General features: G+C 38.3%; 1 protein-coding gene across 1 annotated transcript; it reads right to left on the bottom strand.

Moving 5' to 3' along the window:
- Positions 1-17,378: 17,378 nt before the first annotated feature.
- RSKR (ribosomal protein S6 kinase related) lies at positions 17,379-68,074 on the bottom strand. Its single transcript, XM_053705228.1, has 12 exons — positions 68,048-68,074; positions 67,535-67,783; positions 40,592-40,675; positions 40,440-40,508; positions 40,284-40,353; positions 38,696-38,803; positions 38,339-38,379; positions 38,214-38,241; positions 38,040-38,129; positions 36,860-36,948; positions 36,660-36,770; positions 17,379-17,603 (listed from the first exon to the last, which is right to left on the bottom strand). Exons 1-12 carry the CDS (start codon positions 68,072-68,074, stop codon positions 17,379-17,381), a joined length of 1,191 nt encoding a protein of 396 aa, XP_053561203.1.
- Between the last annotated feature and the right edge of the window lie 4,015 nt (positions 68,075-72,089).

Here is a 72,089-nt window from a genome sequence, read left to right as displayed (position 1 = left end):
CCCCGCAAAAAGCCCTTTTAAGGGCTGGTAAAAGAGCTGATTACTTTGTAATTTAGAATAGGGTAGGGCATTTTATTATTTTGGGGGGCTTTTTTATTTTATTAGGGGGCTTAGATTAGGTGTAATTAGTTTAAACTTCTTGTATTTTTTTTTATTTTCTGTAATTTAGTGTTTGTTTTTGTATTATAGATTAGTTTATTTAATTGTAATTTAGCTAATTGTAGGTAATTTATTTAATTAATTTATTGATAGTGTAGTGTTAGGTGTATTTGTAACTTAGGTTAGGATTTATTTTACAGGTAATTTTGTAATTATTTTAACTAGGTAGCTATTAAATAGTTAATAACTATTTAATAGCTATTGTACCTAGTTAAAATAAATACAAAGTTGCCTGTAAAATAAATGTAAATCCTAAAATAGCTACAGTGTAACTATTAGTTATATTGTAGCTATATTAGGGTTTATTTTATAGGTATTTAGTTTTAAATAGGAATAATTTATTTAATTATAGTAAATTTATTTAGATTAATTTAAATTATATTTAATTTAGGGGGGTGTTAGGGTTAGGGTTAGACTTAGGTTAATAACTTTATTATAGTAGCGGCGACGTTGGGGGTGGCAGATTAGGGGTTAATAATTGTAGGTAGGTGGCGGCGATGTTAGAGAGAGCAGATTAGGGGTTAATACAATTTATTATAGTGTTTGCGAGGCGGGAGTGCGGCAGTTTAGGGGTTAATACATTTATTATAGTGGCAGTGAGGTCCGGTTGGCAGATTAGGGGTTAATAAGTGTAGGTAGGTGGCGGCGACGATGGGGGGGCAGATTAGGGGGTAATAAATATAATATAGGTGTCGGGGATGTTAGGGGGCAGCAGATTTGGGGTTCATAGGAATAATGTAGGTTGCGGCGGTGTCCGGAGCGGCAGATTAGGGGTTAAAAAATATTTATTATAGGGTTTGTGATGTGTCGGGGCCTCGGTTTAGGGGTTCATAGGTAGTTTATGGGTGTTAGTGTACTTTGTAGCACGGTAGTTAAGAGCTTTATGTTCCCGCGTTAGCCCATAAAGCTCTTAACTACTGACTTTTTTTGATGGTAGGAGTCTTGTCGGTAGAGGCTCTACCGCTCACTTCTTCCAAGACTCCCATAGAAAAGATAGGATACGCAATTGTCGTAAGGGGATCTGCGGTAGCCTCGAGTCACGGAAAGAAAGTGAGCGGTACACCCTTTCCTGCCTGACTCTAAATACCAGCAGGCATTAAAAAGCAGCGTTAGGACCCCTTAACGCTGCTTTTGACGGCTAACGCCAAACTCTAAATCTAGGCGATAGTGTCAGAAATCCTAGTAGGCTCAGTGTAGGATGAAATCTCTCAGTAAGAAGATTTATTTTTTTACCACTTCTACCTATTAGTACTTGCCACTCCTGCCCTCCATAGCAACGATTATCTGATGCTGAACTAAGTGAGCTGCACTCACAGCATAACAAGGTACTGCCCACATGAGCTTGGCCTTCTACACTTTCAGGTTCTGGGGACAGAATAACCCACCTAGATTTGGCCTTCTGAAAGTAAAAACACCACTCTCCTGCAGTCAGACCCTGGCTGTTTGTACATGGTGCCACCATGCTCCAGCCTAGCCTATTCTTCAGTTCCACTAAGTTTGCCTCCTCAGTACAGCAAAATCAAACCCTCAGCTCTGCCAAATTTGCCCCTCAGCCATACCAGCCTACTACACCAGCCCACAGCACATGCCTATAGCACACTGCACAAAGCTTATCCATATCAGGTCCCAGCAGGTTACTTACAACATTCTGGCTCATACACACTGCATTCACCATATGCACCTCAGCCCAAAACACATTTCCTTCCTGCCCCATCTTATGCCCACAACATGCATCTTGCCATACTGATACCCTCAGCAGTTAGCATGTAGACTTGTGCATGGTCGAAAAATTTGTTTTGGATCGATTCAAATTCGGAAAAATTTGAATGAATTCGTTTCGGATTAGTTTCGGATTCATTCGGATTCAAATAAATTCGGCTGAATTCGGTTCGGAATTTCGGTATGTGTTAGGTGGGATGTGCTGTGTATTAGACTAGTATTATGTACTGTATATTAGGTGTAACCCATAGCAGAGTGATATAACCTAATATACTGTACAATACTAGTGTAATTCGGATTTATTCAGTAGATTCGGTACTACCATAATTTGGAAATTCGAATTGATCCGAATCTCCGAATTTAACAAATTCGTCCGAATTTGGATTCGGAACGAATCGAAACGCACATGTCTTTTAGCATGTACCCTGGGCATAATTATGCTCTAAACTCCTAGCTGACAGCTTGCTTGCCTTATGACCACACCATACATTCTTCCATACTATTTGATGTTGCTAACTGTTATGCGTTAGCATTATTTAATTTGTTATGGTACAAAATAAAAGAAAAATTAAAGAGATACTAAACCCAATTTTTTTCCATGATTCAGATAGAGCATGCAATTTTAAAGCAAGTTTCTAATTTACTTCTTTTATCAATTTTTCTTCGTTCTCTTGCTATCTTTATTTGAAAAGCAGGAATGTGAAGTGTAAGAGCCAGCCCATTTTAGGTTCAGATAAAACATTCCACAGTTAGAACCTGAAAGTAAAATTGTAGGAGACGAGGCTTCCTGGGTGCTGGAATTTGTGAAGCAGTAGTTTGTGAGGACATTTTTGTGAGTAGCATGCTTTATCTGAATCATTAAATAAAAAATCTGGGTTTAGTATCCCTTTAAAATTACTGCACAAAAAGTGTTTTGCATTGGCTAAACAAATGCAAAGAGGGGATGGGGTAATGGGCATGGCGTGTACATATAGTGGGCGTGGCGTGTTCAGATGATGGGTGGGATCAGAGATGGCAAGTAACATTTTGGCCTGGCTAGTAGCTTAGAACTTGAAATTTTGAGCCCTGTATAATATATATATATATATATATATATATATATATACACACACAATACATATATATATATATATATATATATATATACACATATTTATATATACATATACATGTATATGCGCATGCATATATATATATATATATATATATATATATATATATACATATACATACATATATATATAACTCAAAAAGCATGTAGATAGTTCAGCACCTGGGTGCAATCCTCTGTAGCAATGTAGATAAGAACTTGAAAAAGGAGGGCACTCTCAGTATTTATATAATTTGCATGTTAGCAATAGAAGTCAGTTTTATTGTTCATAGTAACAACATTTATAGGTCGTAGGTCGACGTTTCAGCTTACGTAGAAGCCTTCATCAAGACAGGTAAAAAAACTCTCATCGGCATACAGTGCCGTGTTCAACAACTCCGGGGAAATCGGAGTTGTTTCCCCAGAAAGCCTTAATATAAAATGTTTCCAATGCACAAGAGAATTGTGGGTAAGATCTGCAAATTAGATATGCAAATTCTCAGTTTGGAAAGATTGGAAACATTGTATATTAAGAATTTCTGGGGAAAAGCAAGCGCGGATACTTGCCTAGATTTACTTATTTCCTAGGCAAATATTTACATTGATTTAATTTTGAGAAATGGAGAATTTTAATTTCAGTATTTTATCTCCCCCCATAATTTTAATGAGTTTTGGTTTAACCATGAAAATAGCTTTACCAATGCAGCAACCAGAAATCTATCTCCTACTGATGAGTTCCAAAAAGAACGAAACAGGCTTGTCTAGTGAGTGATTTCTAGTTTACTGTCATAATCCTGTTTAAAAGGATCGCTTTGTCAAAACAGTATTTTTGAAGCAAAAAAACTGAGATTTTGCATATCTAATTTGCATATCTTACCCACAATTCTCTTGTGCATTGGAAACATTGTATATTAAGAATTTCTGGGGAAAAGCAAGCAGGGATACTTGCCTAGATGTACTAATTTCCTATGCAAATATTTACATTGATTTAATTTTGAGACATGGAGAATTTTAATTTCAGTTTTTTATCTCCCCCCATATTTATATATACAAATATATATACATATATATGTATATACATATATACAGTATATACATACACACACACACACACACACACACACACATATATATATATATATATATATATATATATATATATACATACATATATATATACACACACACACATATATATATACACACTTGGACTATATGAATATTAATCCTCTAAATTGACTTTTAAACTTCTAGTTAACTTTAAGTCGGTGACAGTTATAAAGTATAGAAGCTCCAGCTCTGATAGTGAATAGGTCAGTGACACTAACACAAACGTCACATGATATGTTCTTCAATACAGCACAACCCAGGTATTAACTCAATAATAATATACTGTATCTGCATTACACAGTGCATAAGGTTTCAGTCCACAGCCTTTAAATAATTACAGACTGTTGCAAGCACCAGTATTAGTATTAGAGACTCCTCCTCTGCCCTGTACCCACCATTTCATTTGCATGAGAAGCAGAGAGAGCGAGACAGTTAGTGACAGACAGTGACAGAAGTGTGGATAGTCTGCAGACTGCAGTGCAGTAATTTAAAGTGACATGGTCATGTACACACCATGTGCAGGCCTGTGCTATGTTTTGTAAACATTAACAAATGAGTGCTTGATCATGTTAGTAACTGTATTCCTTCCTTGGTCACATAGTGCAGGAGTGTTTGTCCCTTTCTCATTTTAAGTGTAAGTTGTCATGATTAACAGATTTTTTTTTTTATTAGGTTTCTAGTTACACTTCTGGAGTTGAGAGTATTGATGCTAAGTAAGATTACAAGGTTGCATACACATAAGTGTTAGATATATGTATTTCTGCGCTGTGACTTGGGGGGCGTGTCCATTACCTACCTTACAGATCGCATATTAAGGAGGAGTGGTCGGGTCGTGGGCAAGCCTCTGACGAAGCAGGATTGAACCCGCAAAACACTTAAGACCATGCCCACAAGCCACAGCATTGATCGCATTGGAGTCATAATATTGCCAGTGATTGGATATGTATTTTTAGTTGATTTTACTGTACTGTATCACTGTATCTGTCCTTTGCTTGGAGTAAGCACGTAATCTACAGGCACTGGATTGAAGTTTCTAGCAATTTCCATGGAATTTGCATGGACTTTTAACTTGATCCTATACGGACTACAACAGGAGGGATACAGACCTAGGACAGAGTAACAGCTGTTGGAGATTAACAGACTGTGGTTCCTTAAAGACACTGGACGCCTCCTGGTATTGTACCCATAGTTTACATACAAGTGTAGTGTACCTCAGCTCTGAACAAGGCTTTTATTGTGATTTGGCATTTAGCTGTGATTATAAAATCTATTTATGTGAATCTCATCTGCACTTAGAATCTTTTCTGGTGTGGCGCTTCTGTTTGTGTTTTTTCTGTAGATTTGCCATCCACCTACTCCAGTAAGGAGGATTTTCCGAAAGCACAGCCTCTTAGATAAGATTCAACACTACCACTTGTTTAATTTCATCCCAGCACACCAGGATCAGCTATTTGTTACTGGTCTGTCCTATCTTTGTTTTAAACGGTCTTAGACCGCTGCTTCTTAAAGGGACACTGAACCAAAAAATTTTCTTTCATGATTCAGATAGAGCATGCAATTTTAAGCAACTTTCTAATTTACTCCTATTATAAAATTTTCTTCATTCTCTTGCTATTTGAAAATCATGAATGTAAATCTTAGCAGCCAGCCCACTTTAGGTTCAGCACCATGGATAGTGCTTGCTTATTGGAGGCTGACATTTACCCACCAATAAGCAAGCATAACCCAGGTTCTCAACCAAAAATGGTCCGGCTTCTATGCAATCACATTCCTGCTTTTTAAATAAAGATAGCAAGAGAACGAAGAAAAATTGATAATAGGAGTAAATTAGAAAGTTGCTTAAAATTGCATGCTCTATCTGAATCATGGAAGAAAAAATTTGCGTGTAGTGTCCCTTTAACTTTTGTTTGCGGCACAGCTGCATTCGCAGCTTAATAAATCGGCCCCTATATGTTTTGTGGTGAATAAGACAGAAACTCTGTTAAAGCCCCTGCCTCGATAGCTAGTGTCATATATGAATCTATATTTTGCAAATAAGTTAAACCCCCACATAAGACAGCAGAAAAACACGTTAATAAAAAAAAAGCTGAAAAAATATATTTATTTTTCACAAATACAATTTTTGTTCTTTTTAAGTAACTGCCCTTAGAACAAATACATAAATATATAAAACCACAAAAAATTGTGCATGTAGGTTAACGGCTTAAAAAATCCATAAGGAAGAATATATTGTTGTGTATTGGAGCTCTGTTAAGGCAACACAGTTACCTATAACACAATAATGTCTACTTCAGACGTTCTCTATAAATTATAAAGGTTGCAACATATTTTCAGGGAACACTGATCAAATTACACCAAGGGAATTATAAATATAAAAACAGATTACATCACAAAACAATAGCCTAGATATGAAAAGCAGTATCTAATGTATCTAATAGTTATACAAAATAAGCTGCTATCTGTTTGCATTAGTATAAAACATTATTAGATAGCATAACATTCAGTAAAACACCATGAAGTCTTCCAGAATTTAACTTTATTTTTGCATAGAGAGGCGATTTCAAAATACATCCATAGTCCCAGTTTAAGATATTTAATCAGTGACCCATTGAAGACCTATATGTTGCCTTTCAGTTTTACAATGTTACAAAATGAATATGAATAGACCGACCATATTTGTGTGTTGTTTTGTGGTGTTCAACATTTATTTTTCTTAAAGGGAAATTAAGTCATTTTTTTTATTTATGCTTTGAAAATTATTTACTGCACTGCCAAATATCTGTATACAAAATAAATATATTGAAAACTGTTGTTTTTTTAGAAGAAAAAAATGCAGTTCTCCAGTCCGAGGACACACCCCTTGAAAAGCTTCTTGAATGTTGTTTATCTTATTTTATTTACTATAATTAGTAATATCAGGGTTTGGCATTCTACAGAATGCAACACTGCCTCTCTGGGGGCAATGGAAATGCTACGGTTTGCAGCATTAAAAAGGAGGCAAAATTTTAAATACCACTCATTAAAGGGACAGTAAAGTCAAAATTAAAGGAACAGTCTACACCAGCATTTTTATTGTTTTAAAAGATAGATAATCCCTTTATTTCCCATTACTCAGTTTTGCACAACCAACACTTTTATATTAATACACTTTTTCCTCTGTAATTATCTTGTATCTAAGCCTCTGCAGACTGCCCTCTTATTTCAGTTATTTTGACAGACTTGCATTTTAGCCTATTAGTGCTGATTCCAAGGTAACTCCACAGTCGTGAGCACCTCTGCAACTCTAGTTGTAAAAACTGACAACATGCATTCAGATAAGAGGCGGCCTTCAAGGTCTAAGAAATTAACATATAAGCCTTCCTAGGTTTAGCTTTCAACTAAGAATACCAAGAGAACAAAGCAAAATTGGTGATAAAAGTAAATCAGAAGGCTGTTTAAAATGACATGCCCTATCTAAAGCATGAGCGTTTATTTTAGACTAGACTGTCCTTTTAAACTTTTATGATTTAGATAGAGCATGCAATTTCAAACAACTTTCCAATTTACTTCTATTATCAATTTGCATCTTTCTTCTTTTGGTATCCTTTTCTTTCCAATGGCATAGAGAGTCCACGATTTCATTCAATTACTGTTGGGATATTCAACTCCTGGCCCCAGGAGGAGGCAAAGACACCCAGCAAAGCTTAAGTATCCCCCCCCCCTTCCCATACTCCCCAGTCATTCTTTGCCTTCGTACTAGGAGGAAGTAAAGATAGTGCTCTGAAGAAAAAGTATGGAGACCGGGTCAGGCAGGCTTATGATGTGTGGGGACCGTGTGTTTTAAGTTGGGGGGGCACCAGACCACACACTCGCTCTTTCACATTGTCAGAGACCGATTCAGTTAGCACTGGCTTATAGCGTCATGCATAGCCTATTGTATTCAAGGGTAATAAGCCGTCAGGGACTCAGAAACATGAGGTTATTATTTGCTTAAGTGATGCAGCCTGGTGGCTATGATAAAGTCACTGGTACAATGCTGTGGAAGAACATTAATACAGACTCATGGAAACTGCTGAGCAGTTTGGAATCCATAGGCCTTAATGGCCTAGGAGATAACTGCACTACCCTGCAAGCAAAAGGCTCAGAGTTTGAATCCAACTACAGAATGGTCGTATTAAACACATTTCCTTACAGTACCATCCAAGTAATTGGCTGATAATGTTATGCAGCGTTAAATACAAAGGGTAGAAATTAATTTCTCTTATCGCATATAAGATGTTTGAATTCTCTCAGTCCCTGTACCAGCTGGGTGCACTTGTGTTTGTCACGCATTCGTGTAGTCCATGTATCTTAGTCGCAGTTGTCATGTGAACGTTTTTTCAGAAATTCATAAATACTCCTAATGTGTTACTGAATCTTCTTAGGTATCTAGGCTGTCTAGCCTGGAGAGATGGAAGACTTCAGTATAGCTTTTGTTATCACATAAATCTGTAATTTGCTCTAATTTCTGTCAAGCTCAGTACTTTACGGCCATCTTGTGGTATTTTTTATATAAATATATCACCCAGTGTGTAGATCTGGTATATATTTATATTTTATTTATATGTGCCTCACATTTCATGTGATTTTCCAGTTCTATAAGAACTATGTTATATGGGCGTTTTGGCGCCCTTTGTGTCTTGGCACCATGGGGGTGTTCTGTATGTGACCTCCAGTGCAATGTTGTGTGTTAACCCCCTAGTGACAGAGGGGTTAGTATTAGAAGCTCTTTAGAAAGCAGCTCTCATTAGTGCCCTTATTCTCAGAATTTATACACTCCGTGCACAGTGGGGTTAAAGGGACAGTCAAGTCCAAAAAAAACTTTTATGATTCAATTAGGGCATGTCATTTTAAACAACTTTTCAATTTACTTTTATCACCAATTTTGCTTTGATCTCTTGGTATTCTTAGTTGAAAGCTAAACCTAGGAGGTTCATATGCTAATTTCTTAGACCTTGAAGGCCGCCTCTAATCTAAATGTATTTTGACAGTTTTTCACCACTAGAGGGCATTAGTTCATGTGTTTCATATAGATAACATTGAGCTCATGCACGTGAATTTACCATGGAGACAGCACTGATTGGTAAAATGCAAGTCTGTCAAAAGAACTGAAATAAGGGGCAGTCGGCTGAGGCTTAGTACAAGGTAATTACAGAGGTAAACACGTATAATTATAACCGTGTTGGTTATGCAAAACTTTGGAATTGGTAATTAAGGGATTATCTATCTTTTAAAACAACAACAATTCTGGTGTTGACTGTCCCTTTAAAGTTAATGTCAACACAGTCACTCCTTTGTTTCAACACTTTTTTTTTATTCCCTCTCTGCATGTTGGGCTTCTCTTTACACCTATTCTGGGGTATACGGTATGAGGATTGGGGTTTAAGTTTATTTTCTCCCTTATAGGGCATATCATAATTTTCCCTTTCTGTGTGAGAATTTCTGTTCTTTAGTTATTCCTTGGTATTTGGCGCCATATTGTGGTGTTTTGATATTATTACATCTATTTTATTAAACTTCAAATTCTGAATCTCATATCCTTATCCTGAAAAGGCATTCACAGTGCTTATCTTTTTTAAGGATTTTTGCTTCTGACATCATGTAGCATATTTATGATTACATCTCAGGTTCATAATCATGATACCTTAGCATATTCAAGTTTATACTTTATTTTATTTTACATTGCCAGTGTGTTTTCATGTTCCACTTATCAATGTATTATTCTTTGTCTCTTATTTCAGGGATCATTGGCTAATATTTGTATTCCTCTGAGGGATATCAATTGTAGTTGCTGTTCAAACAATTATTTTTATGTTGAAATATTATCCTTCTCTAAGGTTTTCGACTGTTATTTCCTCTGAAGGATATATATTGATATATATGATATATAGGATGTTCATCCATATATTCTGTAAGTATAGCAGTGCAAATATACTATCTCTTTCATAGTGAAGAGATTCTCAGCACTGGCAGCATCCTTTCTATTATGTAAATTAACTAGTTAACCTAGTGAATCTTAGGATTCCTATATGATTATTTTCAAATGTATACATGGTTATATATATATGAGTGCTATATTTCTTTCTCCCTCATAATGAGGAGATTTATAGATATATCTTTTGCAAATAGCTCTGACTGTTGCAACATTTATTGTTTAATGTAAATTACATATTTATCTTAGTTCACTAATATAATTATTGTCTTCTTAATATTCTTTATGTGTATGTGGACAATATTATATATTCTCCCTGGTGAGGAGATTTACAGGTCTATCTGTTTTCAGCTCTTATTTGTATTGTTTACAATACTCTTTATCTTAAGTGATCTTAAGTCACTAATATGATTAAGATCTTACTTATATATTTTATGTATATGTGTGCAGTATTCTATCTCTCTCTTAGGGAGTAGAATTTCTGTTAATGATGTCGCAACAAGTTTTGTTCAAGACACTAAATGGGTTTTCAAGTCTGGTCCTCCATAGGACAGATTTATCCTAGTCTATCTTCTATCCCGGTGATAGGAGAGGCTTTCCTAAATGGTAGAGGATCTCCCTCCGGCAGTTCAGGGCTTAGGGTTTCATCCAACAGCTATGTCTGCTTAGTCAATGGAATGGTGAACATTTGGACCTATCTCAGCGGATCATCTTAGACAGCCACACAAGAGAATCCCTCTTGGTGGCCCTGTCAGGATCTCTGGCTCAAGGCATCCATCCTCCTAATACATATTGAGATACAATACTCTAGTAACGTGGCCTCAACTGAGTTCTGTTCGTTTAATCAGATTTCATCTGGACAACTTACATCTCTGGCTTATATCAACCATCAGGGAGGAACTAGCTATGATGGAGGTCTCACGCATCCTTCAGGGGGCAGTGTTCCTCTATTGCCTCTTTTCGGCCTTTCATACCGGGAGTGGACATTTAGTAGCGTGGGCTCTTCATCCGGAGGTTTTCTCAGAGATAACCCTATGGTAGGGGTGTTCCGGAGATAGAATTCATGGCTTCTCGTCTCGGGTCCAGATCCTGGAACCCTCAGGCGGTGCTAGTGGACACGTTGATGGTTCCGTGGGATTTCAGTCTAATTTATCTGTTTCATCAGTTTACCCTTCTTCCCAGGGTCATAACCCGCATCAAACAAGAGCGGGCCTCTGTGATCTAATTGCTTCAGCTTGGCCTCGCAGGACTTGGTTTGTGGATCTGGTGAAGATGTCATCCTCCCCTCCATGGAGGTTACCACTGAGGAAGGACCTTTTACTTCAAGGTCTGTTTCTTCATCAAAATCTAGATTCTCTGATGCTGACTGCATGGAGAGAACGATTAGTCCTATCTTAAGAAGGTTTTTCAGATAGGGTCATTGACACTCTAATTCAGGCTCGTAAGCCGGTGTCTCGCCGGATGTATCATAAGGTCTGGCACACCTATCTCTCCTGGTGCGAGTCTCGGGGTTTCCCTTGGCACAAGCTATTCTGTTTTTTCTCCAAGAAGGTTTAGGGATAGGGTTTGTCCTCCAATTCTCTGAAGGGACATGTCTGTGCCCTAACCCTTTCGGTGTTGTTACACAAGAGTTAGCCAATTTGCCGGACATTCAGGTTTTTGTTCAGGCCCTGGTCAGAATCAGGCCTGTGTTAAACCTGTTGCTTCTTCTTGGAGCCTTTATCTAGTTCTTTGTGTACTGCAACAGGCTTTGTTTGAGCCTATGCATTCTGATGATATTATACTGTTGTCTTGGAAAGTTTAGTTTCTGTTGGCTATTTCTTCTGCTTGTAGAGTTTCTGAATTTTCTGCCCTACAGTACGACCCCCCTTATCTTAATTTCTATGCGGATAAGGCTGTTCTACGTACCAAATTGGGATTCCTTCCAAAGTTGGCCTCAGACTGCAATATCAATCAGGTTATCAGGAGATTGCAGTTCCTTCTTTTTGTCCTAATTCTTTTTCTCAGAAGGAGCGTTTGCTACACAACCTGGATGTGGTTTGTGCTCTAAGTTCTATCACCAGGCTTCCAAGGATTTTAGACAATCTTCTCCCTTGTTTGTAGTATACTCCCATAGGCGCAAGGGTCAAAAAGCCACTGCAACTACTTTTTCTTTTTTGGTTAAGGAGTGTCATTTGCTTTGCTTATGAGAAAGCTGGACATCAGCCTCCTTAGAGGATTAGGGCTCACTCTACCCATGTTGTTTCTTCTTCCTGGGCCTTTAAACCAAAGCTTCCATTGGGCAAATCTGTAAGGCGGCTACCTGGTCCTCTTTGCAAATCTTTTTAATGTTGATGTTTTTGCCTCGGCTGAGGCTTCTTTTGGGAGAAGGGTGCTTCAAGTGGTGGTGCTTTCAGTTTAGGTCCCCCTGCCTTTAGTTCTCCCTCCCTGTCCATTCTGTGTCCTCTCTGGCTTGGGTATTGGTTTCCCAACAGTAATTGATTTAAATTGTGGACTCTGCATGTTATTGGAAAGAAAACAAAATGTATGCTTATCTGATCAAATCTTTTCTTTCCTGGCATGAAGAGTCCACGACCCACCTTTGCCTACTTTTTTATGGCGGCTTTTATTTTTAGAACCTTCAGGCACCTCTATACCCCTAGTGTTCCTCTTTCCTTATTCCGTCGGCTGAATGACTGGGGAGTATGGGAAGAGGAGGGATACTTAAGCTTTGCTGGGGTGTCTTAACCTCCTTCTGGTGGCCAGGAGTTTAACATCCCAACAATAATTCGATGGAATCGTGGACTCTGCATGCCAGGAAAGAAAATAATTTATCAGGTAAGCATAATTTTTTTTTTTTTGAAAAGTCAGCTCCAGAACAGCAATGCACTACTGGAAGCTCGCTGAGCAGATCAGAAGAGCCAATGACAAGAGGTTTATGAGTGCAACCACCAATCACCAGTGTGAAGCATTGCTTTTCTGGAGCTGACTTTCCAAAAAAGGATACCAAAAGAAGGATGCAATTGATTATAGAAGTATCTTGGAAAGATTTTAAATTGCATGCTCCATCTGAATCATGAAAACATAATTTATGTTTATCTAAGAAATTAATTTATTTCATGGTGGTGAGAGTCAACGATCCATTACTCCTGGGAATTACTCTTCTCTACCACTAGGAGGAGGCAGAGATTCCCTAACCCCTAGAGCCCTATAAAAAGTAATACCCAAGCTGTGGAGTCCATAAAGGGAGAGATTTAAAAAACATATTTTTTCACTGAGAAATTAAAGGGAAATTAAACCCATTTTTCATGATTCAGAGGGAGCATGGAATTTTAAGCAACTTTCTAATTTACTCCTAATTTACATTTTTCTTTGTTCTCTTGAATAACAGGAATGTAAGCTTAGGAGCCGGCCCATTTTTGGTTCAGAACCTGGGTAGCGCTTGCTGATTGGTGGCTAGCAACACATTCAATGTCTCATACACTCATAACGCTCACCCATCAAACTCACGTTAATAACAAAATGCGCAGGTGGGCAGGGCTTATGCGCACCACATTGTATCTAAACATAGTGGATATATTAAGAGATTATTTAATATACATTCATTTAATTGAATGACATTGCTGAGAGTACCAAGCTTAACAGTGAGCATTATGAGTGTATGAGACATTGAATGTATGTAATCTGTACACTGGGTACTAGTCAGCAATCGGTGGACAAGGTTTTACCCCAGATGCTTGTAGGTAGGAGGTTGCCTTCGAGCACCTAGGCTGAATGATATGTGATATAGGGAATTCCCAACCCTTTAACCAGTGTTTAATTGAATTTATTGTTTTGAAACAATGGGGTCTATTTATGATAGTGGGAGCGGACATGATACAATGTAGCGTATCATGTCCGCAGCATACGCTGTCGGCATTTATCATTGCACCAGCAGTTCTTGTGAACTGCTGGTGCAATGCTGCCCCCTGCAGATTCACGGCCAATTATTCGATCAGGTTGATTCATGTCCGCCGCCTCAGAGCAGGCGGACAGGTTATGGAGCAGCGGTCTTTAGACCGCTGCTTCATAACTTGTGTTTTTGGCGAGCCGGAAAGGCTCACTAGAAACACGGGCCTTCAAGCTCCATACAGAGCTTGATAAATAGGTCCCAATGTCTTGCTAGCAATGCAGTGTGCATGAGCTCCTCAGTGTCCTTGGCTTTATTAGTGTGGGAGGGATCATTGAATTAACAGGTGGGCTGTGAATTATTCCCCATCTGCTTTTTTCCACACATTGGTTTTAAATTTCTATGGGTTTCAATAAAATACATTTATTTAGTTTTGATGCATTAATTCTCACTAATTTGTTTGTGTTTTGTATTTAACATACACCTAGATTTAGAGTTTTGTCGGTAAAAACCTGCGGCTCTAACGCTACTTTTTTTTCCAGCGCACCCTTAAGCCAACGCTGGTATTATGAGTTTTCTGAATGGCTGCGTTAGCCTCAGAAAAGTGAGTGTTGAGACAAATTTAGCACCACTTCAACCCTCAATACCAGCGTTGTTTATGGTAGCGGTAAGCTGGAAAAACGTGCTCGTGCACGATATCCCCATAGGATACAATGGGGCTGAGCTGGCTGAAAAAAAACCTAACACCTGCAAAAATGCAGCGTTCAGATACTAATGCAGCCCCATTGTTTCCTATGGGGAGACACCTCGAATTCCGATTGGCTGATAGGATTCTATCAGCCAATCGGAATTAAGGTAGGAAAAATCCGATTGGCTGATTAAATCAACCAATCAGATTTTTCCTACCTTAATTCTGATTGGCTGATAGAAACCTATCAGCCAATCGGAATTCAAGGAATGCCATCTTGGATGACATCATTTAAAGGAACCTTCATTCAGTGTTAGTCGTCGGAAAGAAGAGGATGCTCCACGTCGGATGTCTTGAAGATGGACCCGCTCCGCGCCGGATGGATAAAGATAGAAGATGCCGCCTGGATGAAGACTTCTGCTGGATGGAGGACCTCTTCTGCCCCGATCTGATGAAGACTTGTGCCGGTCCGGATGTCCTCTTCTGTCCCACCGGTGCCCGGCTGGCTGAAGACGGCTCAAGGTAGGGTGATCTTCAATGGGGTAGTGTTAGGTTTTTTTAAGGGGGGATCAGGTGGGGTTTATAGTAGGGGTGTGTGGGTGGTGGGTTGTAATGTTGGGGGGGTCTTGTCTTATTTTTTACAGGTAAAAGAGCTGATTACTTTGGGGCAATGCCCCGCAAAAAGCCCTTTTAAGGGCTGGTAAAAGAGCTGATTACTTTTGTAATTTAGTTTAAGGTAGGGAATTTTATTATTTTGGGGGGCTTTTTTATTTTATTAGGGGGCTTAGATTAGGTGTAATTAGATTAAAATTCTTGAAATATTTTTTTATTTGTTGTAATATAGTTTAGTTTATTTAATTGTATTTTATTTTAGATCATTGTAGGTAATTTATTTAATTAATTTATTGATAGTGTAGTGTTAGGTGTATTTGTAACTTAGGTTAGGATTTATTTTACAGGTAATTTTGAAATTATTTTAACTAGGTAGCTATTAAATAGTTATTAACTATTTAATAGGTAGCTATTAAATAGTTATTAACTATCTAATAGCTATTTTACCTAGTTAAAATAAATACAAAGTTGCCTGTAAAATAAATATAAATCCTAAAATAGCTACAATGTAATTATTAGTTATATTGTAGCTATATTAGGGTTTATTTTATAGGTAAGTATTTAGTTTTAAATAGGAATAATTTATTTAATTATAGTAAATTTATTTTGTTTTATTTAAATTATATTTAACTTAGGGGGGTGTTAGGGTTAGGGTTAGACTTATGTTTAGGAGTTAATAACTTTATTATAGTAGCGGCGACGTTGGGGGCGGGAGATTAGGGATTAATAATTGTAGGTAGGTGGCGGCGATGTTAGGGAGGGCAGATTAGGGGTTAATACAATTTATTATAGTGTTTGCGAGGCAGGAGTGTGGCGGTTTAGGGGTTAATACGTTTATTATAGTGGCGGTGAGGTCCGGTTGGCAGATTAGGGGTTAATAAGTGTAGGTAGGTGGCGGCGACATTGGGGGGGCAGATTAGGGGTTAATAAATATAATATAGGTGTAGGCGATGTTAGGGGCAGCAGATTAGGGGTTCATAGGTATAATGTAGGTGGCGGCGATGTCCGGTCGGCAGATTAGGGGTTAAAAAAATTATTATAGTGTTTGCGATGTGGGGGGCCTCGGTTTAGGGGTTAATAGGTAGTTTATGGGTGTTAGTGTACTTTGTAGCACGGTAGTTAAGAGCTTTATGTTCCGGCGTTAGCCCATAAAACTGTTAACTACTGACTTTTTTAGGCGGTAGGAGTCTTGGCGGTAGAGGCTGTACCGTTCACTTCTTCCAAGACTCGTAATACCGGCGTTAGGCAAATCCCATAGAAAAGATAGGATACGCAATTGACGTAAGGGGATTTGCGGTAGCCAAAAGTCGCAGAAGAAAAGTGAGCGGTAGACCCTTTCCTGCCTGACTCGTAATACCAGCGGGCGTTAAAAAGCAGCATTAGGACCCCTTAACGCTGCTTTTTAAGGCTAACGCAGAACTCTATAAATCTAGGTGATAGTGTTTGGGCACTAAGTTGGAATTCATTTCTAGCTATTGTATGTTAAGCATGTGTGAGGTGAGAGGGCTTTTTTTAGGGCTCTTGGGGGTTGGGAATCTTTGCCTCTTCCTAGTAGTAGAGAAGAGTAATTCACAAGAGTAATGGATCGTGGACTCTTACTACCTGTATGAAAGAAAGCTTTTTACTTTACTGTCCATTTCAGCAAACTGTTTGCTACTATTCCATATATTGAGACAAGTTAGATACTAATTCTACATAGCATGCTTATTTACCTTTAGTCATTTACTTATAAGACCTGCTATAACCACTACACATGGAGAACTGTGGCTGTATGTGATAATAGTAAGATAGCCTTGCTTAATTTGATTGTACTACAGTGAAGTACTAAAGGACATTTGGGGCTCAAGGAAACAATTAGGACCTCCCAAAAAGGTGTTACACTCGAAAACTGGCTAATACTGTAGCTGATACATAATTTGAATTGATAACAGTTTTATAAACACATGAGGAATGTTGGTAGTGCCGGCATTTAAATAAAGATAAACTCCTTTTTAATGACCTGTTTAAATAAACTTGGAAAATAGCATCTACCTTTTAGTACAGGCACTTCAAAGAGGATGTAAACGTATGCTTCATATATATTAGAATACATAAATTGTCGGTTCAGTCAGGTAGTGTTATATTTTCCTTGTAGAATGTGTGTATATGCTCTATATAACACAATAGGAGAACTTATTCATACCTAGCCTGGACATGGAAATGGTAAATTCCTTGTTAAGTCGCAGTCAAAAAAGTCAAATAGATCAATATCTTTCAGATCTGTACTTTCAGATTTCCGCATGTTGACAACCAGATCCATCCTGAACTTCTGGAGTGCTATAGGATCAAAACTCATACCTCGAAAAAAAGGATGGCTCTCAAACTGATGGAGATAACGTAGACGCCTCCTTGGATCTCTACATAGAAGCTAAGCAAACAAATAATTTTGAAATGTGTGAATTAGATTGTTGGAAAAAAAACATTACATTTTTCAATGTGTGCATATAATGAAGTGTATTAATGATAGGAAGAACTTTAAAGAGACAGTCAACACCAGAATTGTTGTTGTTTAAAAAGATAGATAATCCCTTTATTACCCATTCCCTAGTTTTGCATAACCAACACAGTTATAATAATACACATTTTACCTCTGTAATTACCTTGTATCTATGCCTCTGCAAAGTGCCCCCTTATTTCATTTTTTTTTGACAATCGGTGCTCACTCCTAGGAGCTTCACATGCGTGAGCTCAATGTTATCTATATGAAACACATGAACTAACGCCCTCTAGTGGTGAAAAACTGTCAAAATGTTTTCAGATTAGAGACGGCCTTCAAGATCTAAGAAATAAGCATATCAACCTCCTAGGTTTAGCTTTCAACTAAGAATACCAAGAGAACAAAGCAAAATTGGTGATTATTCATGCAAGTTTCTTTCTGGTTGGTGCTGCCAGCATCTATATTTGGATAAGGGAAGCAGGCTGCAGGGATGTAGTCCTCATACTTTGCTTTCCCTTTCTCCTTAGAAAATGTAGAGATCTTTGGGTAAACTTTCACAGCCTCAAAAAGACAAGCTGAAGGCCACCTCCCAACTGTCCCTGATTCAGATCTGTCCCGGTGTCCCTCTGAGATAGTCATATGTCCCTATTTGCAGAATTTCCCTTATCCCCACTCATGGAGCATCCAGACATGCCCACACACTGATAAGACACACCTGCTGACCACCCAGACACACCCAAAATGCCGCCCATTAACCACTCATGATCCCACCAAATTTTCAGACTTTAATTGCAGGAGAAGGGAGCAAATCACACAGTGTTTAATGTCTCTTTAAATGGACAGTCTACTCCCAGATTTTTTATTGTTTAAAATGATATATTATCCCATTCCCCAGTGTTGCATAAACTATCCTAGTAGATATCCATTCCATTTATCTGGGGGCATCTTTTGTCTGTCCCACTTGGATATTATTCTCTAGAATTGCAAGTATCTCAAGCAGGGGTGCAGTATTGGGGTTGAAAAGAACACAGGAAGTTGGATCTCCTCCCTTCCATCGTTTGTCCTCTCTTTTTTTTTTAATTTAGGTCCTGCTATGTTTAAATGTCCCTGAGTGTTAGCTAAGTATAAAAGGCCTCCTATTCGTCAAAGCATTACAAATATGGAGCATAAAGAAGTGGGGAGTCAAATCTCTAATGTTTATATGTGTTACTGACAACCAAAAAGGTACAATGTTTGTTTGGTTGTGAAACATTACACAAGGTAGGCTCAAGAATGGGATCTAACGTAGAGCTTTGGTGGGGAAAAATTGTGTGACCCCCAATCCATTGTACTTAGTCACCTACAGATTGTCCAGTATTTTTATTGAGGAAAGCTGGCAGCCACATTTATTGATATAGACTTGTATTATCATTTACAGTTGTTTTAATTTTAATTTCTAAATTATCTTTACCTTTTTTGCCTTAATAGTTAATTAAGAGAACAAATAAAATGTATGCTTACCTGATAAATTAATTTATTTCATGGTGATAGTCCACAAGCCATTATTCCTGCATTTCAATTCCTGGCCACTAGGATGAGGCAAAGATTATCAAAATTCTAAGGGTACTTAATCCTTCCCACCTCTCTAGTATGGCACTTTTACATATAGCCAAGTAAGGAGAAAAAGAAAAATAGAAAAGGACCAAGTAGGGAAAATTAGGTGCAAACTAAAACTGCTGCCTGAAATGTTTTACATTAATTTAGAAAAAATGGGCGGGTCTGGTGGACCCTCACCACCATAAAACAAATTACTTTATTAGGTAAGCATACATTTTGTTTTCTTTCATAAGGTGGTAAGAGCCCAGGAGCCATTATTCATTGGAACTAATTCCCAAGTTGCAGAGTCTACAAGTAATTTGGACAGGACAAAACATTTTTAAAGTTTCTTCCTACCAAAAGCCAGTTCAGAAGAAGCAAAAACATCAAAGTTGTAGAAATTAGCAATAGTATGTAAGGATAATCATGTTGCTGCTTTGCAAATTTGTTCAATAGAAGCCTCATTATTGTTAAAACCCATGAAATGGAAACTGTTCCAGTCCAATGAGCTGTAATGTATTTTGGGAAAGACTTCCCTGCCTCAACGTAAGCCTTGTGAATCAAAGGACTGAGGAAAGGAAAAGAAACAGCTGTAGCACTTTGGCCTTTACGACTTGCAAAATGAGAAATTAGAGGATTCTCTAAAACCCCTCACCTAGATTACGAGTTTTGCGTTAGAGGCTATGCGGTGCTAACAAGCAGTTTTATCTCACCGCTCACTTACCTACAGCGCTGGTATTACGGGTTTTTACAAACACGGCGTTAAAAGGAAGGAAGTGAGCGTTGAGAAAAATTTTGCTCCTTACCGCACTCCAATACCAGCGCTGCTTAAGTCAGCAGTGAGCTGGTCGTACGTGCTCATGCACGATTTCCCCATAGGAATCAACGGGGAGAGCCAGCTGAGAAAAAGTCTAACTCCTGCCAAAAAGCAGCGTAAAGCTCAGTAACGCAGCCCCATTGATTCCTATGGGGAAACACATTTTATGTTTACACCTAACACCCTACCATGAACCCCGAGTCTAAACACCCCTAATCTTACACTTATTAACCCCTAATATGCTGCCCCCAACATCGCCGACACCTACATTATATTTATTAACCCCCAATCTGCGGCCCCCAACGTCGCTGCCACTATAATAAACATATTAACCCCTAAACCGCCGCACTCCCGCCTCGCAAAAATTAGTTAAATATTATTAACCCCTAATCTGCCGTCCCTAACATCGCAGACACCTACCTACATTTATTAACCCCTAATCTGCCGCCCCAACGTTGCCGCCACTATACTAAATGTATTAACCCCTAAATCTAAGTCTAACCCTAACACCCCCTAACTTAAATATAATTACAATAAATCTAAAGAAAACGTACTATTAATAACTAAATAATTCCTATTTAAAACTAAATACTTACCTATAAAATAAACCCTAAGATAGCTACAATATAACCAATACTTACATTGTAGCTATCTTAGGGTTTATTTTTATTTTACAGGCAAGTTTGTATTTATTTTAACTAGGTACAATAGTTACTAAATAGTTATTAACTATTTAATAACTACCTAGCTAAAATAAATACAAATTGACCTGTAAAATAAAACCTAACCTAAGTTACGCTAACACCTAACACTACACTATAATTAAATAAATGAACTAAATTAACAATTAAATAAACTAAATTAGCTAAAGTACAAACAAAAACAAACACTAAATTACAGAAAATAATAAACAAATTACAAGATTTTTAAACTAATTACACCTAATCTAATAGCCCTATCAAAATAAAAAAGCCCCCACCCCCCAAAATAAAAAAACCCTAGCCTAAACTAAACTTTTTTAGGGCCTTTTGCGGGGCATTGCCCCAAAGAAATCAGTTCTTTTACCTGTAAAAAAAAATACAAACAACGCCCCCAACAGTAAAACCCACCACCCACACAACCAACCCCCCAAATAAATCTAAAAAAAACCTAAGCTCCCCATTGCCCTGAAAAGGGCATTTGGATGGGCATTGCCCTTAAAATGGCAGTAAGCTCTTTTGCGGCCCAAAGTCCCTAACCTAAAAATAAAACCCACCCAATACACCCTTAAAAAAACCTAACACTAACCCCCTGAAGATCGACTTACAGTTCTGAAGGCCGGACATCCATCCTCAAGGAAGCGGCAGAAGTCTTCATCCAACCGGGCCAAAGTCCTCAACGAAGCCAGGAGAAGTCTTCATCCAAGCCGGGCGAAGTGGTCCTCCAGACGGGCAGAAGTCTTCATCCAGACGGCATCTTCTATCTTCATCCATCCGACGCGGAGCGGCTCCATCTTCAAGACATCCTACATGGAGCATCCTCTTCATCAGAGTCTTCTTACTGAATGAAGGTTCCTTTAAGTGACGTCATCCAAGATGGTGTCCCTTAGATTCCGATTAACCATGCTTGGATGAAGACTTCTCCCGGCTTCATTGAGGATTTTGGCCTGGTTGGATGAAGACTTCTGCCTCTTCCTTGAGGATGGATGTCCGGTTTCAGAACTGTAAGTCGATCTTCAGGGGGTTAGTGTTAGGTTTTTTAAGGGTGTATTGGGTGGATTTTATTTTTAGGTTAGGGACTTTGGGCCACAAAAGAGATAACTGCCCTTTTAAGGGCAATGCCCATCCAAATGCCCTTTTCAGGGCAAGGGGGAGCTTAGTTTTTTTAGATAGTATTTTATTTGGGGGGTTGGTTGTGTGGGTGGTGGGTTTTACTGTTGGGGGGGGGTTGTTTGTATTTTTTTTTACAGGTAAAAGAGCTGATTTCTTTTGGGGCAATGCCCGGCAAAAGACCCTTTTAAGGGCTATTGATAGTTTAGTTTAGGCTAGGGTTTTTTTTTTATTTTGGAGGGGCTTTTTTATTTTGATATGGCTATTAGATTAGGTGTAATTAGTTTAAAAATCTTGTAATTTGTTTATTATTTTCTGTAATTTAGTGTTTGTTTGTTTTTGTACTTTAGCTAATTTAATTTATTTAATTGTTGTTAATTTAGTTAATTTATTTAATTATAGTGTAGTGTTAGGTGTTAGTGTAACTTAGGTTAGGTTTTCTTTTACAGGTCAATTTGTATTTATTTTAGCTAGGTAGTTATTAAATAGTTAATAACTATTTAGTAACTATTGTACCTAGTTAAAATAAATACAAACTTGCCTGTAAAATAAAAATAAACCCTAAGATAGCTACAATGTAAGTATTAGTTATATTGTAGCTATCTTAGGCCTAGATCTAGAGTTGGGCGGTAGCCGTCAAAACCAGCGTTAGAGGCTCCTAACACTGGTTTTTACCGCCCTCTGGTATTTGGAGCCAGTCATTAAAGGGTCTAACGCTCACTTTCCAGCCGCGACTTTTCCATACCGCAGATCCCCTTACGTCAATTGCGTATCCTATCTTTTCAATGGGATCTTTCTAACGCTGGTATTTAGAGTCGTGGCTGAAGTGAGCGTTAGAAATCTAACGACAAAACTCCAGCCGCAGAAAAAAGTCATTAGTTAAGAGCTTTCTGGGCTAACGCCGGTTTATAAAGCTCTTATCTACTGTGCTCTAAAGTACACTAAAACCCATAAACTACCTATGTACCCCTAAACCGAGGTCCCCCCACATCGCCGCCACTCTATTAAAATTTTTTAACCCCTAATCTGCCGACCACACACCGCTGCCACCTACATTATAGCTATGTACCCCTAATCTGCTGCCCCTAACACCGCCGACCCCTATATTATATTTATTAACCCCTAATCTGCCCCCCTCAACGTCGCCTCCACCTGCCTACACTTATTAACCCCTAATCTGCCGAGCGGACCGCACCGCTACTATAATAAAGTTATTAACCCCTAATCCGCCTCACTCCCGCCTCAATAACCCTATAATAAATAGTATTAACCCCTAATCTGCCCTCCCTAACATCGCAGACACCTAACTTCAAGCATTAACCCCTAATCTGCCGACCGAATCTCGCCGCTACTGTAATAAATGGATTAACCCCTAAAGCTAAGTCTAACCCTAACACTAACACCCCCCTAAGTTAAATATAATTTAAATCTAACGAAATAAATTAACTCTTATTAAATAAATTATTCCTATTTAAAGCTAAATACTTACCTGTAAAATAAACCCTAATATAGCTACAATATAAATTATAATTATATTATAGCTTTTTTAGGATTTATATTTATTTTACAGGTAACTTTGTATTTATTTTAACCAGGTACAATAGCTATTAAATAGTTAAGAACTATTTAATAGCTAAAATAGTTAAAATAATTACAAAATTACCTGTAAAATAAATCCTAACCTAAGTTACAATTAAACCTAACACTACACTATCAATAAATTAATTAAATAAAATACCTACAATTACCTACAATTAAACCTAACACTACACTATCAATAAATTAATTAAATACAATATCTACAAATAAATACAATTAAACCTAACACTACACTATCAATACATTAATTAAATACAATATCTACAAATAAATACAATGAAATAAACTAACTAAAGTACAAAAATAAAAAAGAACTAAGTTACAAAAAATAAAAAAATATTTACAAACATCAGAAAAATATTACAACAATTTTAAACTAATTACACCTACTCTAAGCCCCCTAATAAAATAACAAAGCCCCCCAAAATAAAAAAAATGCCCTACCCTATTCTAAATTAAAAAAGTTCAAAGCTCTTTCACCTTACCAGCCCTGAACAGGGCCCTTTGCGGGGCATGCCCCAAAGAATTCAGCTCTTTTGCCTGTAAAAAAACACATACAATACCCCCCCCCAACATTACAACCCACCACCCACATACCCCTAATCTAACCCAAACCCCCCTTAAATAAACCTAACACTAAGCACCTGAAGATCTTCGTACCTTATCTTCACCATACCAGGTTCACCGATCCGTCCTCAGAAGTCTTGATCCAAGCCTCGGAAGTGTTGATCCAAGCCCAAGCGGGGGGCTGAAGAGTGACGTCCATCCTCGGGCTGAAGTCTGGATCCAAGCGGCGTTTTTTTTTTCAGCTCAAATGGCCCCATTGTTTTCTATGGGGGAATCGTGCACGAGCACGTTTTTGAAGCTGGCCGCGTCCGTAAGCACCGCTGGTATCTAGAGTTGCAGTGGCATTAAAGTATGCTCTACGCTCCCTTTTTGGAGCCTAACGCACTGAAAACCCAGCCATTCTGTGAACTCTAAATACCAGCGGTATTTAAAAGGTGCGGGGGAAAAAAAGCACGCATAGCTAACGCACCCCTTTGGCCGCCAAACTCTAAATCTAGCCATTAGGGTTTATTTTATAGGTATTTAGTTTTAAATAGGAATGATTTAGTTATTAATAGTAAGTTCTCTTTAGATTTATTGTCATTATATTTAAGTTAGGGGGTGTTAGGGTTAGACTTAGGTTTAGGGGTTAATACATTTAGTATAGTGGCGGCGACGTTGGGGCGGCAGATTAGGGGTCAATAAATGTAGGTAGGTGGCGGCTATGTTAGGGACGGCAGATTAGGGGTTAATAATATTTAACTAATGTTTGCGAGGCGGGAGTGCGGCGGTTTAGGGGTTAATATGTTTATTATAGTGGCGGTGACATTGGCGGCGGCAGATTAGGGGTTAATAAGTGTAGGTAGGTTGCGGCGACATTGGGGGCGGCAGATTAGGGGTTAATAAATATAATGTAGGTGTCGGCGATGTTGGGGGCAGCAGATTAGGGGTTCATAAATATAATGTAGGTGGCGGCGGTGTCCAGAGCGGCAGATTAGGGGTTAAAATTTTTATTTTAGTGTGCAATACGGGAGGGCTTCGGTTTAGGGGTTTATAGGTAGTTTATGGGTGTTAGTGTACTTCTTAGCACTTTAGTTATGAGTTTTATGTTACAGCGTTGTACCATAAAACTCTTAACTACTGACTTTTAAATGCGTTACGGATCTTGGAGGTAGAGGGTGTACCGCTCACTTTTTGGCCTCCCAGGACAGACTCGTAATACCGGCGCTATGGAAGTCCCATAGAAAAAAGACTTTACGAAGTTTACGTAAGTCATTTTGCGGTAAGGCCAAAGAAGTGTGCGGTGACCCTAAACCTTCAAGACTCGTAATAGCAGCGGGCTTAAAAAGCAGCGTTAGGACCTCTTAACGCTGCTTTTTTACCCTAACGCACAACTCGTAATCTAGCCGCCTAGTTTTTAAGCAGAAACATAATGTTTTCACTACCAAAATCATGTAGGAGTCTATCTTAGAAGTTTGTGGAATAGGACAAAGAAAAGGAATTATAAATTCCTGAATGATGTTATCAGGATACCACCCTTGGTTGAAGAAGAAATATTGTCTTTAAAACTGCCTTATCATGTTAAAATGGAAAACAAGATAAGGAGACTTAAAAGAAAGAAGAGACAACTCAGAAACCTCTTCTGGTAGAAGAAATTGTAAAAGAAACAAGATCTTCCATTACAGAAGGAGGATGACTAAATTGTGCATCAGCTCAAAAAGAAAGACTCGCAAAATTAATAGACCCCAAATGAATGTTCCAAAGTGGGATTAATCACTGGATTTATCCTGACTAAAGTTCTAAGTAATAGTGAACTCAGCAATTTTCTAGAAAAAAATAACACAGAAAGCTTTGAAATCTGGTCTATTGAAGGGAAAGCAGATAAACCTTATCTAAGACCTCTTAAAACTAGAAGAATTTGAAAGAAATGCCAGACAAAACCTATTCTTCACACCAGGAAAGAAAACCTTTCCATATCCTGTGATAGATTTTACTTGTAAAAGGTTTTCTGGTCTGAAATAAGGCTAAACTACAGTATAAAATTCAACTCCAAGCCTTCAAGTTGAGAGGCTGAAGATCCTGAAGATATAGAAAGGCCCTGAAAATAGAAAAGACCCTAAAAATAAGGCAGAATTTTAGAAGAAAAGACCACAGAGAACAATTGGACTTCTGAACCAGACTTATAAACCAAGTTCTGTGTGGCCAAGCTAGAGCAATCAGAATCACTGATAAGAACTCTTGATCCAAGTTTTTACTCTTGGTAGTAAAACAGGACAGGAAATTAAAACAAGAGCAAATGACAAAAGAGCTGCTATAGTATTTACAAAATCTACCTGATGTTCCCTGGATCTTGCCAAATAGCAGAGCAGTTAGATGATTCCATGAGGAGCCATCAGTTCTCTCCCTGGTAAACCCCTCAAATCTACTATCTAGGAGAAAATTTTCAGATATAGAGACCAATCCCCAGGATAAAGGGAATGGTGACTGAGAATAAAATGCTTCCCAGTTATACACACCTAGGAAAAAGTGCAGAAATAGTACAGAGATTATTTTCTGTCTGAGATAACATTTGAGAAAATTGTTTATCGCTAAAGAACTATAAATTCCTCCTTGAAGAAAGATATAGGCCACTGCTCTTAAATTGAAAGATTAATAACACGAATAAATCTCTATTAGGAGAGGCCAGCTATGAAGACTAGAGAAGAAAGCACAGAGATGTAAAAACTTTAAAGAAAACCTCACCTCCTGAGGAGATCCAACTTCCTGTGCTCTCTTAAACCCCCATAATGCACCCCAACTTGAAATACTTGCAACTGTAGAGAATAGTATCCAAGTTGGACGGACAAAAGATGCCCCCAGAGAAATAAAATGGAGATCTATCTACTAGGATTGAGAAATAAATAAAAATCCTCAAAAAAGCTGATTGTAGTCCTTGCACCATTGACAGAATGCAAACATGAAGAGGTCTCATGTAATACCGAGCAAATGAAATGGCATCTGATGCTGCAATCATTAGATTTAAACCTTCCATACATAGAGCTACTGTAAGGTTAAAAATTGAGTGGAGTCTTACACATGTGGTTTGTAACTTTGTTCTTCTTAGGACTGTAGAAGAAAGACTCATAGATATTGAGTCTATCAAGACCCCTAGGAAAGAGACCCTGATGAAAAGAGAAAAGCTCTTCTCGAGAAAAGATTCTAGAATATAATTTGGGTCTTTAAAATATGTACTATCCAATGAATAGATAGCACTGTGTTTAGAGAATGTAGACATTGCACTATGGAATAGTTTTCCAAATCTCTCTTTGGAAATTATATCAGTAATCACCGCTGTAACAGGAAAACCTCTGTAACTTTACCAGAAGGCTAAAAAATGAAATCCAAATGTTTGAAGGATCTTTCCTCAGAAGGCTTAGATTCTTATACTCCTAAAGTACATAAAACCTCCTAATAGAGAGCAAAGGTGTTCCAACTTGAATGTAAAAGAGGAGGATTCTTTATCATGATCAGTGTCAAGGGAGTACTTGCCTTGTTTTGTTTAGTGATGAATCCGATATGCAGGAGTAATACTCAGAATACAGGAACAGGCCAGAGGGTCAAAATCAGGAATTATACCAAATAAGTGTTTCAGCAAGGGATATAGCTTTAAGGAAACCCAGTAGCAGGCCCAGGTCATATACCATAAAGACAGTCCATCAGCAAAGTACTAAAAGGGGTAAGGCAATACCAGTGACCTAGCCAGGGTTCAACACAGCAATCATTTCTTCATTGAAACATCACAACAAATGGCATGAGGCAAATCCAGCAAGGATAGCCCGGTTCAGGAATGGTAAAAAGGATACAAACGCAACGAAACAGGTACTGAATACACATATGTCTGAGCACTGAGTACAAACAACATGGAGGATTTAAAGAGAAAGGCTTGACCCCTAATGTCTGAGCATTGAGTGCAAACAACATGAAGGATTTAAAGGGACAGGTTCCTGCATCAGAGAAAGGGAGGCAGGTAATGGACCTTGACAATCAGTAACTTCTGATCATCAGAAACTTCTTAACCTTCATGAGTTGGATCTGAGGTGATAGGCCTATATTTAACAAAGTCTGGTGGACCTGATTCGACAGTGCGGATCAGGTCCGCCAGACCTCGCTGAATACGGATAGCAATACGCTCTCCGTATTCAGCATTGCACCAGCAGTTCACAAGAGCTGCTGGTGCAACACCACCCCCTGCAGACGAGACAGGTTATGGAGCAGCGGCCTTTGTGACCGCTGCTTCATAACTGCTGTTTCTGGCGAGCCTGCAGGCTTGCCAGAAACACTGAGCCTCAAGCTCCATTTGGAGCTTGATAGATATGCCCCATAGAATCTGAATTTGAAATTAACTGTTTATCTGATTTGATACTTAGAGAATTAAATTAGTAGAAATACAAGAAAAGGATACATATACTCCTTTGCACTTACTTGGGAGAGGCATGAGTAGACAAATTCTGTAAATCCTATAGCAAAATCTCAAAAACTCAACTGTGTAAAACAAACAAAAGGAGGACATAATCCTTTAAAAGCAAGAATAGCATTTAACTGTTAGCATGCATAAAGCTATCTGTACAAGAATTTGCAAATAGAAGGGCGAGGCCTATGGACCGTCATTATTCTGAAAGAAACAAATTTATCAGGTAAGCATAAATTATAATTTCTTTCTTAAAATAATGATGCTCCATAGGAATCCATAACATGTGGGATTAATACCCAAGCAGATGGTCTATGTAATAGATAGGGTGAGACGATTTTGCTGGCAATTTCTATTATAGTCAACACTGCGGCCTGAAGGACTTTTCTGCCAAAAGCTGCTTGCCAAGAAGCAAATGACATCAAAATTATAACATTTAGGGATACCTACCAAACAATCTTGTCACAAATTCATACACACTGGTTTTATATTCAGGGGAAGAAAACAGTAGTAGCCCCCTGAGTGTCATACACAGGGCAAAATTCCTTATAGAAAGTAGGAGATTGTGACTGAATTGCATGCAAATTATGAGGTACACAGCTTTGAAAAAGTTGAATAACCTGGCACTGGAACAGACTTGCATAGTACATAAAATAATGCAGACTTCAGTGGGGACATTTAATCCCACACAACCCCTCTGGCACACTTTATAGCCAAGTGTTTGTACACTAAAAGCCCCAATCTGCAGACTGAACATGTTTAACAAACCTTACTGGCAGCTCTTTGCATGAGTACTCACCCCCCACTTGCAACTCAGTCCAAGATTAGATGCATCAAACTGGATAAATTACAGACCCAGGCTTCTGCACTGCTTCCATATACTGAAGTAGGCCTGAGAGAGTTTGAAAAAAAAAGGGAAGTCATGGGAGGGGCAGTATGAGGCATAAACTTTAAAGAAAGTTAAAATGGTAAAAAAAAACAGACATTGGGCATAAAAATCTTAAAAATACTTAAAAAAAAACCCCACAAGACTGAAATGTGCACAACTAAACTGCTAACTGCACAGAGCAGCTAGAAGTTGTCCTAAAGGGCCAAACACCTAATTTCAGAAAGGTGCCAAATATGTTTTCACAGAGCTGCCAGAAAGTTATTTAAGCCAATAAATATTATCTGTAATATTCTTAAACAGAATAAAGTATGCATGAACCTGCAAAATAAGAAATAAAGTGTGTCAGGAGGAGAAACTGGGTGAGTGCCCTGACTATGTTGTACCTATGTCTAAGTACCTGCAAATAGCCTCTGGGCAGTGTGTGTGTGTGCTAAGGCAAGGCACTTACCTGCAGAAACACCCCTCCACTGACTTACCAGGCATGTAGCTGCAGCAGCATCCAGGAGAGAGTCCATCCAGTGCAAGTACAGGTACCGCAGAGGATTGCACTAGGAAATACCTGTGTCCCTCAGGGGGAGGCTAAGGACAAGTCCCTGCAGTGCGTGAGGATAGTTATGGCTGAAGTGCCATAGGGAAATACTGTGAACATATCAGGGTATTCCTAGGTCTTTGTATTATTCAGCTGCTGGGAAGTCTCTCTTCTGTCTTCTTTGTTAATCATAATTCCCAGGGACCTTGCATCTCACATTGGTCTGGTCTCCCAAATTGTAAATCCATGGGCCCGATCCGATATGCAGCGTCGCCTGCAAAATTCGGCGTCGCCGGCTTTAGTATTCTATATACGGCGTAACCTAGAAGTTACGCTCGTATATTTCTGCCTTCGCCCATAGTTTTTTGGGCCATAGGCAGGTATACCAAACCCGCGCAGTTTGGTATCCAATATACAGCGTAAGGACTTACATGGCGAAAATGGAGAAATCTTACTCCATTTTCACCTCGCCACAAAATGCAGCCGAAGGAAGCCTTACGCTGTCTATTGGAGCCCCGTAACTCCCTAAACTAGCTGCTAAATAAAACCTAACACCTAACACATGCGCAATGTCTATCTACCTGTCAACCGCGATCTGCTAAATAAAACCTAACACATAACGCATGCGCAATGTCTATCTACCTGTCAACCGCGATCCCCCACCGCAATTCCTAATAAAGTATTTAACCCCTAAACCGCCGCTCCCAGACCCCGCCGCCACCTACATTAAAAGTATAACCCCCTAATGTGATCCCCCTACACCGTCGCCAGCTACATTACCTACCCCCTAATGTGAGACCCTTACACCGCCGCCACCTACATTACCTACCCCCTAATGTGAGCCCCCTACACCACCGCCACCTACATTAACTACCCCCTAATGTGAGCTCCTACCCCGTCGCCAGCTATATTACCTACCCCCTAATGTGAGCTCCTACCCTGCCTCCAGCTATATTAAAATTATTAACCCCTAATTTAATCCCCCTACCCCACCGCCAGCTATATTAATTACATTAACCCCTAATTTAATCCCCCTATACCGCCACCAGCTATATTAATTACATTAACCCCTAATTTAATCCCCCTATCCCGCCGCCAGCTATATTAAAATAATTAACCCCTAATCTAATCCCCCTACACCGCCGCCAGCCATATTAAATAGATTAACCCCTAATCTAATCCCCCTACACCGCCGCCAGCTATATTAACTATATTAACCCTAATTATATTAGGGTTAATATAGTTATCATATTATATATATTAACTATATTAACCCTAATTATATTAGGGTTAATATAGTTAATATCGTTATTATATTATATATATATTAAGTATAATAACCCTATCTAACTCTAACATCCCTAACTAAATTCTTATTAAATTAAATCTAATTAATATTAATATTATTAATTAAAATATTCCTATTTAAATCTAAATAATTACCTATAAAATAAACCCTAAGATAGCTACAATGTAATTAATAATTACATTGTAGCTATTTTAGGGTTTATATTTATTTTACAGGTAACTTACGGCTAGATTTAGAGTTTTGTCGGTAAAGACCCGCGTAGCTAACGCTGTCTTTTTTCTGGTCGCACCTTTTAAATAACTCTGGTATTGAGAGTCCACAGAATGGCTGCGTTAGGCTCCAAAAAAGGAGCGTAGAGCATATTTAACGCCACTGCAACTCTCGATACCAGAGTTGCTTACGGAAGCGGCCAGCTTCAAAAACGTGCTCGTGCACGATTCCCCCATAGAAAACAATGGGGCTGTTTGAGCTGAAAAAAAAACTAACACCTGCAAAAAACTAACACCTACCTAACGCAGCCTCATTGTTTGCTATGGGGAAACACTTCCTACGTCTGCACCTAACACTCTAACATGTACCCCGAGTCTAAACACCCCTAACCTTACACTTATTAACCCCTAATCTGCCGCCCCCGCTATCGCTGACCCCTGCATATTATTATTAACCCCTAATCTGCCGCTCCGTAAACCGCCGCTACTTACATTATCCCTATGTACCCCTAATCTGCTGCCCTAACATCGCCGACCCCTATATTATATTTATTAACCCCTAATCTGCCCCCCACAACGTCGCCTCCACCTGCCTACACTTATTAACCCCTAATCTGCCGAGCAGACCGCACCGCTATTATAATAAAGTTATTAACCCCTAATCAGCCTCACTAACCCTATAATAAATAGTATTAACCCCTAATCTGCCCTCCCTAACATCGCCGACACCTAACTTCAAACATTAACCCCTAATCTGCCGACTGGAGCTCAACGCTATTCTAATAAATGTATTAACCCCTAAAGCTAAGTCTAACCCTAACACTAACACCCCCCTAAATTAAATATAATTTAAATCTAACAAAATTAATTAACTCTTATTAAATAAATTATTCCTATTTAAAGCTAAATACTTACCTGTAAAATAAATCCTAATATAGCTACAATATAAATTATAATTATATTATAGCTATTTTAGGATTTATATTTATTTTACAGGTAACTTTGTATTTATTTTAACCAGGTACAATAGCTATTAAATAATTAAGAACTATTAAAGCTAAAATAGTTAAAATAATTACAAATTTACCTGTAAAATAAATCCTAACCTAAGTTACAATTAAACCTACCACTACACTATCAATAAATAAATTAAATTCCTACAATTACCTACAAAAAATAAAAAAGAACTAAGTTACAAAAAATAAAAAAATATTTACAAACATTAGAAAAATATTACAACAATTTTAAACTAATTACACCTACTCTAAGCCCCCTAATAAAATAACAAAGCCCCCCAAAATAAAAAAATGCCCTACCCTATTCTAAATTACAAAAGTTCAAAGCTCTTTTACCTTACCAGCTCTGAACAGGGCCCTTTGCGGGGCATGCCCCAAGAAATTCAGCTCTTTTGCCTGTAAAAAAAACCATACAATAACCCCCCCCAACATTACAACCCACCACCCACATACCCCTAATCTAACCCAAACCCCCCTTAAATAAACCTAACACTAAGCCCCTGAAGATCTTCCTACCTTGTCTTCACCTCACCGGGTATAGCACCGATCCGTCCTGGCTCCGATATCTTCATCCAACCCAAGAGGGGGCTAGACATCCATCATCCGACGGCTGAAGAAGTCCAGAAGAGGGTCCAAAGTCTTCATCCTATCCGGGAAGAAGAGTAGATCCGGACCGGCAACCATCTTCTTCCAAGCGGCATCTTCTATCTTCATCCGATGAGGACCGGCTCCATCTTGAAGACCTCCATCGCGGATCCATCCTTCTTTTCGACGACTTCCCGACGAATGACGGTTCCTTTAAGGGACATCATCCAAGATGGCGTCCCTCGAATTCCGATTGGCTGATAGGATTCTATCAGCCAATCGGAATTAAGGTAGGAAAATTCTGATTGGCTGATGGAATCAGCCAATCAGAATCAGGTTCAATTTGATTGGCTGATCCGATCAGCCAATCAGATTGAGCTCGCATTCTATTGGCTGATCGGAACAGTTGTAATGTTGGGGGGGGGGTATTGTATGTTTTTTTTTACAGGCAAAAGAGCTGAATTTCTTGGGGCATGCCCCGCAAAGGGCCCTGTTCAGGGCCGGTAAGGTAAAAGAGCTTTGAACTTTTGTAATTTAGAATAGGGTAGGGCATTTTTTTTATTTTGGGGGGCTTTGTTATTTTATTAGGGGGCTTAGAGTAGGTGTAATTAGTTTAAAATTGTTGTAATATTTTTCTAATGTTTGTAAATATTTTTTTATTTTTTGTAACTTAGTTCTTTTTTATGGTTTGGGTTAGAGTAGGGGTATGTGGGTGGTGGGTTGTAATGTTGGGGGGTGGTATTGTGTGTTTTTTTTACAGGCAAAAGAGCTGATTTCTTTGGGGCATGCCCCGCAAAAGGCCCTTTTAAGGGCTGGTAACGTAATAGAGCTGTTAACTTTTGTATTTTAGAATAGGGTAGGGACATTTTTTTATTTTGGGGGGCTTTATTATTTTATTAGGGGGCTTAGAATAGGTGTAATTAGCTTAAAATCTTGTAATCTTTTTTTATTTTTTGTAATTTAGTGATTGTTTGTTTTTTGTAATTTAGTTTAGTTTATTTAATTGTATTTTAGTTTAAATATTTGTAGTTTATTTAATTTATTGATAGTGTAGGTGTATTTGTAACTTAGGTTAGGATTTATTTTACAGGTAAATTGGTAGTTATTTTAACTAGGTAGCTATGAAATAGTTCTTAACTATTTAATAGGTATTGTACCTAGTTAAAATAAATACTAAGTTACCTGTAAAATAAATATAAACCCTAAAATAGCTACAATGTAATTATTAATTACATTGTAGCTATCTTAGGGTTTATTTTATAGGTAAGTATTTAGATTTAAATAGGAATATTTTAATTAATAATATTAATATTAATTAGATTTAATTTAATAAGAATTTAGTTAGGGATGTTAGAGTTAGATAGGGTTATTATACTAAATATATATATAATATAATAACGATATTAACTATATTAACCCTAATATAATTAGGGTTAATATAGTTAATATAGCTGGCGGCGGTGTAGGGGGATTAGATTAGGGGTTAATCTATTTAATATAGCTGGCGGCGGTATAGGGGGATTAGATTAGGGGTTAATGTATTTAATATAGCTGGCGGCGGTATAGGGGGATTAAATTAGGGGTTAATAATTTTAATATAGCTGGCGGCGGGGTAGGGGGATTAAATTAGGGGTTAATAATTTTAATATAGCTGGCGGAGGTGTAAGGGGCTCACATTAGGGGGTAGTTAATGTAGATGGCCGCGGGGTAGGAGCTCACATTAGGGGGTAGTTAATGTAGATGGCGGCGGGGTAGGAGCTCACATTAGGGGGTAGTTAATGTAGATGGAGGCGAGGTAGGAGCTCACATTAGGGGGTAGTTAATGTAGATGGCGGCAGGGTAGGAGCTCACATTAGGGGGTAATATAGATAATGTAGGTGGCGGCGGGGTCCGGGAGCGGCGGTTTAGGGGTTAATAACTTTATTAGGTGGCGGCGGGGTCCGGGAGTGGCGGTTTAGGGGTTAATACATTTTTTATTGTTAGGATAGTGAGGGGGGATAGCGGATAGAGGGTTAGACATGTCGGGCTATGTTTGGGAGGCGTGTTAGACAGTACGGGAGATTTAATAATTTAGTCAGGTTTTGTAGGCGCCGGCAGTTTCTAAAATATACAGTTAAGATTAAAGGGACACGAAACCCAAATTTTTTCTTTCTTGATTTAGAAAGAGCATACAATTATAAACAACTTTCTAATTTACTTCTATTATCTATTTTGCTTCATTCTCTTGATATTCTTTGCTGAAAAGCATATCTAGATATGCTTAGTAGCTGCACATAGATGCCTCCTGTGATTGGTTCACTGTGTGCATTGCTATTTCTTCATTAAAGTATATCTAAAGAATGAAGCAAATTAGGTAATAGAAGTAAATTGGAATGTTGTTTAAAATTGTATTCTCTACCTTAATCATGAAAGAAAATGTTTGGGTATAGTGTCCCTTTAATAAACAAGTGGATTTACCTACTAAAGGATACACATAAAAATATTGGGGACAGTTGAAGAATGCTCCTCCTAACATGGAAATATTTTTTACAGAAATAAATATATAAACCACAACACAGTATTGTGTAACATAACATATTTGAAAAACACAATAATAAAATAAAGAATCAAGGATATAAACAGAAAATATGAGAATCTAATGAGAGCAAATGTAGAACAGAATAGAGACACTCTGAGAGAAATATTAAAAATTATTTTCTGACATTAGGAGATAAAATTTTTTTACCCTTAGCCCCTTCCACACTGACAAGAAATGATATATACATATGGCAAAGCGGGTAACAGATACAATAAAAAAAATCTTAGAGAATCTCTAATGCCCTAAAAAGAATCCCTGCAGTAGTTCTAGACTAGACTGTATTGAATCTAAAGAAAATGTGAAAGTGCCTGTATAGAAAATTGTCCCCTGGCTATGATGTACTTTACAATATGTACCTGCTTAAAGTCTGTGGCCTATGTGAGTGCATGAAAATGCCCTCACTTACTTGAGTATGCACCCACTCCACTGAGCTTACCAGCAGTAGAAAGACTGCTCCAGTAGAGAGCCCATCCAGTGCCTTGTACATCACAAACAAGGATTACTGTAAGGAGTATCTCAATGAACCACAGGAGGAGGCTAGGGGACCAGTCCCCGCAACACCTATGGCAGGCTTGTGACTAACTCCTACACGGGAGTAATTGTGTCACTACCCTATACTCCAATTGTCCCTCTGTCTTTCTGTAGCAGCTCTCTGAGGGAAATATGGGTCTCAAATCGGTCTGAGGACCCCTCTCAATGAAGAATCTGGAGCACCTCAATTCTTCACCAACCACCTAGGAGGCAAAGATTGAACTGGCATACCAGAGAGATGGTAGGGATTCAACTCCTGGCCACTAGGGTTTTGGGAATCTTTCCCTCCTCCTAGTGGCCAAGAGTTGAATAACAGGAGTAATGGCTCGTGGATTCTCACCACCTTATGAAAGAAATATGACTATGCTATGTTTGGAATGGAAACAAAGGGACTGATATTTTCTTTGCTTGTCTATCTGCATTTTATTTCATAATATATTTGACAACAGACACATACTTTTATGGTAATACATAAAAATATATCATATTCAAGAATTTAATTGAAATTAATTAAAAAGCTATATTGGTTAAAGTATCTGTCCTCATTACCTCTTTTAGAAGGTTGGAAAATGTTTTGCTCAGGTGCTCAGGGATATCGTATGTTGCCTGGTTAACATTCTGCAGCATGCTCACATGGTCTTTCTCAGAAGCAACAGGAAACTAAAACAGAAATAACAGATTCTAAGTTTTATTTATTTGAGATTATACGCAGAGATTTGGTTATCAGTAACTGGGAAAATCTCACTCACTTCACCAGTAGAGAGTGCAAACAGCAGTACTCCTAGGGACCACCAGTCAGCTGAATGGCTGTAAGGACCTCCAGAGAGGACTTCAGGGGCTGCAATGACAAGATAAAAGATAACCGTTAAGGGGATGTTAAAGAGATACTAAACTCATTTTTTTTTCTTTAATGATTCAGATAGAGCATACAATTTTAAGCAACTTTCTAATTTACTACTATTATCTTAGGAACCAGCCCATTTTTGGTTCAGAACCTGGGTTATGCTTGCTTATTGGTGGCTAAATGTAAAAATTGCATGCTCTAGCTGAATGATGAAAGCAAAAATTTGGGTTTAGTATCCCTTTAAAAATTATACTAATGGTTCAGGGAGAGTGTGCAATTTTAAAGTTTCCAATTTACTACTGTTAGCAAATGTACTTAGTTTTTTTGGTATCCCTTGTTAAAGAGTAAACCTCAGAAGGCTCATGGGAGATCAGTAGTGTGCATGTGTCTTTGGCACTCCATGACATATTACAGGGGACAGGGAAACAAAAGTAAACTTTGAAATTCATCAGAAAAATAATGTAAAGTTGGTTTAAAAGTGTTATTGATTTGTCATTTTATTATCTATTAATTGAATCTGCAATTCTACTGTATTTATCCTCCTTTAAAGGGACATGAAACCCATCTTTTTTTCCTTCACAATTCAGATAGAGCATACAAATGTAAACAACTTTAGAGTTTACTTCTACTATCAAATGTGCTGCATTACCTTGATATCCTTTGTTTAACATAAAGCAATTCACTACTGGAAGTTAGCTGAACACATTAGTGAGCCATTGACAAGAAGCATTTATGTGCAGATACCAATCAGCAGCTAGCCTTGAGTAGTGCACTGCTGCTCCTGAGACTACCTAGGTAAGGTTTTCAGCAAAGGATACCAAGAGTCGGAAACAAATTACATAATAGAAGCAAACTGGAAAGATGCTTAAAATATCATGTTCTGTCTGGATCACGAAAGAGGAAAATTGGGTTTTATGTCCCTTTAATGATGCATCAAGTAAAAAAACAAAACAAAGAAAGTGTGTTGTAAATATCAAAATAGATAAAGGGGAACATATATATATATATATATATATATATATATAGATAGATAGATAGATAGATAGATAGATAGATAGATAGATAGATAGATAGATACAACTTACCCATATAATGTAGGGTTCCACAAATGGTATAAGCACGCTCTCCAAAAGAAAGTTGACGTGAAAGGCCAAAATCGGTAAGCTTCAAATGCCCTATAAAGATGCATCAGAATTATATAACACTGTTGTCTTTCCATCACTATAACAGATATCAACACAATGAAAATCACAATTTACCTCTCTCATCTAGAAGAATGTTTTCCATCTGCAGGATTGAAATGTTGGAATTACAAACTTGATTGTTGCAGTATTTCAGTACAGATATATTTAAGAGTTATTCTGTAAGCGAGATGCCCTCTTACCTTCACATCACGGTGTATAATGCCTACATCATGGAGATATACTGTGGGAATAAAGTAGGATCACATGTAAACCACATCCCAAGTTTTGAAATGTATATAATTACACTTTTCTCAAGTTCACTGATGATGGTATATGAAGTCAGCAGCAACAGATATAGATACAACTGTTCACTGTGATTTTTTATTTTATCTCTGAAAAGAACGTACATTCCCCCAAGTGCTTTTCTTGCAGTTCCTCTCTCTACCCCTGTGCATAGACCTAATATTACTTTATTGTCTCCCAGCTTCACCCCTATCTGTATCTATTATTGTGTAATTACTGGTCCCACCTCTCAGATCACAAAGAAAGGAACTTACCTAACACAGAAACCATCTCTGCTGCAAATAATCGTACTGTGTTTTCTTCAATACACTTTACAGAAGTCCATAATGTATAGAGGTCTCCAAAACTACAGTAAGAACACACTAAAAGAGAACAGAAAAAACACTTATTTATATTTTGTAATTGCATGTTTTAGCTAATACATTTTTACTTGTGAAACAATTCATTATTATTTTTTTACAACAAACACTTCTATTTACTTGATAAAAACTTTGATGTGAAGCAAAAGACAGAAATAAAAGGAAACATATGGGAATGGAAATTTCAAGTAGTGAGTATGTTTGGCACTTTCAATTTATATAGATAGACAGACAGACATATATACATTTATACAGTGGTGGGATTCAGAAATGTTAGGAAAGTGTTATCTAACAGATTCTCTACTGCCTCTTGTGTGTAAGTGTATGTGTTTGTGGGTATGTGTGTAAGTATATGTGTTTGTGGGTATGTGTGTAAGTGTATGTGTTTGTGGGTATGTGTAAAGTATATGTGTGGGTATGTGTGTAAGTATATGTGTTTGTGGGTATGTGTGTAAGTATATGTGTTTGTGGGTATGTGTGTGTAAGTGTATGTGTTTGTGGGTATGTGTGTAAGTATATGTGTTTGTGGGTATGTGTGTAAGTATATGTGTTTGTGGGTATGTGTGTAAGTGTATGTGTTTGTGGGTATGTGTGTAAGTATATGTGTTTGTGGGTATGTGTGTGTAAGTGTATGTGTTTGTGGGTATGTGTGTAAGTATATGTGTTTGTGGGTATGTGTGTAAGTATATGTGTTTGTGGGTATGTGTGTAAGTATATGTGTTTGTGGGTATGTGTGTGTATGTGTGTGTAAGTGTGTGTGTGTAAGTGTATGTGTTTGTGGGTATGTGTGTAAGTATATGTGTTTGTGGGTATGTGTGTGTAAGTGTATGTGTGTGTAAGTGTGTGTAAGTATATGTGTTTGTGGGTATGTGTATGTAAGTATATGTGTGTGTAAGTATATGTGTTTGTGGGTATGTGTGTGTAAGTATATGTGTTTGTGGGTATGTGTGTGTAAGTGTATGTGTGTGTAAGTATATGTGTTTGTGGGTATGTGTGTGTAAGTGTATGTGTGTGTAAGTGTGTGTAAGTATTTGTATTTGTGGGTATGTGTGTGTTGTCATGTGTGTGTGGGGGTGTGTGTTTGTGTTGTGTGTATATATATATATATATATATATATATATATATACTTGCTGTCTAGCTAAAATATATTATTATTTTGAAATTAAGGAAGTATTCTGGATCTTGTAATTGACTCTGCTTTGTTTTCTGTGTAGACTATATAGCTACTGACACAGTCAATATAGACTGTGAGCTCTCCGGAGCAGGGCCCTCTTCCTCCTGTACTAGATTTGTTTAGTTTTGTTATGTTTTGTATTTTATCACAAATCCTTGTCATTGTATACCCCTATCATTGTACCCAGCGCTACGGAATGTGGCTGCGCTATACAAATAAATGATAATAATAATAACAGTGAAACAATAAGACTGAGACAATAGGGAAGCTAAACTAGCCATAGGGCCAGATGCCTGTGCGTGACTCACTGATAAAGAGATGCTGCTGTCCCTGCCAGCTTTCCCCTAAGCACTGAATAAAAGGATGCTTGACCTGCCTCTGGGAGGAAAGAAACAAAGTGTCAGTTAAATGTGATGAGTTATTTATATAAAACAAATGCACTAGAATCACGGATGGGCACCTACCTGTATGGTTACCTCTTCCTTGCATTGCTTTACTGTATTACGTCGCAGAACCTCTCCTTTGGGTAGCACCTGAAACAGACCATAACTTTGTTGATAAATTTCACATAAGTGTGTCTGTTAGATCAGACTATTATAAAACAGGCATCACTGACCTTCAGTGCAAACACCTTCTCTTGTGTACTGTCCAGAACTTTCAGCACTGGCCCAATGGATCCTTTAGCAACACATCCTAATATCTAGGACAGAAACAAAATGTTATGCCATTAATAGCTGTTTCTTACTTCACATTAACTTGTGTGTAAATTCATTCAAGCAAGTGATGAATACTGCTGTTTCAGTGAAATAGAAGTAAGGATCCACAAATGGTTTATTATTGTTAGCTTTATTTTTATTGTGCCAACAGAATCTGCAGGTACAATAAATACAAGCAAGACAGACTGGGACTGAAGGGTTACAGGGTCATGCTTCTTTAAGTGTTTGTATCTGTAATGTGGTTACTTACAAACAGATATGTAGAGTGTCTGGTCTGTTTATTAATAAGGTTGTCACGTCTCCCCTGTATTCATAAAAACGTGTAAAATTCTGAGTATTTGATTCAATAAAGTTAAAGGGGTAGTACTGCATGTATTCCTGATGCAGACAGACAATAAGCACAAGCATCTGTATATAACATTGTTTAGATTGAAGCCCGTGTATATAACTATTTGCACAGAACACTATCTTTATTCATGGTATTTATAACCTCAGTTGCAATTATAAATTGCTGGGTTACATTTAATGAACACAAACATTAGGAGCATACCTGTGTGTGCTGTTCCCACTACACTATAATGTTGCCTTGCCACTGCAAGACCCACCCAAAGGTCCCACACCCAAAAGCAAACCCTACCTACTGTTATCACCCCACCTACAGAGCCCCCTAACCTCAATATAGTCAACTACATGAATCCTCAGCATTGTCTTTTTCCATTGAAGCTAATGTTTCTCATCTTCTCTCATATTAAAGGAGATCATTTTTTCTGTGATTGAAATCTAGCTTGACGTTAACTATGTGTTTAACTTGATTGTATCAGCCAATAGGATTTTTTCACCTTTAATTACGATTGGCTGATAGAATTCTATCAGCAAATCGGAATTCAAGGGACGCCATCTTGGATGACTTCCCTTAAAGGAACCTTCATTTTTCGTAAGCCGTTGATTGAAGAAGATGCTCTGCGCCGGATGTCTTGAAGATGGAGCCGCTTCGCGCCGGATGGATGAAGATAGAAGATGCTGTCTGGATGAAGACTTCTTGTCGCCTGGAGGACCACTTCTTGCCGCTTGGATGAAGACTTCTCCCGGCTTTGTTGAGGACTTCTTGCCGCTTGGATGAAGACTTCTCCCCGATTCGTTGAGGATGGATGTCGGGTCTTCAAAAACTGTAAGTGGATCTTCAGGGGTTAGCGTTAGGTTTTTTTAAGGGTTTATTGGGTGGGTTTTATTTTTAGCTTAGGGTTTGGGTGGAAAAAGAGCTAAATGCCCTTTTAAGGGCAATGCCCATACAAATGCCCTTTTCAGGACTATGGGGAGCTTAGGTTTTTTTAGTTAGGATTTTATTTGGGGGGTTTTGTTGTGTGGGTGGGGGGTGTTTGTATTTGTTTTTTTACAGGTAAAAGAGCTAATTTCTTTGGGGCAATGCCCCGCAAAAGGCCCTTTTAAGGGATATTGGCAGTTTAGTTTAGGCTAGGATTTTTTTTATTTTGGGGGGGGATTTTTTATTTTGATAGGGCTATTAGATTAGGTGTAATTAGTTTAAATATTTGATCATTTCTTTTTTATTTTGTGTAATTTAGTGTTTGTTTGTTTTTCTAATTTAGTTAATTGTATTTAATAAATGTAATTTATTTAATTTAGTTAATTTATTTAATTATAGTGTAAGGTTAGGTGTTAGTGTAACTCAGGTTAGGTTTTATTTTACAGGTAAATTTGTATTTATTTTAGCTAGGTAGTTAGTAAATAGTTAATAACTATTTACTAACTAGTCTACCTAGTTAAAATAAATACAAACTTAGCTGTGAAATAAAAATAAAACCTAAGCTAGCTACAATGTAACTATTAGTTATATTGTAGCTAGCTTAGGGTTTATTTTACAGGTAAGTATTTAGTTTTAAATAGGAATTGTTTAGTTATTAATAGTTGGTGTTATTTAGATTTATTTTAATTAAATTAAAGTTAGTGGGTGTTAGGTTTAGACTTAGGGTTAGGGGTTAATAACTTTAGTACAGTGGCGGCAACGTTGGGGGCGGAAGATTTGGGGTTGATAAATGTAGGTAGGTGGCGGCGATGTTAGGGGCGGCAGATTAGGGGTTAACAAGTGTAATGTAGGTGGCGGCGGTGTCGGGGCGGCAGATTAGGGGTTAATAACTAATGTAGGTGGCGGCAACATTGGGGTGGCAAATTAGGGGTTAATAAGTATAATGTAGGTGGTGGCGATGTCGGGGCGGCAGCTTAAGGGTTAATAATATTTAACTAGTGTTTGCGATGCGGGAGTGTGGCGGTTTAGGGGTTAATATGTTTATTATAGTGTCGGCGATGTCCGGAGCGGCAGATTAGGGGTTATTAATTTTATTTTAGTGTTTGCAATGCAGGAGGGCCTCGGTTTAGGGGTTAATAGGTAGTTTATGGGTGTTAGTGTACTTTTTAGCACTTTAGTTATGAGTTTTATGGTACAGCTTTGTAGCATAAAACTCATAACTACTGACTTTCAGTTTACGGTACGGATCTTGTAGTTATAGGCTGTACCGATCACTTTTTGGCCGGACAGGCAAACTCGTAATACCGACGCAAAGGAAGTCCCATTGAAAAAGGACTTTTTAAAAGCTGCGGTAGTTACGTTGCTTTACGGCCAAAAAAGTGTGTGGTGCCCCTAAACCTGAAAAACTCGTAATACCAGCAGTAGTGAAAAAGAGCCTTAACGCTGCTTTTTCACTCATACCACAAAACTCATAATCTAGCCGATAGTTTTTATATTTTTAGTATTAAAAAATGATTTTATATGATATATAAATTATTAGTGGTTTTCATATTAAATCCACAAGTTAAAGTGAGCTGTGATATCTCTCAGGAAATGTATGGGGGCAGGGAGTCTTGCATCTTGCCTGGTATATTGTGACATTTAGCTGGCATTCATGGGAGTAGGGGAACTGATTGGACAGTTTTAATATGGTATATGATGAGTGGCATAAATTATGGAAGGAAGTCATGTGGCATAAAACTGTAATAAGTGGTTGTAAAAGGCCCTTAATCTTAATCAAATGTAGTGTATTACTGGCCCACAGTAAGTAGGAGCAGGGGGCCACTCCATCTTGTCAAGTACAACTGGCATATAATATTAATAAAACATTTTATTCAACTATTATATATTTAACTCATGTAAAAGTCACGTGGAAGTGTGTATGTGTGTGTATCTGAGTCACTTGTGTGTGTGCTTGTCTGTATATATTTGTGGATTAACCATCCTCTTAGTGTGTATTCCTGTGGGTGCTTGTGTATGTGTAAGTGAGGATGTATGTGGCTTCTTGTCTGTGCTTTTTGGGTGCCTGTTTGTATGTATGTGGTGCCTGGTTTTGTGTATGTTGGTTTCTATGTGTATATGGTATCTGATGGTGCTTGCGTGCTGTGCGTGTCTGTGTGTATCTCAGTGGCGTATTTAAGTTTTGTGCTGCCCTAGGCACTCAAAATTCTGCTGTCCCCCTCCCCTCACCCCCCTAGGCTTTAGTCCTTTTTTGGTCATAATAATTTTTAGTCAGGGTGTAATGTGACCTCTCTTTATTTTATTTTTTTATGGCCAAAGGAAATGTTCATAAGGGCTTCATATTATATATATATATATATATATATATATATATTTATTTATTTATTTATATTGACACATTATATATATATTTTTTTCTCTTGTAAGGTGTATCCAGTCCACGGGTTCATCCATTACTTGTGGGATATTCTCCTTCCCAACAGGAAGTTGCAAGAGGACACCCACAGCAGAGCTGTCTATATAGCTTCTCCCCTAACTGCCACCCCCAGTCATTCTCTTGCAACTCTCGACAAGAAAGGAAGTATCAAGAGATATGTGGTGACTTAGTGTAGTTTTACCTTCAATCAAGAGTTTGTTATTTTTAAACGGTACCGGCGTTGTACTGTTTTTCTCTCAGGCAGAAATTAGAAGAAGAATTCTGCCTGGAGATTTGATGATCTTAGCGGTTTGTAACTAAGGTCCATTGCTGTTCTCACACATAACTGATTAATATGGGAAAACTTCAGTTGGGGGAGCGGCCTGCAGATTACCTGCTTTGAGGTATGTTCAGTATTTTTATTTCTAGAGAGAGGAATAAGTTCTAGAAAATGCTGACAGAGCCTTGTGTATTTGAGGTAAGCCTGATGCAGTGATTTAATAGCGACTGGGATCATGCTTACATAACAGGGTAATACTCATGTTAATATTCATATTGCTTAGTGAAAAAACGTTTACATGATTTCAAATAAATAGGACGTTTTTTCTCTGAGGGAGATAAGTCTTTATTTGGGGCCTAGTTTCCACATGGCTAGTCAGATACTCCTAGGAGTATTTTCTTAAGGCCCCGCTGACATCCAGTACATGGTGGGAGGGGCCTATTTTAGCACTCTAACTGCGCAGTTTTAATACAGACTGAGACATCCAGCTTCCCTAGAGGAGTCCTCTGGCATCTGAGAACCTTTTCAAAGGGGTTATTTCTGCACAAAATCATATTTAAGGGCCGGTAGGAGCCTCAGCAGAGCTGTGGCATGGTGCTCAATTGATTTTTAACGTTTTTTTAACGTTTTTCAATCCGGTTTGGGGCCTAAGGGGTTAATTATCCATTTGCAAGTGGGTGCAATGCTGCTTTAGTCCCTTATTTACACTGTAAAAATTTCAAAGATTTTACTGTATTTTTTCACTGTTTTGCAGTTTAAGTGCTAGTTTTTTTCTCTTAAAGGCACAGTAACGTTTTTGTTTAATTGCTGTTTCACCTTTATTAAAGTATTTTCCAAGCTTGCTTGTCTCATTACTAGTCTGTTAAACATGTCTGACATAGAGGAAACTCCTTGTTCAATATGTTTGGAAGCCATTGTGGAACCCTCTCTTAGAATGTGTACCAAATGTACTGATATTGCTATAAACTATAAAGACCATATTATGGCACTTAAAGATTTATCTCCAGGGGATTCTCTGACTGAAAAGAGGGAGATTATGCCATCTAACTCTCCCCATGTGTCAGAACCTATAACTCCCGCTCAAGTGACGCCAAGTACATCTAGCGCGTCTAATTCTTTTACCTTACAGGACATGGCGGCAGTTATGAATGCTACCCTCACAGAGGTATTCTCCAAACTGCCAGGGCTACAAGGAAAGCGAGACAGCTCTGGGGCTAGAATTAATACAGAGCTTTCTGACGCTTTATTGCCTGTGTCCGATATACCCTCACAATGCTCAGAAGCTGAAGCAGGTGAGCTTCTATCTGTAGGTGACATTTCAGACTCAGGGAAGGCATTACTTCAGTCTGATTCTGAGATGACAGCGTTTAAATTTAAGCTTGAACACCTCCGCTTATTGTTTAGAGGGGTTTTAGCGACTCTGGATGACTGTGACCCCATTGTGGTTCCAGAGAAATTGTGTAAAATGGACAAATACTTTGCAGTACCTGTTTACACCAATGTTTTTCCAGTCCCTAAGAGGTTTTCGGAAATTATTACTAAGGAATGGGATAGACCAGGTGTGCCGTTCTCTCCCCCTCCTGCTTTTAAAAAGATGTTTCCCATAGATGCCACCATACGGGACTCGTGACAAGACAGTTCCTAAAGTGGAGGGAGCAGTCTCCACCCTAGCTAACCGTACAACTATCCCTGTCGAGGACAGTTGTGCTTTCCTAGATCCTATGGATAAAAAATTGGAGGGTCTCCTTAAGAAAATTTTTATACATCAAGGTTTTATTTTCCAGCCTCTTGAATGCATTGCCCCAGTTACTGCTGCAGCGGCTTTTTGGTTTGAGTCTCTTGAGGAGGCTCTACAGGTGGAGACCCCGTTAGACGACATTCTAGACAGGATTAAAGCTCTTAAGTTAGCTAACTTCTTTATTTCTGACGCCATTTTTCATTTAGCCAAGCTAACGGCTAAGAATTCAGGTTTTGCCATTTTGGCGCGCAGGGCGCTATGGCTTATGTCCTGGTCAGCAGACGTTACTTCAAAGTCTAAGCTTCTTAACATCCCCTTCAAGGGACAGACCCTATTCGGGCCCGGTCTGAAGGAGATCATTTCTGATATTACTGGAGGAAAAGGTCACACCCTTCCTCAGGATAGGTCCAATAAGTTAAGGACCAAACAGAATAATTTTCGTTCCTTTCGAAACTTCAAGAGTGGGGCAGCTTCAGTTTCCTCTAATGCAAAACAAGAGGGAAATTTCGCCCAGTCCAAACCAGTCTGGGGACCTAACCAGGCTTGGAATAAGGGGAAGAAGGCCAAGAAACCTTCGGCTGCCTCTAAGACAGCATGAAGGAGTAGCCCCCGATCCGGGACCGGATCTAGTGGGGGGCAGACTCTCTCTCTTCGCCCAGGCTTGGGCAAGAGACGTCCAGGATCCCTGGGCATTAGAGATTGTTTCCCAGGGATATCTTCTGGACTTCAAAGCTTTATCTCCAAAGGGGAGATTTCATCTCTCACAATTATCTGTAAACCAGATAAAGAGAGAGGCATTCTTACGTTGTGTTCAAGACCTGCTGGTTATGGGAGTGATCCACCCAGTTCCAAAGCAGGAACAGGGGCAGGGCTTCTATTCAAATCTGTTTATAGTTCCCAAAAAAGAGGGAACTTTCAGACCAATCTTGGATCTCAAGATCCTAAACAAATTTCTCAGGGTCCCATCCTTCAAGATGGAGACTATCCGAACCATCCTCCCTATGATCCAGGAGGGTCAATATATGACTACCGTGGACTTAAAGGATGCTTATCTCCACATTCCGATTCACAGAGATCATCATCAGTTCCTCAGGTTCGCCTTCTTAGACAGGCATTACCAGTTTGTGGCTCTTCCCTTCGGGTTAGCCACGGCACCAAGAATCTTTACGAAGGTTCTAGGGTCCCTACTGGCGGTTCTAAGGCCACAGGGCATAGCAGTGGCTCCTTACCTAGACGACATTCTGATACAGGCGTCGACTTTTCAAATCGCCAAGTCCCATACGGACATTGTTCTGGCCTTTCTGAGGTCTCATGGGTGGAAGGTGAACGAAGAAAAGAGTTCTCTCTCCCCTCTCACAAGAGTTTCCTTCCTAGGAACAGATAGATTCAGTACAAATTAAAAAATTTCTGACAGAAGTCAGGTTATCAAAGCTTCTAACTTCCTGCCGTGCTCTTCATTCCACTTCTCGGCCGTCAGTGGCTCAGTGTATGGAAGTAATCAGCCTAATGGTAGCAGCAATGGACATAGTTCCTTTTGCAGGGTTTGTGGACTCAGGAGGAAGCTCTCCTTCCGATAAACATTCTGGAACTGAGAGCGATATTCAATGATCTTCAGGCTTGGCCTCAACTAGCTGCGGTCAGGTTCATCAGATTTCAGTCGGACAATATCACGACTGTAGCCTATATCAACCATCAGGGGGGGACAAGAAGCCCCCTGGCAATGTTGGAGGTTTCAAAGATAATTCTATGGGCAGAGGTTCACTCTTGCCATCTCTCAGCTATCCATATCCCAGGAGTAGAGGACTGGGAGGCGGATTTTCTAAATCGGCATACTTTTCATCCAGGGGAGTGGGAGCTCCATCCGGAGGTATTTGCCCAGCTGATTCAACTATGGGGCAAACCAGAAGTGGATCTGATGGCATCTCGTCAGAACGCCAAGCTTCCCTGTTACGGGTCCAGGTCAAGGGATCCCCAGGCAGCGCTGATAGATGCTCTAGCAGTGCCCTGGTCCTTCAGCCTGGCTTATGTGTTCCCACCATTTCCTCTCCTCCCTCGTCTGATTGCCAAGATCAAGCAGGAGAGAGCTTCGGTGATTTTGATAGCACCTGCGTGGCCATGCAGGACTTGCCGCTGAGGCAGGACCTTCTACTCCAAGGTCCATTCAAACATCCAAATCTAATTTCTCTGCGGCTGACTGCTTGGAGATTGAACGCTTGATTTTATCAAAACGTGGTTTCTCTGAGTCGGTCATTGATACCTTAATTCAGGCTCGAAAGCCTGTCACAAGGAAAATCTATCATAAGATATGGTGTAAATATCTTCATTGGTGTGAATCCAAGGGTTACTCATGGAGTAAAGTCAGGATTCCTAGGATATTATCTTTTCTCCAAGAAGGATTGGAGAAGGGTTTGTCAGCTAGTTCCTTAAAGGGACAGATTTCGGCTCTGTCTATTCTTCTGCATAAGCGTCTGGCAGATGTTCCAGACGTTCAGGCGTTTTGTCAGGCTTTAGTTAGAATCAAGCCTGTGTTTAAACCTGTTGCTCGCCATGGAGTTTAAATTTAGTTATTAAAGTTCTTCAAGGGGTTCCGTTTGAACCTCTGCATTCCATAGATATCAAGCTTTTATCTTGGAAAGTTCTGTTTTTGGTAGCTATCTCTTCGGCTCGAAGAGTTTCAGAGTTATCTGCCTTACAGTGTGATTCCCCTTATCTGATATTCCATACAGATAAGGTAGTGTTGCGTACCAAACCTGGATTTCTTCCTAAGGTGGTATCTAATAAGAATATCAATCAGGAGATTGTAGTTTTATTTACAAGCTACTAAGGATTTTCGTCAAACATCTGCATTGTTTGTTGTCTACTCTGGACAGAGGAGAGGCCAAAAGGCTTCGGCATCTTCTCTTTCTTTTTGGCTGAGAAGCATAATCCGTTTAGTTTATGAGACTGCTGGCCAGCAGCCTCCTGAAAGAATTACAGCTCATTCCACTAGAGCGGTAGCTTCCACATGGGCTTTTAAAAATGAGGCCTCTGTTGAACAGATTTGTAATGCGGCGACTTGGTCTTCGCTTCATACTTTATCTAAATTCTACAAATTTGATACTTTTGCTTCCTCGGAGGCTATTTTTGGGAGAAAGGTCTTGCAGGCAGTGGTGCCCTCCGTTTAAGTTCCTGCCTTGTCCCTCCCTTCATCCGTGTCCTAAAGCTTTGGTATTGGTATCCCACAAGTAATGGATGAACCCGTGGACTGGATACACCTTACAAGAGAAAACAAAATTTATGCTTACCTGATAAATTTCTTTCTCTTGTGGTGTATCCAGTCCACTGCCCGCCATGTCATTTTAAGGCAGGTGTTTTTTATTTTTAAACTACAGTCACCACTGCACCCTATAGTTTCTCCTTTTTCTTGCTTGTCTTCGGTCGAATGACTTGGGGTGGCAGTTAGGGGAGGAGCTATATAGACAGCTCTGCTGTGGGTGTCCTCTTGCAACTTCCTGTTGGGAAGGAGAATATCCCACAAGTAATGGATGAACCCATGGACTGGATACACCACAAGAGAAAGAAATTTATCAGTCAAGCATAAATTTTGTTATATACACATATACACAGGGGCGAAACTACAGGGGGTGCAGAGGTCACAATTGCGACTGCCCCCCAAGTGGCCTGCACTGATATCATGTGAGTGTGACATGATGCTTCACTGGTGTCTATGACTACAGGGGTTAGTGTTTCTTTTTTACCCATTGGGTTTATGTGTGTATTTATGCATGTATGTGTATGTGTGTGTGTGTGTGTGTGTATGTATGTATGTGACTGGGTGTGAATGTTTGTGGAACCAGCAAATTACAGACCTTGTTACCACAGCATGGGGGGGAGGGGGTAAACAGTGTCACTATACAGTACCACTATATACAGTACGGGGGGGCTGGACCATGTCACAGACTACTGTGGTCACTTTATAAAGTACTGGGGCGGGTAGGGTCAAGCCAGCCAACTCACCGACAGATTACAGACTGTGTCACTGACTCACTATTTACAGTACTGGTGGGTTAAACAGTGTCACTATATACAGTAATAGGGGGTCAGACCATCTCACAGACTGTGGGCACAGGGTACCTCCTTTTGCAGACATGAAATCTGATTCACATTTGTGTTAAATATATATAAAAAAAAAAGATATGTATCAAATTCACTTTTTGGTGGGGGGCCCTTCCCAGAGTCATGCACCTGGGCCCTGTGGTTTCTAGTTACGCTTCTGTATATACACACACATATATATATAGTGTGTCTCCTACTCGCTCATGCTATATATTTGTTGGGCTGGCTATACACATGTGGTATGGGATCTCCTGATGACATCACTGCTCATGTGAAAGCTGTGCCGAGCATTTTAAAAGCTTGTGCCTTGTTCCAAGCAGTTGCGAGTCCCGGGAGCAATGAGGCATGACAATGGACAGTCCTAACATGTTGACTGCACACACTCCCACCCCCGGCAGACAAAATATGCAAATGAGCTGTGATGTCTGCAATGAGCTCCGTAACAGCACTGAAGCTGTATCTCTGCCAGCATCTCACTCACAGCAGTGTTTTCAAATTAGATCTCTTCTGCTAGTGCTCTGCTGTGCTGTGCTGTGTATTGCAGTCTGTAACTGTTTATTTGCAAGATATGAATAGCAGGTAATAGCTCATTACGGACAGCTCATTAGCATATTTTATCTGGCAGGGGTGTGTGCTTTACATGTTCGCACTGCTCTTTTAAAAGGGCGTCCCAGCAAAATCTTCTGGACATTCAGTAATATGGAAGTTTTAGACACTGCTTTATTTGAATAAGGAACACCGCTCCTATTGAGGCTCCCCAATCTGCCGCCCTAGGCCCATGCCTTGTCTGCCTAGGTGATAATATGCCCCTGGTGTATCTGTTTGTATGTGTCTGTGTGAGTCTTCTTGTATATCTGAGTGTATATTTCTGTGTGTGATTCTGTATGTGTCTGTTTATGTGTGTGTCACTGTGTGTGTGTGTCTGTATGTGTTATTACCTCTGTATGTCTGAGTGTGTTTCTATGTGTATGTGAATCTATGTTTGTGAGTATGTGTTTCTATGTATGTGTGGGGGGTCCTGATTAATGGTTTTGTAAGGGGCTGTACAAGGATTTCAGTAGTATGTTAGGACTGTACATGTATGTCAGCAGTTTTCTGGAAATGTACATGTCAGCAGTATGCTAGGGCTGTACATGGATGTTAGTAAAATAAATATATATATATATATATTTTTTCCCATTAAAATTCTGTTTTTATAGCCTTATTTTTATAATTTCTTAGGTGCTTTGCTTCCCTTGTATTTAAACTATTAGATATAGAATTTCTGTTTTTAGTACTTAGGCCACTGAATTGTACTTGCCCCATTGTTCCAAAATTGCCAGTCCTGCATTTTTTTATGCATTAGTTGCATAAGGGAGTTTCTGGTTTTAACATGTGGTCAGATTGGAAGCCTTATTTGTGTGCTTGGGCCAGAATTCAGTCTACACCAAAATCGCTATTATTTAAAAAGATAGATAATGCCTTTACAACCTATTCCCCAGCTTTGCACAATTAACATTGTTATATTAATATACGTTATAACTGTTTAATTTAATTTCTGACTGTTAAAGCCACTATAGACAGCCTCTTATCACATGCTTTTTTATTAGCTTTTTCACAAAGAGACTGCTTATTTATGTGTGTCATATAGATAACATTGTGCTCTCCCCCGTGGAGTTGTGCAGGACACAGCACTAACTGGCTAAAATGCAAGTCAATAGATAATAAATAAATAGCCCTGAGATAAGGGGACTGTCTGCAGAGACTTAAATACAAGATATTAGATACAATTCTAGTCGTCATTGTGTAACCTGCTAATTTAATCGTAAATTTAAGTAACCTCTATTAGGTTCATATATGTGCTTCTTAGGCGTATCATAGCCACTGCCTCACTAGCCTCTGAGCTCACCGCACGTCACTGATATATACTGTATATATATATATATATATATATATATATATATATATATACAGTGCCCTCCACTAATATTGGCACCCTTGGTAAATATGAGCAAAGAAGACTGTGAAAAAGTGCTTTTAATGTTTAACCTTTTGCTCTTTTGTTCAAAGAACACACAAAAATACTCTGCTCTCATGGATATCAAACAATTGCAAACACAACACAGGTTTATAAAAAATAAAAAAAATATCTTTGTTCAATATATGTGTGTTACAATTATTGGCAGCCCTATGAATTCATATGTGCAAAATATATTTGAAGTATATTTCCACTGATATTTTATATTTTTTAGTATGCCTGGGTGACTAGGAACAGGAAATTGTTCAACCATGACTTCCTGTTTTACAGGGCTATAAATATGAGGTAACATATAGGCCAAATTCCCTTAGTCATTCGCCACAATGGGTAAGACCAAGGAATATAGCTGTGATGTGCTGCAAAGGTTGTTGAGCTTCCCAAAATAGGAAGTGGCTATACGAAAATAGCAAAAGCATTGCAAATGCTCATTTCCATCATCAGGGCAATAATGAAGAAGTTTCAATCAACTGGAAATGTTATAAATCCACCTAGAAGAGGACGTGTGTCTGTATTGTCTCAACGCACTCTGAAGACGATTGTTCCATTGGCCAAAATATCTCCAAGGATCACAGCTGGAGAATTGCAGAAGTTAGTTGCGTCTTGGGGCCAGAAAGTCTCCAAAACTAAAATCCCACATCATCTACATCACTACAAGTTCTTTGGAAGGGTTTCAAGAAAAAAGCCTCTACTCTTATCCAAAAAGAAACTTAAATGACTTCAATTTGCCAGATACTACTGGAACTTCAAATGGGACTAGGTTCTATTATCAGATGAAACCAAAATAGAGCTTTTTGGCAATAAACACCAGAAGTGGGTTTGGCACGCAAAGAGAGGCAGCCATGTGGAAAAGTACCTCATGCCCAAGGTTAAATATGGTAGTGGTTCTTTAATGTTTTGGGGCTGTTTTTTTGCCAGAGGACCTGGACATTTTGTAAGGCTACATGGCATCATGGACTCTATCAAATATCAACAGATATTTAATGAACACCTGATTACCTCTGTCAGAAAGCTTAACATGAGCCATGGTTGGATCTTCAAGCAGAACAATGATCCAAAACATACCTCAAATCAATTTAAAAAATGGTTTACTGACCACAAAATCAAGGTCCTGCCATGGCCATCCCATTCCCCTGACTTGAACCCCATAGAAAATCTGTGGGGTGAACTGAAGAGCAGAGTCCACCAGCATTGATCTAAAAATGTTAAGGATCTGGAGAGATTCTGTATGGAGGAATGGCCTCAGATCCCTTGTCATGTCTTCTCCAGCCTCATCAGGCATTATAAGAGAAGACTCAGAGCTGTTATCTTGGCAGGTAGCACAAAGTATTGACTAAAAGGGTGCCAATAATTGTGGCACACATATATTTAACAAATATATATATTTATACAGTATATATAATGGAATAAGTAGGAGGGCACTCACGGGTCTTACCAAAAATATTCCTCTTTATTTATACATTTCACAACATAGCAAAGTCGATGTTTTGGCTGTTCTAGGCAGCCTTTTTCAAGCAAATATACAATTTATGCATATAGTCAATATACAAACTGCCATATACATACCAAAAATAAGCAAAAAATGCATCCAATAAATACAAAAGAAACCCCATTGTTTTCTCCCCTTAAAAATAATCACCTTCATTTATGTGTTAATCTTATACTGTAAAAAATGAAAGGTAATTGGAAATCAATTGGTCAGACCTTATCTGTCCGTCTAAAGGTCAGGAAAATAACAAACAAACTTGATGTCCATACAGCCACCAAAACCAATTACTTAGGTGAGACCCAACCGGCCAGGACAGAACTCCGCCAAATGCTTCACCCCTCTGCAGACGGACCTTCACGATAAGCAACCAATCCCAGGGCTGCAGCAGTGACGTATCCGTGTGAATGTTGAAATCTGCCTTGGAGCTGGTACAGGCTGTGCGGACTGAGTGGAAGTGCCAACATATAAACTGTCACGCTGGTGTGGTAAATAATCCAAAGAAGAGATGGTGCACAGTTCGTATTAAAATTCAAAACTTTATTACATCTGTTAAAATCTAGGAAGAGGTGACAGCAGCAAAAATCGGGAAAGCATAGCACCCTGGCTTACGTGTTTCGGGTTACGCCGTAATCATAGCCAATGTAAGCCGTAACACGTAAGCCAGGGTGCTATATGCTTTCCCGATTTTTGCTGCTGTCATCTCTTCCTAGATTTTAATGGATGTAATAAAATCTTTTTGTAATAAAGATATATAAACCTAGTTTGTATGCATATAGATATCTAAGAACTGGCAGACAGCTATTTACATTATAAGACAAGTATTGGTTACTCAATAAATGTACACACTGTATCAGAAAATGTTACCCTCGTCGTTATCAATGTAAATGTAACACTCAAATGTCTATGATGTTGCAACCTTAAATAGCACACTATTATACACAAACTCAATGTTGTTACTCACAGTGTTAAAACCTCCAGAGGCTGTGAGAGGCCAATAGATCTCAAAAAGGCCTTAGCATAAAAACATATCGATTTAAACACCCTATACATAGTTCTAACTAGACATCCTAATATCACTCATCAATATAAATAATGCAGATAATGCAACAATTTTGCAAAATGTGCTATTGAGCAAACTGTAATATGAAGCATATAATTATTTACCTTGCTGTTATAGTGCAACGGCTAGAGACACCGTAATCCAGGATACAAGTATGCTAATGCAGGTGTGAGGCCATTTGTTAATAGACCGCATATTGATACGTCATTACGTAACATCACTGCTGATTGGACCCATGGCAGTGGGTGCGTGACGATATTGCACCAAAACATTCTACATTGGGACACAGCCCATCGTGGTTGACAGCCTTCCTTTGGATATCCAACATGGATCACACCAGCATACATGAAGGGAAAGCTACATCTTTGGTTACACAAGATTTTGATGATGATGAAGCGCTATTTGCGTATACAGATGAGGATGCTGAGCGCATTCTACAGGCATGTGATGTGGAAAAAATTGGAGAATCACCTCTTAACATATATCATAGATTGCTAAATATAAAGTGAAAAAAGTGGACTTTAATTTGCACTCAAATTATTTAGCTGATTATTATAAAAAGAAACACATTCCGTATGTTTCCGTATTAAAAATCAGCCCACCATTGGACGCAACAATGTTGAGTTTTGTAAAAAATGGTGTTACATAGCAAATAAATGTTCCCTAGATTGGGTTCTTTTGGTTATAGAGGAAGTTACTAGGTTAAATAAAATTACAAAAGGTGAAATTGAATTGTTGGAATCAGATAAAATAGTTTGCTTGTTTAATGATACAGTGAAGACTGGTTGGGAAAATTAAAAGCACAGTTGGATAAATACAAACAAGAATTAACCAGTTTCAAAAATAAAAAATTACATACTGTAGAAACTGATTACAAAGAGACACGTGTTTACCCTTGGCTAAGTGGCAAGCCCTCTTTCCATCCATTGAGTTTGTGTATAATAGTGTGCTATTTAAGGTTGCAACATCATAGACATTTGAGTGTTACATTTACATTGATAACGATCGAGGGTAACATTTTCTGATACAGGGTGTACATTTATTGAGTAACCAATAGTTGTCTTGTAATGTAAATAGCTGTCTGACAGTTTTTAGATATCTATATGCACACAAACTAGGTTTATATATCTAGAGGTTTTTATTGTTAGTATAAGATTAACACATAAATGAAGGTGATTATTTTTAAGGGGAGATAACAATGGGGGTTCTTTTGTATTTATTGGATGCATTTTTTGCTTATTTATGGTATGTATATGGCATTTTGTATATTGACTATATGCATAAATTGTATATCTGCTTATTGACATATGATATATGTTTATTGTAGATTGTCTTGAAAAAGGCTGCCTAGAACAGCTGAAACGTCGACTTTGCTATTGTAACACTCGTGGGATACTCCTCTATCAGACCAAACTTGGCCAGTAGTCTTGCAATCCTGGCGTCGAGCTGGAATGATAGGTAATATCCCAGAGCAGAGAAAGTTAGTAAGATGAGGAAGGCGGCACTCACCACAGGCAGGGCAGTCCCCAGCGGCAACAGCAGAGCAGTCCAAGGATGAACCACTAGAATGGTCAGGCAGGCAGGGTTTGGCAACAGGAAAGCAGTCCAAGGATAAACTACTAGAATGGCCAGGCAGGCAGGGTTTGGCAACAGTAAAGCAGTCCAAAAGTTTAAGGGTTAAGGCAGGTAGAGTAGTCAGGCAGGCAGGTTCAGCAACAGTAATCAATCCAGCTGTGTAAGGGTTAAGTCAGGTAGAGTAGTCAGACAGGCAGGTTCAGCAACAATATTTAATCCAGCAGTTTAAGGGTTAAGGCAGGTAGAGTAGTCAGACAGGCAGGTTCAGCAACAATAATCAATCCAGCAGTGTAAGGGTTGAGGCAGGTAGAGTAGTCAGACAGGCAGGTTCAGCAACAATATTTAATCCAGCAGTTTAAGGGTTAAGGCAGGTAGAGTAGTCAGGCAGGCAGGTTCAGCAACAATAATCAATCCAGCAGTGTAAGGGTTAAGGTAGGTAGAGTAGTCAGACAGGCAGGTTCAGCAACAATATTTAATCCAGCAGTTTAAGGGTTAAGGCAGGTAGAGTAGTCAGACAGGCAGGTTCAGCAACAATAATCAATCCAGCAGTGTAAGGGTTAAGGCAGGTAGAGTAGTCAGACAGGCAGGTTCAGCAACAATATTTAATCAAGCAGTTTAAGGGTTAAGGCAGGTAGAGTAGTCAGACAGGCAGGTTCAGCAACAATATTTAGGCACATAGAAAGAACGATCTGTCACACACAGGAGCCCACAAAGTATCACCTATACTTGGGCAGTGACAGATCATTATTAGAACATTTAAATAAGCGCAGATTCGCGCCACTGAGCTCCAACCAGCATCCAGATTGTGCAGAGATGACATCAGCGCCGCATGCATCCGGAGCCGACACTGCCCCTGGCAACGAGCAAGGAAGGAGACGCCGCGCCCCTAGCAACAGCTAGAGCAGCGCGGCTTGACAGCTATGTTGTGAAATGTTTAAATAAAGAGGAATAATTTTGGAAAGACCCATGAGTGCCCTCCTACTTCTTCTGTTCCATTGCATGTTTTCTCTTGAAGAGTCACCTGGGCAATTCATTGAGGAAAGGGGAGTGAGTGCATGTTTCTTTGGATGAAATATAAAGATCCTGTGTTCCACGGATCATTGACATTGCACCCTCCTGAAGATAATACAGAGACTTACATTGTTGTCTCTCACCACACTGGGATTCAAGACTTTGTATGCTTTTTTTGTTTTAATAACACTAGCAGCAGCATTTTACATTGGGACACAGCCCATCGTGGTTGACGGCCTTCCTTTGGATATCCAACATGGATCACACCCGCATACATGAAGGGGAAGCTACAGCTTTGGTTACACAAGATTTTGATGATGATGAAGCGCTATTTGCATATACAGATGAGGATGCTGAGCACATTCTACAGGCATGTGATGGGGAAAAAATTGGAGAATCACCTCTTAACATATATCATAGATTGCTAAATATAAATAAAGAGAAAAGAGGTGGACTATAATTTGCACTCAAATTATTTAGCTGATTATTATAAAAAGAAACACATTCCTAGGGGTTTCTGTATTAAAAATCAGCCCACCATTGGACGCAACAATGTTGAGTTCTGTAAAACAAAATGGTGTTACATAGCAAAAAATTGTTCCCTAGATTGGGTTCTTTTGGTTATAGAGGAAGTTACTAGGTTAAAGAAAATTAAAAAAGGTGAAATTAAATTGTTGGAATCAGATAAAATGGTTTGCTTCTCTAATGATACCAGTGAAGACTGGTTGGGAAAATTAAAAGCACAGTTGGATAAATACAAACAAGAATTAATCAGTTTCAAAAATAAAAAATTACATACTGTAGAAACTGATTACAAAGAGAAAAGTGTTTACCCTTGGCTAAGTGACAAGCCCTCTTTCCATCGTAGGAGATTTAGGGATAACCGCACTAAACAGAGTATGCACACTACAGATACTAGCGGGGGAGATTCAAGTGGACAAGAAGGGTCCAGTAACACAAATACTTCCAGATACACATAGAGTGCAAACTAGATCTCAGTACAAAACTGCCCCTCATTCAAAAAAGGAGGTAGGAAAAGGGTCAGAAACCATGTCAAACGGGGTGGGCACCAAACCAAAACTCAAAATGTAAATACGGACTGTGACATCATCAATCTTAGCAGTCGTCAACTTAGTGAATCTGAGATTCGATTGCTCAATAAAGGGCTAAATTATGTACCAACTCCTAAGATTGATGAATTTGATAACCAGATTGACTTAGCCAGATCCCAGTGCCAAATTAAGTTAAAATACTTTTTTTTTTTAAATCTACCAATAATTCAGCTTTATCTGGACATAAACCTAAGTTTAAAAGTAAATCTAGATTTCATCCACCTACCACACATTTCTCTTTTAAGACCTTTACCTTTTTATGTTCAGTTGAAATTAATAAAAAAATTGCAAGCCTTCGTGATGATGACTCTATTATTATAAGATCTGCCGATAAGGGTGGAGCTATAGTTGTTTTGGACCATTCATACTATAGATCAGAATTACTTTCTCAACTTAATGACACTGTTACATATAGGGTATTACCAAAAAATCCTACCAAAGAATTTAAATTGTCATTGGAAAAAACACTATCTATGGCGTTGCAGGGCATGTATATAGATAAACCAACATTTAAATTCATGACCACTGACCATCCCAGATTTCCATTTATTTATACCATTCCTAAAATTCACAAAAATGCAGTCTCTCCCCCCGGACGCCCGATTGCTTCCGCTATTGGGGCTCTCTATCAAAGTGTGGCCCAATATGTGGATTACTTTTTACAAGACACTGTTAAAAAAACAGAAATATATCAGAGCGCCACCCTGTGGAGGCTGGGTCTATATGAAGCTATAAAGCGCCACAAATTAGAAAGTTTATGTTGATGACAATAACAATTTATTCAAGGTGAAATAACAGGTCAATATTAAAATTTCATAGATCCATGTAATTAACAATTCAGATAAACTTAAAACACAAGATGATAAAATGGTTAAAAACAGATGCTTAAAATCAAACCAAATACTAAAAGGTGTGATATGATCACAGTTTGCAATATACACAGTTAACAGTAATCTTGACTGTTACAAATGGTTACAATACTTTGTGATGTAAGCTAATAAATGTTAAATTGAATGGGGTCGCAACGATCGGCCCTGAAATATTCCGGATCGCACCATTTGTATATGGCTACAATCAATAGTATAAGTGATTAATATATGTCACAAAATAACACAACTAATGAATGATATGCTCACACCAGGAGTGGATAATTATGAAATAATAAGTCACAGATTAGCAGCGGTGTAGGAGACTAAAGTTTGGCAAAAATTAGTGATAGGTGACTAATACAGTTGCGAGCGTGTGGTGTTGTGTGGCGTGGATAATTAAAGTGTTAATGTAGATGAGTGAAAGTTATTTCAACTCTCGCTTTAGCTGTGGCTTTAACCAAAGATTGATGAGTTCCTTATAAAGTTGCAATCTCGTGACTAATACACGATAGGCTCATACCAAGAGCTTATACTATGTGCTTAACAGTGTTGAAATCTGTCAACGGTTGGCTATGGTGTAGACAAACAAAAATAGGCTGGTACCTAATATAATTGAGCGGTGGGCCTATAATGATGTACAATGGGTAAAGTGGATTAAAAGTGTAACATAAATATTTGGAACAGACAAGTGTGGTAACAAAAAACAGTGTAGAAAGATACAATAACACAGTGGAGTTGAAACAAAAATCTTCCTTAAAACTGACACTGATATTTTAAAAGTGCAAAAAACATTGCGTTCAAAAAATGTATATATATATACAAATACAAAAATGCAAAAAAGTGCTAGTGTAACAGTCATATTCTTAAAAATGGCTGCAGATACGTGTGAAAAAATAATCAAGGTGAAATCCAAAGGTGAGGGTAACTCAAAAACAAATGCAAAAGTACATAGGATCCCAAACGTTTGTACTAAGTGTCAAATAGCAGTTCCCATATTCAGTGTATGAGTGTTTCCTAATCCTCTTAGACGAAAAAGTTAGTGTTTGATTTCAACGTTGGTTCAGGAAAGGTCCTTCTGCCAAAGAGAAATAAATAATGGTATAGATTGTTTTAAAAGGGGGTAAATATCAAAATGCTCCTTACCAGTCAACGCGTTTCGGTCTTCCAGTGACCTTTATCAAGACTGTCAAAGGGACACAATTCAAGGCAGTTTTATTGACAGATGCAACACTTCAATACAAGTTCTACTTACAAACAGTAAGTTCTTTCAGGCATTTCACAATTTATGTTGTGAACATATAGGGTCTTTGTCCGCTGATATAGGTCGCCACGGTTGTTCACAAACACCCTATATGTTTACAACATAAATTGTGAAATGCCTGAAAGAACTTACTGTTTGTAAGTAGAACTTGTATTGAAGTGTTGCATCTGTCAATAAAACTGCCTTGAATTGTGTCCCTTTGCGCTGTCCTCTTTTACACAGATCATTTGCCCACTTGCTTGTACGACCGGTGTGAGGAGAAACACACAGGGACAGAGAATGGCGGCACTGATAGGGAGTTAAAGAAACTTCACTCGAAACTTACTCAGTGTGCCTACTGTTTGCATTTACATCCTCCTTTGCTAGTTAGGAGGCTACAGAGCAGCAAGACTGTTTTGTTCATATTATTGATTGATTTCTTTAAAGCGCTGCTCACTACTTCTGCAAGTATCTATTTATTTGTCAGTTTTAAGGACGATTTTTGTTTCAACGCCACTGTGTTATTATTGTATCTTTCTACACCGTTTTTTGTTACCACACTTGTCGGTTCCAAATATTTATGTTACACTTTTAATCCACTGTACCCATTGTACATCATTATACACCCACCGCTCAATTATATTAGGTACCAGCCTATTTTTGTTTGTCTACACCGTAGCCAACCGGTGACAGAGTTAAGCACATAGTGTAAGCTCTTGGTATGAACCTATCGTGTATTAGTCACGAGTATGCAACTTTATAAGGAACTCATCAATCTTTGGTTAAAGCCACAGCTAAAGCGAGAGTTGAAATAACTTTCCCTCATCTACATTAACACTTTAATTATCCACTCCACACAACACCACACGCTCGCAACTGTATTAGTCACCTATCACTAATTTTTGCCAACCTTTAGTCTCCTACACCGCTGCTAATCGGTGACTTATTATTTCATAATTATCCACTCCTGGTGTGAGCATATCATTCATTAGTTGTGTTATTTTGTGACCTATATTAATCACTTATACTATTGATTGTAGCCATATACAAACGGTGCGATCCGGAATATTTCAGGGCCGATCATTGCGACCCCATTCAATTTAACATTTATTAGCTTACATAACAAATCATTTGTCTAACAGTCAAGATTACTGTTAACTGTGCATATTGCAAACTGTGACCATATCATACCTTTTAGTATTTGGTTTGATTTTAAGCATCTGTTTTTAACCATTTTATAATCTTGTGTTTTAAGTTTATTTGAATTGTTAATTACATGGATCCATGAAATTTTAATATTGACCTGTTATTTCACCTTGAATAATTTGTTATTGTCATCAACGTAAACTTTGTAATTTGTGGCGCTTTATACATAGCTTCATATAGACCCAGCCTCCACAGGGTGGCGCTCTGATATATTTCTGATTACTGACAAATGTGTTAGTTGACAACTAGGTGTCATCCTATCAGAGCCAGAGGTCTGTTAATCAGCAGGCGCTTAGTAAACCTCTCCACTGTTAAAAAAAACACCAACATTTCTCTTAGATTCAATTGAATTAATTAAACTTATACATGACCAGTCATTTTCTAAAAAGGTGCTGCTGGTCACACTTGATGTGGCCAGTCTTTACGCCATAATTCCACATGATTTGGGGTTACAGGTAGTTAGGACTAAATTACTCTCTGATGATGGTTATTTAGGCCCTCTTATTGAATTCATTATATAACTATTGGAGATTTGTTTAACACACAATTATTTTCGGTTTGAAAATACATATTATCTGCAGTTGGTTGGCACTGCCATGGGGTCTCCAATGGCCCCTGCATATGCCAATTTATTTATGGCATGGTATGAAGATACATTTTTTTTTAACATTAAAAATCCACATATTCTCTTATACCGTCGGTACATTGATGATGTGTTTTTTATTTGGGTTGGCAGTGAAGCTGAATTGAAATGTTGGTTTGAACAATTAAATAATAATCTGCCAAATGTTCAGTTCAAAATGGAATTTGATCAATATCAGATAAAAAAATTAAATCTTTGTATATTTAAGGATGATAATTTGGATCACTGCTTGCTTAAGACTAAATGTTTTCAAAACCTACTGATAGGAATACTCTTTTAAAATGTCAGAGTTTTCATCCCCCACAGTTAAAATTTGGAATCCTTAAATCTCAATTTTCTGAGAGTTATTAGAAATAATACTGATACTCAAGATAAGCTTTCTCAGATTCACATTATGCGGGTTAGATTTTTAAGTAGGGGGTACAAGCTAAAAGATATTATGAGAGTATGGAATGAAATTGAACATTTAGATCAACAAAGAGAAACAGTGTAAAAAATTGGTATATTTTGACTCAAGATCCATCATTGCCCTTTAAGGATTTCAAACCACCTCGGATGGTATATAAGAAAGGCAAAAGCCTTCAGTCTGTAATTGTTAAACACAATGTACATATTGGTACCCATACTTGGCTACCTAAGAAAAAATTTGGTTGTTTTAAATGTGGCAGCTGTGTCACTTGCAATACTATGATCACTGGTGACAAGTTCAGAGATCCCTATAAATCTCAATATTTTTCTATAAGACACAGATTAACCTGTTCTTCTGACTTTGTGATTTATGTGATTGTTTGCCCCTGTGGGAAATATTACGTTGGAAAGACCTGTACTACCTTCAGGGAACACCTTACTAATCACAAGAGTGCCATTAGGGCAGCATATAATAAAAACAGCAGTGGCCAGCCAGTAGCACGCCACTTTTTACAACATGGCCATACGGTGGCTATGTTGAGAACAATCCTTATAGACAGGGTACCCTTGCTTAAAAAAGGAGGCAATAGGGATGAAGAGCTCCTTAAAAAGGAAGCACGCTGGATACACCATTTGGGCACTATGTGCCCTAAGGGTTTGAATACTGAATTAGATTTATCATTGTTTTACTAAAGACAATGGAGCATAAATATTACCCTCTCTTTGGGTCTTATTCTATTTTGTTCTATTTTTGTTAAAAAAAAAAAAAAAAGGTCTATGTGGGGACATTTGGTCTCTAGAGACCGCGACGTCCATATGTCACTAATATATAATTTAGATGATTTAATCGTCTCTCTAAGTAGTAAGTTTAAGTTCTGACTATTATGGAAAAAATTTGGTAAACATTAATGCATATGGTAATGGACAGTGTAGTTTGGTGCCTGCCAGTTTAAAATTTTAAATCCATTTATAAGTATGGTCTGTTGTCCATAAATGTGCTTTACCATTAGCCAAACAACTGGGGGTGTTGTGATTAGGCAGATTCCCACATTGGTCAGTTGTTTTGGTGCAATATCAACACGCACCCCCTGCCTTTGGTCCAATCAGCAGTGACGTTACGTAATGACGTATCAATGTGCAGTCTATTTAAAAATAGGCTCACACCTGCATTAGCATACTTGTATCCTGGATTACGGCGTCTCTAGCCGTTGCGCTATAACAGCAAGGTAAATAATTAGATGCTTCATATTACAGTTTGCTCAATAGCACATTTTGCAACATTGTTGCATTATCTGTATTATTTATATTGATGAGTGATATTAGGATGTCTAGTTAGAACTATTCAAAAAGAGAAAAGAGAAGAGGCGCCAAATGGTGTGTATCGTTTTAAATTCAGTAGGCCATGCCCCCAGATAAAAACTACTTACAAAATTTCCAGCACTTGAGAAGTGCCACAAATGCCTTCTGAACTATTTGCAGCCGTCCAGCTAGCTGATTTGTACCAGTACTGCTTCAATATTGTGCTGTGTGAGACAAAAAAACACAAAAGTGCCACAATAGTGTGTATCAGTGTGATCACTTGAAAAAGCGCAACAATTGAAATGTACTCACAGGATATAGGGCACTTGAGAAGTGCCACAAAGACCTCCTGGACACTTGTCAGCTGTCCAGCTCACTGATTTCACCGATATCCTCTGGGTTCAATAGTTCAGGTCACAAAAGGGCTCCAATGAAGCACTCTACGATATGCCTGCAGCTCAATGTCCTGTTACTTGCATAAATGGCTGTCAATATTAAATGCCAAAAAATGCCGTGCTACTTGTAATTGTAATATATAAAGATATTTATTTTAAAAACAATGTTACACTACGCGTTTCCCGGTTGCTAAGACCGCTTCCTCAGGTGTAAATACAAATACAAAGTAGCCAAATTTTATAGCCCATTGTCGGCGTCTATCCCGACCTAGGGCGCATGCGTGAGCAACTTAAACATCGTTAGCCAATCCGTGTCTGTATAGGAATTATGTGTGATCTAATAGGTTCCCACGTAGGGGCTTGGCCTGTGACGTTACCTACTATCATATGAGTGCAGTGATTGACACTAAGTATCGATGTACCACTTCAATGGCCATCACCGGTAAACAAACACATCGTAAGTGTTTTTCACATATTGCTAAAATTATTAAAGGATCGCCCCATTATTTTCAGTGCTTATTGTTTTAGCTCAGATTGGATTAGAGAATGTTGACCACGCATTTACAAATCATAAAAACCTTAAAAAATACAAGCATTACCTCATAATGCATATATCTCGACATCTAAATACATAAACTCGATAAAAATGTTTACCGGTGATGGCCATTGAAGTGGTAGCTAAAACAATAAGCACTGAAAATAATGGGGCGATCCTTTAATAATTTTAGCAATATGTGAAAAACACTTACGATGTGTTTGTTTACCGGTGATGGCCATTGAAGTGGTACATCGATACTTAGTGTCAATCACTGCACTCATATGATAGTAGGTAACGTCACAGGCCAAGCCCCTAAGTGGGAACCTATTAGATCACACATAATTCCTATACAGACACGGATTGGCTAACGATGTTTAAGTTGCTCACGCATGCGCCCTAGGTCGGGATAGACGCCGACAATGGGCTATAAAATTTGGCTACTTTGTATTTGTATTTACACCTGAGGAAGCGGTCTTAGCAACCGGGAAACGCGTAGTGTAACATTGTTTTTAAAATAAATATCTTTATATATTACAATTACAAGTAGCACGGCATTTTTGGCATTTAATATTGACAGCCATTTATGCAAGTAACAGGACATTGAGCTGCAGGCATATCGTAGAGTGCTTCATTGGAGCCCTTTTGTGACCTGAACTATTGAACCCAGAGGATATCGGTGAAATCAGTGAGCTGGACAGCTGACAAGTGTCCAGGAGGTCTTTGTGGCACTTCTCAAGTGCCCTATATCCTGTGAGTACATTTCAATTGTTGCGCTTTTTCAAGTGATCACACTGATACACACTATTGTGGCACTTTTGTGTTTTTTTGTCTCACACAGCACAATATTGAAGCAGTACTGGTACAAATCAGCTAGCTGGACGGCTGCAAATAGTTCAGAAGGCATTTGTGGCACTTCTCAAGTGCTGGAAATTTTGTAAGTAGTTTTTATCTGGGGGCATGGCCTACTGAATTTAAAACGATACACACCATTTGGCGCCTCTTCTCTTTTCTCTTTTTGAACAGAACCTGTGATTGCCAACACCTATCTGGAATGAGTCTGCTGCCTGGAGATTTTTAATACTTCTGAGAGTGTGGACTATCTAACTTATATTGATAGAGGGATAGTCATATCATTGTAGTATACTTTGATAATATCGTTTGAGTCTAACAATTTGTGTTTATATTTGTAGGTTGTTAAATTTGCTTGTTACATCATACATTGTTATTGTTATTTTAAAAGCAATTAGTGACAAGTTTTACATTTAACACTTTATTGTAGCACATAGCACACCAATACTGGCATTTTAATAACTGCCAGCACACGAGGGCGCCTCTAATTTCACTTTAACATATTTTCATTTGATAACTAGTTAGAACTATGTATAGGGTGTTTAGATCGATATGTTTCTATGCTAAGGCCTTTTTGAGATCTATTAGCCTCTCACAGCCTCTGGAGGTTTTAACACTGTGAGTAACAACATTGAGTTTGTGTATAATAGTGTGCTATTTAAGGTTGCAACATCTTAGACATTTGAGTGTTACATTTACATTGATAACGAAAAGGGTAAGATTTTCTGATACAGGGTGTACATTTATTGAGTAACCAATACTTGTCTTATAATGTAAATAGCTGTCTGCCAGTTTTTAGATATCTATATGCACACAAACTAAGTTTATATCTCTAGCGGTTTTTATTGTTAGTATAAGATTAACACATAAATGAAGGTGATTATTTTTAAGGGGACATAACAATGGGGGTTCTTTTGTATTTATTGGATGCATTTTTTGCTGATTTTTGGTATGTACTGTATATGGCAGTTTGTATATTGACTATATGCATACATTGTATATTTGCTAATTGACATATGATATATGTTTATTGTAGATTGTCTTGAAAAAGGCTGCCTAGAACAGCCGAAACGTCGACTTTGCTATGTTGTAAAATTTATAAATAAAGAGGAATATTTTTGAAAAGACCTGTGAGTGCCCTCCTACTTCTTCCATTGCGTGTTTTCTCTTGATGAGTCACCTGGGCAATTCATTGAGGAAAGGGGAGTGAGTGCATGTTTCTTTGGATGATATATATATATATTTATACACACACATATACATACGCATACACACATACATACTCTTACACTAGCAATATTGCAATATTTAAATAAAAGGAAAAAAAAATAAGAAAGAAATCTACCCTTAACTCCTGCTGTCCTGCCGGAGGCCAAACAGGAAATTCTGGCAGGAATAGGGAGATGCATTGTGGGAGAGGCCACTCGCCGTTTTTCTCCCTTGAAAAACTGGGGGGCTGTCCTGTTCTGAAATTTTCTTTTATTGTGCGGCCAGTCACACAAAGTCTGTCCAGTCCTGATGCAACCAGTTTGTTCCCTGCCAGCAATCCTTTCCATGGGGGAACTAACAGATGAGTAGATAAGGACAATCCACCCTGAAAGATAAACAATATTTCAGAAATACAGGACTTCTATAGGACTAACCATTTTTAATGTCTTCTTTGCAGAGAGTTGATCTTAAATAATTCTGGATATGGAAATTAATATTAATGGAAATCAGAAATATAACAACAAGCTTTGCAATATTAAATATCCACATATTCTTTGATAATTATATTTCATTTCATCATGAATAATACACAAATAAAATGTTTAGTATGCGGCTATATTTCACTGAATTCATTTTGCAGCCTCTTTACCTTAGTATCACTGCTTGCTGCTCCCATGTCAGCATTCATCCATCCAGGACAAGCTCTCTCCCCTTGCCAGCGTCTGATCTCCAGAGGGTCATGTGCCCGGGTAATCCGCTTTAGTTTGACAAACAACTTTAATCCGCTTCTAAGAACCACTCATTACTTATGTATCCAGCGCAGCATTATTCATGAGTGCCCAGAATCTAAATCTCTTGTGGAGTGACGGAATTTTACAAATCTGCACTCTGATTATGTAACGTAATTTGGCAGGAGGGCAAATAGCATTTGTCAGGTGATCACAAGTGCTGAATCAAAGAGAATTAAATTGACATAGCACTCATTTTTTCTCCCGCTTATATTAAAGGACCACTAAATACAGTAGACTCCCATAATTAACAAGTGGAAAATAAAAAGACAATGCAACAACACATTCTGAATTTCACAAAAGCAGATTTTTTTTTTCTGCCAAATTTATTTTTCTTCCATTTGCCAGACCCCTGTACCATGTGACAGACATCAACCAATCACAGACTAGTATACGTATACCCTGTGAGCTTGTGCACATGCTCAGTAGGAGCTGGTGTCTCAAAAATTGTGCATATAAAAAGATTGTGAAAAATTTGATAATGGAAGAAAATTTGAAAAAAGTCTTAGAATTGTGTGCTCTTTCTGAATCATCAAGTCTATTTTGATTTAAGTGTCCCTTTAATGGAAGGCAAACATTGCAATTTGTATTTATTTTTTTGCATAAAAACATTAAAGATACAAGAAAGTAAAAATGTAACTTTCCAGATAGCGCATGTCATTTTAAAAGACTCCCGTTTGCATCTATTATCAAATTTACTTAGTTATCTTGGTATATGTTGTTAACAAGCATAGCTAGGTAGGCTCAGGAGCAACAGTGCACTATTGGGAGCTAGCTGGAGATTGGTGGCTGCACACACTTTTCCCTTGTCATTGGCTCAGTAGATGTGTTTAGCTAGGTTTCCAGTAGTAGATTGCTGCTCTGCAACTGACATTACCTATGTGTTTAACCTATTTGCTCACAGAATGCACAACACTGACAAAGGGACAATAAATTCTAAATTAAACTTTTATGATTCAGACTGAGCATACAATTTTAAGCAATTTTCCATTGTACTTCTGTTATCTAAAATACTTTGTTCTCTTGATATCCTTTTAGAAAAGCATACCTAGATAGGGTCAGGAGCAGCAATGCATTACTGTGAGCTAGCTGCTGATTGGTGGCTGTACATATATATAACTATTATCATTGGCTCTCCGGATGTGTTAAGATAGCTCATAGTAGTGAATTACTGCTACTTCAATAAAAGATACCAAGAGAATGAATCAAATTTGATCATAGAAGAAAACTATTTTTTTTAATTGTATGCTCTATCTGCATTATTAAAGAAAAAAACATGTGTTTTGTGTCCCTTTAAGAAGTTGTTGGGCAGATAAACTTCTGACCTGTATGCTCCGTGTCCTTCATGAGCCACCTAGGCCTTACCAAAGGCTGACTATAAGTTTATATTGGTAAATTCTGCTCACCTTGCTATATTTACTGTACATGCCTCTCATTGGCATTGTTCTCTGGATATCTTGTGTATTAGATGAGCACCTTTGCTTCCCGGGAAGTATTCTTCTGTACTTTACCTAATCTGCTGTTCTGTCTCTGCCTATGTCATATATCTCCTGAATTGAATTATTTGCTCTTATGTCTTACTTCTTTTACTAAATTCACACCTGCATTTTGCCACCTGTGTTTGATTTTTGTTTCTGCCTGGTTGCAGGTTTCAGCACTTACATCAGACTCTCTTGTGAACCTATGTGACTTACAAGTGTCTGATACTTCACTATTTTACCTGTCTTCCTGAACTGTTATCTTTCTCTGGTAGTCTTAAAGGGACAGTCAAGTTAAAAAAAAACTTTCATGATTCAAATAGGGCATGTCATTTTAAATAACTTTCCAATTTACTTTTATCACCAATTGTGCTTTGTTCTCTTGGTATTCTTAGTGGAAATCTAAACCTAGGAGGTTCATATGCTTATTTCTTATACCTTGAAGGCCACCTCTAATATAAATGCATGTTGACAGTTTTTCACCACTAGAGGGCGTTAGTTCATGTGCTTCATATAGATAACATTGAGCTCATGCATGTGAAGCTCCTAGGAGTGAGAACTGATTGGCTAAAATGCAAGTCTGTCAAAGGAACTGAAATAATGGGGCAGTCTGCAGAGGCTTAGATACAAGGCAATTACAGAGGTAAAAAGTGTATAATTATAACTGTGTTCGTAATGCAAAACTGGGGAATTGGTAATTAAGAGATATTCTGTCTTTTAAAACAACAAGAATTCTGGTGTTGACTGTCCCTTTAACTTATTGCTCATAGGGAGTGATTCAGGTAATCTTATAGAGTCCAGGGGGAGCAGCTCCCATCCAAGAAATAATACTACAATATTTGTTTAACCCATTAATCCCCTCAGCAAAACCCCCCAAAAAAACTGGAAAGTTAAAGGAATAGTCTAGTGAAAATTCAACTTTCATGATTCAGACAGAGCATGCAGTTTTAAGCAACTTTCTAATTTACTCCTATTATCAATTTTTCTTCATACTCTTGGTATCTTTATTTTAAAAAAGCACAAATGTAAGCTTAGGAGCGGGACATTTTTGGTTAAGCACCTGGGTTGTGCTTGCTGATTGGTGTCTAAATGTAGCCATCCAATCAGCAAGTGCCACCCAGGTGCTGAACTAAAAATGGGCCGGCTCCTAAGCTTACATTCCAGGTTTCTTAAAGGGACAGTTTACACTAGAATATTTATTCTTTTAAAGGATAGATCATCCCTTTTTTACCCATTCCCTAGTTTTGCATAACCAACACTGTTATATTAATATACTTTTTACCTCTGTGATTATCTTGTCTCTAAGCCTCTGCAAACTGCCCCTTATTTCAGTTCTTTTGACAGACTTGCATTTTAGCCAATCAGTGCTGGCTCCTAGGAACTCCACGTGCATGAGCACAGTGTTGGCTATATGAAAAACATGAACTAACACCCTCTAGTGGTAAAAAACTGTCAAAATGCCCTGAGATAAGAGGCGGCCTTCAAGGGCTTAGAAATTAGCATATGAACCTCCTAGGTTTAGCTTTCAACTAAGAATACCAAAAAAACAAAGCAAAATTGGTGATAGAAGTAAATTGGATTTTTTTTTTAAATTACATGCTCTATCTGAATAATGAAAGTTTGTTTTTGACTAGACTGTCCCTTTAAATAAAGATACCAAAATAACGAAGAAAAATTGATAATAGAAGTAAATTAGAAAGTTGCTTAAAATTACATGCTCTGTCTGAATCATGAAAGTTTAATTTTTACTAGACTATCCCTTTAATCTGCATGATGTTTCAGATGTAGGTACAGTTCTCATCTTGATTTAGGAAATGTTTGTGCACTACTCTTAGAATAAATATCAGTCATCTGCTTTTTGTCCACAAACCAACGAGCAAACCAATCAAACTCTAGAGCAACATGTCAGATATTTTGCACGATGATTGGACAATATCTGCTTATAAAATGCCCATTATAGTTCTCTCTCTCAGACTCTATTTCCTTGCAAATGATTGATAATAAAAGGTGATATTTATCAATCACCCCATCACATGCTCAATACCAGCAGAGGAAAAGCAATGTACAGTAGACATGTCATAATCTACAAATTTTACAGTTTTTGTCAATTTAGCCTAAACACAAATAAGAAATCAGAGGTTGAATGAAGGAACAAAAAATGAATGTTAAATAGGATAAAATTTGTTCTGTGCAACATTCATATTCGTTCAGTTATCACAATTTGAGTTACCCAATAACAGTGCTGCAATTTATCTGACAGTATTCTCACCTTCTCATCATTCCCGTGCCCAGTAGCAGATGCTGATCACTATTTGTGAGCAGAGTACTGTATTTTTCTGTCTGAATATAAATATTATTCATATATTTTTCACCAGCCGCTAGCTGGTGGTTTTAGTTTTTATCAATAAGCAACAAGTAAAACAAC

This window comes from Bombina bombina, chromosome 3 (assembly GCF_027579735.1).
Source record: "Bombina bombina isolate aBomBom1 chromosome 3, aBomBom1.pri, whole genome shotgun sequence".
NCBI lineage: Eukaryota > Metazoa > Chordata > Amphibia > Anura > Bombinatoridae > Bombina > Bombina bombina.
Note: the sequence above shows the minus strand (reverse complement) of the source record. Positions and strands in the feature narration are given on the sequence as shown.

Coding starts and splice junctions, on each gene's coding strand:
- RSKR (XM_053705228.1), bottom strand. CDS start 68,074: ATGGGAGCAGCAAGCAGTGATACTAAG. Junction 40,676..67,534: donor CAGGACAGCAGGAGTTAAGG/GTAGATTTCTTT, acceptor TTTCTGTCCTAG/ATATTAGGATGTGTTGCTAA. Junction 38,130..38,213: donor CATTCTTCTAGATGAGAGAG/GTAAATTGTGAT, acceptor GCATCTTTATAG/GGCATTTGAAGCTTACCGAT.